Genomic DNA, 72089 nt, shown 5'->3' on the forward strand with positions numbered 1-72089 from the left:
CAAACGTATCCTCTATGATGATGATGATGATTGGGGTTTAATTCCGCAAGGCCGCCAAAGGCAAAGAGTGAGATGTCAATGGTGAATTAGACGAGAATGATTTTTAATAAAGGCACTAGCTTAAAAAACTTTACTAAATGGGTTTGTGTATAGGGCCATAATTACAAGATAGTGTTCTAAACGAAATTTTGTGTAGGGTCATATTAAAGCATAGTGAGTGCAGGCACCTAGGGGGTAAAGCCTCGGGTTCTGCCACGGTTTTAAAACACATAATGAACACAGGTGAGGTGATGGGCTATATGATATTTATTTTAAAAATCCTACATCAGATAGGTAACTAAAAGCCTTTTTCTAAGAGAACATGGGATGGTCTGAAAAAAATATAGAATGGTGCAAGGGGATGTTACATGTGTAAACTTGAATAATATGAAGTATCCTTTCAATGTTGCACAAATCACATTTAATAACCACATGAAGAACAGACAGCTTCCATTAACATCGAGGGCACTGTGGCTTGTTTGTGTCAGTTAACAAGTATGAATGCCTGGTGTGTCTTTGGCCAATTATAAGCCTGCGTAAGGCTACCTCTATGGATCTGGCATGTTTCTCGGCAGGAGGCGTTTCTCTTTTAGGTTTGATAACGTGTTTTTATTACGTTTTTCTTTATACCACTATTGTTTACAGTGGTATGTAAGATTCCTCCTCACAAAAGGTTTCAGTTCTTGATATGAAAGAAAGTGGATGTCTAGGGTGTCACCAAGGGCAGCTTCGGCAGAACTTTGGACAGCGGCTTCATTTCCCGGAACACCACAGTGGCCCGGACCTCAGCACACTGTGACAGCAAGCATGGGAGTATAAGCCGAGTACAGAGCTTTTAAAACAGCTTTAAAAGTTGCGTTTTTACTAACCTTCAGAGATGACAGCTTTGAAACAACACTCAGAGAATCTGTATTGTTGACTCAGCTATTAATTTTATTTTGGAGAATGTGGTTCAAACTAACAGGATACCGTATGCTTCTGCAGTAAATATACTAGAGTTCCTGTTTATTGTTATGGACGAAGTGAATAGGGGGCCATTCGCAGCACAAGAGACGGCTGCAAAAGCCTTTGAGGCAGCCGTGTAGAATTCAGCTGCCTTGTATTTGTCCTTGAATGACACAAAGTGCTGAGAAATAACAAAGTTTTGTAAATTTTTATTTTCTATTTTTCTGAAGGACATGTCACACTGAATTGGGCAAATATCCCGCGGAGCAAACAACTAATGAATAGAGATACAGTCGTTCTTAAAAAAGTTGAATAATAGTGTAATTCTTCATAATGGTGTTAAAATGGTGATCGTTTAGAGAAGTGATCGTTGCAGCATGCAGCGGAGCTGTGTATGTGCGCTTGTACTCTAAGAACCACTGATTGGATTCAACATGAAGGGATGGAATGGGGCTCGTTCGACATGCACCTGTGGCCAAACGAAGCAAAAGTGGTATATTGGGTCGAACATTTCCAGTGCTGTTTTCTTTGCTGACTGGTATACATACATCCATAGTCTATCCTTGACCTTACAATGCTATTTATAAGCGCGAGCAGACACTTCGTGTCCATTCCCTATGACTGATGGGATAGCAGGTTTAAAATACTCATTGTGTCCAGGCATTTTATTTTTAGCAAAAGTAATACGCGGAACGAAGGTGAGTTTCTGTTCCAGTAAAATACTCAGAAACTTGTGCTCATTTTTCACAGGTATGGGCTGAACTTCTAGCGTAATACAGTGAAGGGGTTGGACGTCGCGTTGCCTGTAGAATACCTTAACAGAGTTTTTATCAGCTTTAAATGTAAACCCGTTTTTCTGAGCCCATATACCCACAGATTTTTTGCAGTAACATTGCACACCTCCAGACGGCTGGATGTAGTTTTGTCTGTCCTTACGGAAGACGACGTACTGAGTTAAAAAGTTTATCTGTGGTTGCTGCAGGTGTGTTTCCTGAAGCCACAACATTTTTGGTTTGTGATTGGACAGTATGTGATAAATATAATCAAGATTACATAACCCCTGCATTCCACTTCATAACATTTTAGGCAGCCATGAGAATAAGCAAAAAACAAAAGGAATAATTTTTTTCGTTTGTTTTAGGTGCTATTCTTTTGGGGCCAATCTCCACAGGTTTGTTAGGTTGCATAGTCAGTTCCGGGTGCAATGACCTTACGCGCCTTTGGTTTGATAAGCTACTCACGACCAGTGGCACCGTAACGTTCTTGTGGTGCTTCAGGAGTAGATGTGATTGGCGAGACATCCATGGTCTCAACCGCAGTTTCCGAGCGTGAAACCGTGTCGTGGAGACCATATGTTGTGCTAGACGCCGTAGCTTTAGCACCGGACACAGCAGCAACAACAGTGCCTACAGGGACAGCATTCTGCTGTTGGACAGGAGATTGAGACTAAGCCAGGTCAATATTGCTTTCGGCTGTCGAGGGGGGGGGGGGGGGACGGGGGCTCCTACGGGACCAGGTTAGCCTCGCTGCACTGAATGCTCGTATCTATCCGACGACTCCCCACCCTCCGGCGAGCTCGTGTGCGTACTTTTTGCCCGATAGCAAGGCGTGCTTCAGTCGTGCTTGTCATAACGTTAGGTTCTCAGTGAATTTCAGTTGAATGATTCCTTTTTCTTCTTTGAATGATGGACATGCACGTGAGAAGACAGGGGTGGTGAAACGCAGTTCATGCATTTCATGCGTTGCTTGTTGCACTCGTCACTAGTGTGGTCAGCTTGCGCAGTGAGCACAGATGGGCCGGCCACGGCACGATAGAGCACCATATGGCCATACTTCTGGCACTTGAAGCACCTTCGCGGATTTGGTATGTATGGACGCACTGGAAAGGCAATAAATGCAGCATGGACAGATTTGGGAAGTGGTGGACGATTGAAAGTCAGAACAGTGTGCTTTGTTTGAATTTGCTCGCCTGCGCGACGCATGGTTATTCTCCTCACAGCTGGGACATCTTGATCCTGAAGCCCTTCGAGGAGATTATGTAGTAGCTCTCGTTGAGAGATGACGCCTGGGATTGTATTTAGGCTACGATGTGGTGTGACTGTCACTTTTCCTTGAGCCAGGGCGTCCTGTTTCAAGAGGTCTTCCCTTTGGTTTTTTCTTTGTACTTATAGCACGTCACCTGAGCCAAGTTTTTTTGCAAGGTAGTCTCTCCCGACAATGCTCTCAAAGCATTTTGCGATGAGGAACACGGACTGTTTGGCTGGGGGTGAACTTCCTTCTGTGTGTATGACTAGATATTTGCTGAAGGCTTCGGCTCCTAGAGCTGGTTTGAAGTTAAATACTCGGTTCGGCCTTTTTTTAAAGACCGATCGAGTTTTCTTGATGCGGTGAAAAAGCAAGCCATAAATTCATGGCTTACATTCAGTACCGAGCCCGGTAACCCACCATGGGGCCCAACACAGGAACGTGACTATGACGCCCACACTAACCGTACCTTGCTACTATAATACTATGCTTGGAATCGAGGGTGATGTCTTTGCACAAGAATCACTCACCTGGAAAAGCGTAGTAATACGGAAGAAAGGAGATGACAGGACAGAGTTAGGAAAGAGAATAGGAACCCTACTGAAAATATGGCAACAATATCCTTACGACATGCATGATATCATAAACATTTGAATGACATGTCCTCTAAATTATAAACATTTCAACAGTACGACGAAGGAGTTTTACGATTTGTCGTTGATATCATTATGACTTCAACGACACGTCGTTGTCCTCCAACATCGTTGCGGTCTGATATCGTAATGACTTCAACGACACGTCGTTGTCCTCAAACATCGTTACGGTACGATATCGTAATGACTTCAAAGACATGTCTTTGATATCGTCAAAACTTCTACGACCTATCGATATCCTCAAATATCGTAAAGGTCTGATATCGCAAAGAGTCGAACGACATGTCGAAAAATATCGATGACACGTTCTTGACAAAGATTTCAACCACCAGTCATAAAAGTTGTGCAATGTCTCTAAGGCACTTTTACGACGTGTGACGCATTGGACAAATCAGCCTGGTATGCCCTGCTGTTTGTAGAACATATCACAGACAATGGATGTTATAAAACTTCCTCCATATCACAAAACATCTACGACATGCCGTTGAAGTATGCATGCAAATTGAGTGCAGCATGCAACACATCATGCAATCGTGCAAAATATTGTACAAAAAAACAACATGGAGGAAGCATACAGCAGCCGTTTCGCACTTGGGGATGGCAGTACGATTGATTTAACCGTAGCTTAACATGTAAACCTGGAAAATTTTGCTTACAGCTATTGGGTAACTGCATGCACCATGTAATTGTTCGTAAATCAAAGACAAACTGACAGGCCAAAAAACACTTTATTATAGCAATCATCTAATCTTAATGGGCAACACCTCCAAAATATGTACAAGGCATAGTCAACAAGTCTAGCAATTTTTTTTCATTTACAATCAAAGCATTCAAAATAACAAGCAACCGCACTTGTTGCTTTTTACACCAGCCCACCCTAAGGACAGAGATATGTCAATGCACTGCAAGTACGTACTCGTCTTTTTTTGCTTCTGTACTAGAAAAGTGACTCACAACCATCTGAATGCTGTTGCTTTATCCCGTCAACACTTTTATTGTGGCTCATTCTAACTGACCCAACTCTTTGTTCAAAATAATAAGACACCAAGCTTCAGCCTCGTAAGTACTGGAGGCATGCACGCTTCCTTAAAGATAGATGGTTGATTTTGAAGATTTATCCCATACAAACTGAATCAAAGTCCGAAGTTGACAAAGTACAGACGCAAAATTGTGTTACATTTTTTTCATTACTATGGGTGCCTGTCAGCCCATTAATGATAGAATGAAGCATTAGACGGTCGATAAAAACGTAGGTAATTATTTACAGCCTTGTTTATTCATGTCAGTTTCAGTTTTGATAAAACAAATGCCGAGGTGGCTACCATATATGACAGGAGGGTGATCAGGACATTACTGTTCTCGTTGCAACACGGCTGGTCTTTACGCACACACTACAGCGAGTAATTCTGACAGGTTAGACAAGGCAGAGCTGCACGTGCCAACAGCAGCCAATGCTTTGGCTACGTCACGGGAGCCCTGACTTCAGCAGTTTGGGGCCTGGCACATGGCGAGGTACTCAACGCGTCGTGCTGGTGCCGATATGAAAAGGGCATCCACTCCGAGCTTTCTTGCGCATGCAAAAATTAAAATATAGGATCTCTGATACTGAACGGTTAGAATTTAAAATTTCTGGGAAATATCTTCATATACCGTATTTTCGCAATTCTATGCACCCCCCTATTTCTAAGCCGCCCTCCTACTTCCAAAGAAAAAAAGGAAAAGTTTGCATGCGAATTTAAGCACTCCCTTTTCTACGAGGAAGTGCGCCGTGCTCAGGCTATAGATTTATACAGCCGAGGCCTTCAACCGCGCTTTTTTGATGTTGTTAGCCTTTCACTGCACTTGAGTCAGTTAAAAGAAATGTTTGACTGAACAAAAGATTAACACGCTGTGCGATACTGAGAGCAGCGGCTCGAGCGGTGCTACTCACTCGAGTGGTATCTAAAGTGACTGTATATCAGTCGTAAACGTTAAGTCCACGGTCTGTGCCTACTTATTTTAATGTTTGCTAATTAAAGAATTATTCGTTGCGCCAGTCTCATTTAGCTACTGCCGCGAAAAGTGTGTTTTCGTTGTGGGGGGGGGGGGTTATTTTATGTTTTCCGAATATAAGCACTCCTTCCCTCCCCCCCTCCCCGACTTTTGGCATAGCGGTATCGGAAAAAAAGGGTGCTTAGAATCGAGTAAATACGGTACGAAGGAAGCTTTTTACATAGCTCAGCTTTGCAGTTTTGTGTCAGTACTCTTTGAAAGCACAAAAAATCTAATCCCCTTTCTTAAAGAAAGACGGCTAAACAAGTAGATTTTTTTTATGCGAACTCGAATTAAAGTCAAAACTCAAAGTTAACGAAGTAGTGACGACATTTTTGTGGTGCATTTTTGCCTTCCAGAACTCATTTAGTCCCGTTCTATTAAATTTGGCAACGTGGTCACATAACACTTGTGCTCAGACGACACGTTCATCAGCAGACAGGCAGTGGCTATTTTGCAGGGTGTGAGCACAACACAAGTGTCCCTGGGAGAAAAAGAGCACTTCTTGATGTGGGGAGGAAAATCCTCTTCTTCATCAGTGACTAGTTTGTGACACACAAGCAGCACCAGCGTCATCAGCATGCTTTCGAACATGAAGAATATGTTGGACGACAAAAAAAGCCACTCAAAGGTATTAATAGAAGAGCTGTCACTTTTTTTTGCTTTTTTGTACTGCCTGCTGTGGATAATTGTTCCTTGAAATGCAATTCTTAAGAATTCGTTCACAATTTTGCCCTCGTACGTTAAGAAATCTGCAATGGCATCTTTTTGCTGCGAATTTAGGCATGCATTCATTTGTTTTCCGAATAGGCGCCCAAGCAGCAGAAATTGCCAAGACCAAGCATGGCAATTCATCAGTGGCCAATGTGTCCGAGCTTGGCAATACCTCGGCCGCCATCATCGGCTGGTGCTTGGGAAAGGTGGCAAGACAACAATTGGTAAAGCTCTGGAAGGCCAATATTGGACAACGCGTGGCAAAGCATGTTGCCATGATAATGCCTATACCTGGACGCCATGCTATTTTCATGCACCTTTTTTGTGTTCTGGCCAATCATTGTGGCCAATGTGTAATTTATGACTTACCTTGAGGCCGTTTTTTTTTCGGTTTTAAGCATGCAACAATACAGGAAACAGTTTAATACATGCAGTATTGCACGCAATAAACTATTTCCCTAACCATGGCATCCATGAGAAGAGAAAATAAGGTCACAAGACAAAAATACTTCATGCAATAAACTGTTTTAAAGGGGTCCTGAAATACCTTCCGCCGATGCGTGGATGTACATGTAACCAAATAAAGCAATGTATTAACAATCTCCTCCCGCAAACATTTTGTTGAAGCGATGAGTATTAGTTGAGAAATCGTAAATCAAAAACCGCGTATTATCGTCGCGCCGCGTTTCCTCCTCCTTTGAACTTACTCTCCACTGTTGACGGCGAGCGAGCCTTCCCTCCCACGATGCTGCGCTCCTCGGCAGTGACGTACTTCCGCTATTGCGCTGCTCACACAGCCGTCTGCTACGGGCAAGCTTTGTTGACACCATGAATCCCGCTCTCCGCTCAAGGCTGGAAAAGCGAACGAAAAATCTGGCCGCATGTGTGCGGCGGCCTGGCCTTGCCCTTTCGCGGTGTACGTTGCTGCAGAACTTTGCTATCGGCGGCACGCGACTCTTTATCGGCGGCGAACTCGCAGCCGCACGGGGAGGATCCTGCTCTCGCTCCCTTGGATGCACAGCGCACTGTTTATCCAAAAAGCGCCGTATCAGATGTGGCCCCGCTGGTGCCGGTTCTTATTTTGTGGCGGTGGTAATTCCTGGCGGCGGCATGTGAAAAAGACATTTTAAACCGATACAGAACCCGTGCACAAGACGCCAGTTCAGCTTGGGGCGACGCATGGTGGAGAGCGGCAACGTTGGCAAAACATGCTCCTCCGCGGCTCTGAGCTTTCTAGCGCAGGAGCGAGCACCATTTCTTTGACAATATCAAACATCGGTTGCCCTAGAAACAAGGTACAAACCGCTCTAGAAGTCAGTTACGGTTGAGTGATCCCGGTTCAGCTTGGGGCCCCACCTCGCGGCATATGGGCACTGCAGGCATACTGCTCACTCCCATTTGGAAGTGCGAGATGCGTTTGGCATTACAGGAGGCGATGGTGTGTGTGTTGTGGACGCCTTTGTTTCGCGATGAAATGCGACGTTGCGCTTCTGCGGGTGGATAGTGCTTCCCATGGTCTGGATTATCTTTCTCAAGCGGCGTACGACTCAACCTCGCATGGCGTATGTGCAGTGTGCGTGGCTAAAAGCCATCTCGGCTTGTGCGCCAGAGTTAAGTGAGTTGCTGTTCGTCCCCGCAAACCGCGCGCGAGATGAGTGCCGAATTTACGAGGGACAGGATGAGGCAACCCATCGTCTGTCAAACGCGGTTCGGACTTGCAACGCATGTTGTGACGTTGTGTTCGTTCGAAACGCGTCTCTGGATTGTTTGGAAGTTGAATAAAATGTATGCGTCAAACCCGGGCATTCGGCTCAGGGCGTCCTCTGCGATTGCAAGAAGGAAGTGCCACGGGTCTTCAACGCTTTCTTTATGGAACGTACTCAAGTAAGAGAATATTCATGTCGTGTTATGGCCCTGTTGCATTCAATACAAACGGTTAAGCGTTTGTTTACACTTGTTTCGTTTGTCGTAAAATGTCCAATCACTCCGGCACTCCACTGGCAGATCAGCCGGCGAGCCGACGCTGAGCAGACGACTCATCTCTTTGCCGGAAGTGCGTGAAAAAGCCGCCGAATAGCAGGATGTTTAGCTCATGACGAACATCTGGGAATCGATGATGTAGACATGTGAAGATGGCGGCGTCCAAAAACACCAAGAAAAGGGTGAGAAAAAAGCGACAAACTTTGCAACAAAAGTCTGAGCTCTCCGCTACGCGTAAAAGAGTAATACTTGGCACAGATGATGTTGACGACCCAATCTAACGATTGCGCTAGTCAATTTAGTGTGCTCAAAACGCCTTTCAGGGCCCCTTTAAATAAATCTTTAACACTCAGAAAATTTTCGAGTTAGTTATTTTAGGCATACGCCTACATATTGCAGATTGAAAAATATCTGCACCACAGGTAATTAGGCAGAAACCCAAAGGGGCACTGACACAAAATTTTGAAGGCGAGATAACTTCGGGCACAGATTGGTGGGGACACATATACATCATCTGCAAAATATCAGCGGAGAATAGAGCCTAGAACATATTTAAAATCAATTTTAAAGTGTGCGAAATTGAACCGACCTGCCAGCAGAGGACCACGCGCAATCGACATCTCGAGGATATCGTGTAAATAAACAACATCCAAACACGTCACGAGTTTGTGTTTGCCGCTTCCGCACTGCCGGCGTTTTTGCCGGCTCGCCCGGCTCGCCGCTCCAATCGGAGGGCCGGAGGGCGGAGCTTCTGCTCTCGAGAACGAACGACCCCATCGTTGGCGGCGGAGGCGCCGTGATTTCGTCAGCTCATGGGGCAGCTGGCCGCGACCAACGTTCTGCGGCGATTCCAGGCACTCTGTTTCTATTACTATTTATTACCATTGGATGCGAAAACGCGCAGGAGGCACGAAAAGCCCACTGAGCTAGCCGCACGGTCGCTGTGCAGGCGGCGGCCACGACCGCGCAGTGGCCCAGGCCGGCGCAGGTAGCTCGAGTGATAGCTTGTTAGCGCTGCACGAAATTGCCCTCAAGTCCAGACCATGGTGGCTTACATGAGAAAGGAGTTAATGATGCGATGGCGGGTTGCATTAAAAATTGTCATCTGCACCGCTTACGAGAGCGGCACTCGAATGTCCGCCGCAGTGATAAGCCGAACACATCTGTAGGCAGACCTGTAGGCAGACCGGCCGGCTGCTCCCAGCGCGCGTCTCGCCACCCACCGTCTCGAGCGTCGCACGTCGTTCTGTAGCCGCGGTAGCATTTGCACTCGCAGCGCCTGCGTCACATCCACAGTCGCTTTTTAATTAAGCGCCTCACGAGATCAGTACGTGGGGGCATTCGCAGAAACTGCCGTCGATGCGGATTCGACAGTGCTACGGTGGCTCTGCACTGTGATATCCCTCCGACGGTCACGTGGTCAGCTTTGTGCACACAAAATCCACAAAATCCATCGTTTCGCGGCATTAGCTGAAACCGAAACTGCGACAGGCCGCTTTTAAAATGCCTCTAATTAAACAACCGTCGCACGCTGAAGCAAATGAGGTTTCTACAGGTTATAATTAGGTCACTAGCTACTTATCGCAACAAAAAAAAACAAGATGCAAAATTTTTGTGTCAGGGCCCATTTAACTATTTCCTTCGATATTAAATTGAAAATATCAACAAAAAATAATCTTACACCATTACAAATTAACATTAAGGGAAGCTTAAACTTCTTACAATTGTGAATAATTTTCTATTACACAGATAATAATCAATAAACTTTCTGTATAATGAATGTGTGCGTGCAAAGCCATTTTACAGCTGTATACAATTGGAAAATATTTAACGACAATTTTCCCAAAATATGAGTTATGCTGAAGATCAGCAACATTCACGTTTTATTATTCATCTAAAAACTTCCATTGCGAGAAACACTGGCGCAACAATGATGACTAGAAACAAACATGAAATGTATGCTAAAACCTGAATGGGTTCAGAAGTACGATGAGTGAGATCTTGCATTTTTTGGCCCGGTGTCTTGCTACTGTGATACAAGCAGATATTTCCCTCATACCTGCAAGGCAGCTGTGCCAGTTACTATTGCACATTCACAGAAGAAAAAGTACCAGCAACAATATCCTAGAAGAACGCGTACAAAAAGCATGAAGACATTGTTTCTCTAGCTCTACGAAAAATAACACAAACAATCTGTGGGGCACTATGCTGCTTGAAAAACCAAACTAACTTTCTTGTGACTTCTGGCAGCAAAAAAAGGTGTGATAAGATTCATAGGGGAACGAGACTTTGTACTATCAGGTGGAAAAGTTGAGCTGCAGAATTGCTCTAGCACAGACACTGCTAAACACAGCTGAGACACAGGCAGCAACAATCATGTTTGAAATGGTGAAAATACACAAATAAAAATTCAGAACTTCTATGTAATATAAAATACAATGTACTGCGCACATTTCAAAAAACAAAGCTAACTGAAAAATATACCACGATATTTGAATTACTAGAAATATTATGAAAAGAATTTAAAAAAAAGTAAGTAAAATGAAGTTTAAAATGGGAACTCACTAAAACGCCCATGGGCAAGATAGGTTTTATTACTAAAATTAAAGATGAACGGAGAATATTTCTCTGTACCACACACAGTTGAGCAGAATAAAAACAATGCCTAAAGAATACAGGGCAGCGCACAATCCCCACACACATTGTTATCTGAATAGAACACACAATGCCCAAAATAGTGTGGCACAAAAAAAAGGCTGAGAGCAACATTTAAAACATACAATGACTCTATTCACAAATAACAATCAATTTACTCATTGTGCAAATGACGCAATAATATTATCACAACCAGAAAGTGCATTAGTTTTGCTTAATCTTGCACGACTAGATGCATAGAAATGCACCACACACAACATACACTTAAAAAAGTTTCGAATAAGAGCACTGTAAATGTGCAGCACAGGGACATGCCAGATCAAGCACACTGTTGAGAGCTCTGCATGGCCTTTTCAAGAGCAGCATGGCGTCGTTCACTACGGCCCCCTTGTTGATCGCTGGCAAAAATTAGCCACCGCTTCGTCACATCTGCTACAAGTGCCTCAGTTGTCTCAAAAGTGCTGGAAGTTGCACCTGCAGTAAACAAAAAGAAAAATATAACAATTAAGTTGCAACCACTAAAGCATCAAGATGTGCCTAGACTCGGTATCCCGCATACTTGTTTTTTCCTGGTCACTGTAGCCCAGAAAAACAAATGCAGTTGTAGTTCCAGGTGACGTTTTGGTAGTTTCTCTTTGATTTACCCACTGCAAGTCGCAGCGGCGCGGGGCAAGCAAAACACTCCTCCTCCTCCTCTCACTGTTTTCCCCCTCTCTGCCTCTCTCCAGCGAGACTTCAGGTGCGCATGCGCAGCAACGGGATAATGGTCCCTGCAGCTGCCCAAGCACACGCGGTGCGCTAGAGAAAAAAAGCCCCAGGGCTGTCGCGCGCGACGTAACAATGTAACAATGTTTTGTCAGTGCTCTGAAGACCACAGATGAGGGGATGCCCCAACCACAGGGACGAATCACAGCAAGAACTGATTTTTCTTCATGTTAGTAGAAGGTGAGACACTCGTTCGTAAAGCGTGAAGTGAATCTAAACAACAACGCTGGTGTCGTGCAAAGAGCTGTACAACTACGTGTAGCGTCTTTCATATCAACTTTTTCTATGTGGTGTCTTATATCAGTCCTTATCGCCGCACGTCGCATTTGTGTTCGGTCGCATAATCGTAACATGAATAAAGTGTTGAAGGGCGATTTTGGCTGCCGTCTTAATGTTCGGGCAGCGTACGTCTGCATGGCTGCGCGCCGGTCTCGGTGAGGCGTAGCGGGCGGCCTGAAGGGCACCGGGCCAGCGGGCCAGCACCAGAGCGGCGGGGAGAAGCCAGGGGACAAGGGCACACCCCTCCTCAGTGCACCTCTTCGCTGTGTTGCCATGGCAATTATGACGCCTCCAAGCCCATGATGGCAGCGACGTTGCTATGGCAATTACAGCGCACTTTTGCCCGCCCAGACTCGCCAGGGGAGGATTTGGTGCTATTCGTACAATTAGCCGGGACGCTGGGTTGAAGGTGAAATGCCGCCGACTGGCAGCAGTTCTAATCCATTTGTGCAATGGTAACCGTCCACCAAATGAAATCCATCAGGATTAGTGAGTGAGCGAGTGAATAAAGTGTATTGCAACAAGCTTCAGGCGTTGGTGGTTGGGCAACCGCTTGGTGGAGGGCCTCCTCTAGTGCGGGCAGCCCTGGTCTGTGTCCTGGCCCTCTCGATCAGGCTATGCTGGAATGAGAGGCTGGTGCTGGCCAGCTAGCTCGCACGCAGCTTGTATGTTGGGTGGGGTTTGGGGCCAAGGGATGGGGTTTTCTGGTACTCCATCATGTAGTACAGAATGCCAGGTTGGGGAGATAAATTGCACGTAGGGGAGGGAAACCATACACGGTTTCTACAGAAGTCACATTTTAGTGTGGTTTCATGCCCCTTTAAGGGGCCTTGCTTCAGTACACAGGCTGACTGCAATGGAGGCTGTAAAACAGTTCTATATACTAAATGCATCAATGCATACCTGCCAGGTTTGCCGGGATGGCATTAGGGAGATCTCACCGGTGGAGGGGGGATAGGGGGGGTTGTAGCAACAACAGAATACGTAACTTTACACATTTTTTTATTTACTTGCACCTTAGCAGGGAATGGACTGTTTCTTCGCCCAAACTACCAACAAGCTACACCATCTAAATGTTGGACGTGGCTGACGTCACCCTTTTCAGAAAGTCCTGGAAATAGTACTGCCAAGCGCAATACAAAACAGCAGGAACTGAACTGTTTTGTTGCTTCGTCTAAGCGGCCATCCAGAACAGCCGTGCTCGTGCGTAAATGAAAGCGGCGGCGGCGCTGCTTTCATATAAACAGTAAACTAACAATAGGACGAACAGGTTCACCGTCTGCGCATAGCCGACTACGATTTTTAAGCACCCTACTTATAACGATGCCAATTGGTGTCGGGTTGGATTTTCAGGTATACCTCCGGAGCATTATGGGCAGACTGGGAAAAAGATTTGGCCAAAGACGGGTGCGTTTTCGGGAGATTTTTGTTTCGGTCGTACAATCGTACAAAACCATGCAAATTCGGGAATCTCCCAAAAAATTCGGGAAACCTGGCAGGTATGATTAATGCAATGTAAAGGCCAGTGTAACTGGAATGCAAACATTTATACCTCTGTTGAGTAAAGACTACTTGAAAGGTGGAAGTGCAATTTAAAACTGGAGATCGTTTTCTGGTGACATCAAAGCACCTGTGTTAAAACATACCTAGGAGAAGGCAAAGAACGTTCTTCAAGCTCTTGAAACTGTGTTTCCTCCCATTGGAGCCTGCCCAACTACACAGGAGGGCAGCAGGCTTGGCCAGAACCTCCCGCAAAATCCTCCGGACAGCATCCTTTGCATCTGCACCACCTTTTAAGGAGAAGTACGCAATCTGCAACAAGAAGAATTTGAAGGTTAAAACAAACCGCTACAATGGCAGGTGTAGGCCATCTTTTCTTTGCTAAAAAATTTCACCTTCCACAACGAGATCAGCTTTCAATCATTCCTATACAACCATAAGATTTAATCTGTGCCTAGTGCACAAAAATGATGGCAATGCTTCAATAGCACATAAACATAGCATCATCCACAGCCCATTCATGTCCACTGCCAGTTGACGGCCTCTTCCAATGATTTCCAGTCGCTCATATCGTGGGTTTTCCAAATCGCTCATATCGTGGGTTTTCCAAATCCATTGTATGCCTTCAAACTTCCACCTCTTGCCTTTCCAGCAGGTTTCCAGCCCTAGCCCAGTATGCCTGCTGCCTTACAGTATTGACCCAATAGGTGCATTAGTGCACACACAGAAGGCAACCAACATTTCAGATGTGACGAGCCATGATGCTAAATAAATTATTCAGGAATTCCACAAGAAATACCCAGCAAGTCCTAGGTTCTTATATGTGAGTGCTTGACTATTTCTAAGTAAAACAACTCACAGAGCAGTTAGAGGTTGCCCACATATAAGGAATCAGCATTTACAGGGGCCATGAAGAAAAATGCAAGTTTGTTTCACTACAACATCTGCATTGTCATAACAGTGCTACTAATTCTATCACAAATTTCGTAATAGAATATTGTTTGTGCGATTGATGGCTACCGACCTGAGCCACTGCCAAGAAACACGACTGGGCCATTGTAGCGGGGCCTATGGTTCTGTTTCATTGCATCACTTAAATGCCAATGTACGTTAACACACTTTAAAAACTCTTTTTAGTGCTCTATTGTGTCACTGGTGCTCATATTCTGTATGTTTTTTTTAAGTTAAAAAGCACCTTTTGTGGCCTGAATAGAGTTCAGTGTGGCTAGTTCAATCAAACTGAACCAAATTGTACTTTGTCTGCATGGCCCTTCTAAAAGCAAGCACCTGGAGGTTCGTTCTTGACTTGAACTCCACAATTGTTGTATGGATGCACAAGCAATTTTTGTCACAGAGAAAATGTACAGCTGACTGAAGGTCTTTTGATTTTACTTTGCTGAGGTTGATTTTACTTTGCAAACCAGTTGAAAGCAAATAAATGTCGATGCTGTATCACAGAAATATCCTGCTACTTTTCCTCCTTGTGGCACTTTCCCTCATCTTCTTCAGCTTAGTCATCCCCTGTGCATGCATTTTTTTGCTTTACACAACAAAGAAGCTGGCCAGAGCAGATACTGTTGATTTTACTTTGCAAACCAGTTGAAACCACATAAATGTGGATGCTGTATCACAGAAATATCCTGCTACTTTTCCTCCTTGTGGCACTTTCCCTCATCTTCTTCAGCTTAGTCATCGCCTGTGCATGCATTTTTTTCCTTTACGCAACAAAGAAGCTGGCCAGAGCAGATACTATCACGGCTGTCGTTTATTTTTTTCCCTCCCAAAAACATTGCTCGATCAATATCAGGCACGCAGTGACGTTCGCTCACTCATCCTACTCCAGTTGTTGGTAAGTGACACAGTAAGACCTACGCTTTGTGTGCTGCACTACTGGAAATAATGGTGAAATAATGCAACCCAGGCTGCATGCCTGGGCTGGTTTGCAGAGTACAAGGCGAAGTACTGTATCCATAGGTTTCTATTTGACACAAAAGACATAAAAGGATGATGAGCAAAGTGGGCACTTAGACATTAACATGGTTTACTTTTTGTGTCATGGCAGATGCATACTTAAAAATTTATTGTGATGTCAACCGTCACTTTTTTCAATGTGAGAATTCTTTGCTTCCGTAAAATCCCCCTTTCAAATTCAGAAATGTACTAACATACCACTGAGTCCATATTTTCGTCTCTCCCAAGAAAGTTGTCAAAAGCCATGAGCTCTACTGAGGTAACAGGAAGCGCCACGCAATCTTTTGGCAGCGTCAAGTTAGCGCGATGTGCTTTTTTGCTGTTGTCTTTACGTATCGCCTTGATGCCCACAATTACGTCTCCAAGCAATTTCACCACTTCTTTCTCAAAACCTGGAAGCAAACAGAGAAAAAAAAAGTACCACGAGCCATTCCATCCATTGAAGCTGGATGGTCAGCAAAGCTAATTGGTATTGAGGTAAACCGAATTCAGGTAACAGTACAATGGAATTTTACGTCGTTCCCAAAAAAGACGTGCACGTTCACCTATTTTCCGCAGAACATTCACGATAAAGTTCGCCTTGCCGCAAGACGTTTTTGCGCACACAGAACAAAAAAGCACGCAAATGTAGTCTAAGTTTGTCCTGCCCTCGTACTACTTCACCCTGTAAATTAAGTCGCATCAGTAAAAGAAATGCTTATTTGATGCTTCCCGGGTGTGTGATGCTGTGAAGCTTTTAGTCCCACCTCCTTTTTCGTGTGGAAAACGAACATCATGTGCCCCATGCTTATATTACAAAGAAGCCATCCCCTCTTACTAGCGGTGAAAACAAAAATTACAACACATTGGAAATAGGTTTACGTGCTCAATAGTTTGGACTTACTTGAGTTTTATCAAAAAAGCACTGCTTGACCAGAGCCTGGCTAATGTGACAATGTAATCTGACTATGAACAATAGCCACTGCATGCAGATTATGTGGGTCATCCGTGTATATGCCTTCTAGCTTTCTGCCTACTGCACTGCCAAAATTTCCTGCCAAGTTTTCAGACAAAGGATTCACTCGCACTGCAGCTATGCTGGCAAATTACGTGAGTGTAGAGTGTAGTATTGGACGAGTGGGTGTTTCATCTTAACAATACAGCGCAACAGAAACAAAGACTTAAGCTAAGGTACGCTGGACGATCGCCAACTTCCACCTGAACTTTTATTACAGAAACAAGCCATATTTTTAAACACGCATGCACACACCTACGATAAAACATTCGACCCGATAAGTAATCTATATCCACTGTGCCGAAAACATGAGATGCAAAACACCCCAAAGCGATTACCACCCCCCTCGCACTGAGTGAGTGTGTGTACATTGAGATGGCTAGCTATGTTGCCTCCTTTACATAATCAAGTTCCTTTGTGGACAGGGCTATGGAAGAAGCGGTGGCACAATGTTCGCCTAGCCTTGCAATTTCCGCAGACTCCACAATTTCTCTTCTCATCTGGTTACAATGATGCTGAATGACTTGGCATTCGTCAAATTTCGGAGTGCATTTTCCGGTGGTGCCTTTGCAGTATCAGCAGTGTATGCCTAAGTGCCCTCTCACACTTTTGTGGACGTTGTTAATGTACTCTCTGAATCTTGTGTTCAGACACCTGCCCATCTGGCCCACATGCATTTTGCCGCATGGCAACAGAATCTCATAGACTAACGACGCTTTGCATGCGACAAACTTTGCTTCGTGCTCGATGGAGCACTTGTGGGGTTCGTTTTTCGGGTGGTACGTCTTTGCAAAGGTCCGCCAGTTTGCAAGGGGCTGAAAAAACTACTTGCACATCAGCGGCATTCCCTATTTTATTTAGCCTATGGGCTACATTATGTATACGGGATCATCACTACCTTCCTCTTTGTTTTTTCTCGAATGGTCGTGGCCTCGCCATCGCTGCAGTGGCGGTTTTGTTTAAAACAAATTCGCTCCGCCAAATACAAATCACCAAGAACATGGGCTGTATGAGAACGTATACCCACACCGCTTGTTTGTACGTACGAATTCTCCTCCTACTACACGCAGATCATGCCCCCAAAGGATGCAAGATAGCATCCAGTTACAAGGACTGCGCCTGCACACCTCTGGCTATCCAGTTTACGTGGTGACATCTGTGGCGGGCAAATTTAAAGGGTGCTCAAACAAAACCGCCACCGCAGCGATGGCGAGGCCACGAGCATTCGAGAAAAAACAAAGAGGAAGGTAGCGATGATTCCCTATACATAATGTAGCCCATAGGTTAAAGAAAATAGGGAATGCCGCTGATTTGCAAGTAGTTTTTTCAGCCCTTTGCAAACTGGCGGACCTTTGCAAAGACGTACCTGTCGAAAAATGAACCCCACAAGTGCTCCATCGAGCACGAAACAAAGTTTGTCGCATGCACAGCGTCGGTAGTCTATGAGATTCCGTTGCCATGAGGCAAAATGCATGTGGGCCAGATTGGCAGCTGTCTGAACACAAGGTTCAGAGAGCACATAAACAACGTCCACAAAAGTGTGAGAGGGCACTTAGGCATATACTGCTGAGACTGCAAGGGCACCACCGGAAAATGCACTCCGAAATTTGACGAATGCCAAGTCATTCAGCATCATTGTGACCAGATGACAAGGGAAATTGTGGAGGCTGCGGAAATTCCAAGGCTAGGCGAACATTGTGCCACCGCTTCTTCCATAGCCCTGTCCACAAAGGAACTTCATTATGTAAACGAAGCAACATAACTAGCCGTCTCAATGTACACACACTCACTCAGTGCGAGGGGGGTGGTAGTCACTTTGGGGTGTTTTGCATCTCATGTTTTCGGCACAGTGGATATAGATTACTTATCGGGTCGAATGTTTTATCGTAGGTGTGTGCATGCGTGTTTATAAATATGGCTTTTTTCTGTAATAAAATTTCAGTTGGAAGTCGGCGCTCGTCCAGCGTACCTTAGCTTAAGTCTTTGTTTCTGTTGCGCTGTATTGTTTAGCTTAATGTGTCTGGGTAAACACAGAAATGGTTAGGAAAAATGCACTAAGGTATGGTTGTTTGGCAGGATTAAATGCATTAATTACACGCGATAAAAAAATAAAGGTTTACACGCACAATATATGGCTCCAAAGTTATGTTTCATACATATGTCTCCCCATTAGGTGCCTAACATTACTGAAAACATATGTATGCCTTTGTTTTATCACAACCATGAAAGCCTCGCTTATAATAAATCAATTATTGTGCACATAATAAAAAAAAGGCCATTCAATAAGTAATATTTTCAGTTGCAATGTTGGCCATAAGACATAAGTTACAAATATGAGCTAACTAGACAAGCGGACTGCTACTGCTAAACAAGCGCCATGACTCCGAACTAAACTATTTTAAAAGCAAAGCTATTCAGCAAACTGAAACTTTTTGTGCCCGCAATTAAACATACAAAGAAATTGCCGAGCACATTAACATCAGCGCAGGCCTCGCGGCGACCGCTCGAAGTTAACAAAACCAAGAAATATCCGAGCGCTCGTGTTTGTGCGTGCCTTGCAACGACCGCCCAGCATGCCCGGTGCACGTTTGTCAAGCCAAGCATACCCACCTCGGGAGATTGGCAAAGATTGGCCAAACAAATACTCCAGCGTTTGCCGTAATCATGGCAACCCTTGCTCGGAACGAGAAAGACACGTCACAGTGTACGCCCCTCCAAGGTGATGTCCAATGATTATCACTTCCAAAAAATGCAAGAAGCTCGCACTTAAAGGCCAACTGCCCTCAAATTTTTCTTTGTCCAAATTTGATCCAAATAAGCAGCCCAAGCTCTAAAATCACCACGGCAAAATCCTTAGCATCGTTAGCACACCGCACTCTAGGTGCCGTTGTTCAAAGTAACCACGTGCAGAGAATGTTTTCACGTGGCCGAGCCGCCAAAACAAGTTCCGAGCGGCCTGTGACAGAGGTTGGGGAAAATGCCCCGTGGAGCTCGCGCTTCTCTGCCGACTCGCGAGCGCAGGAACGCGTTCCCCGGGGGTTTCTCTCCTACACCACCACGCTGTACTACCGTCGCCATCACATTATTCGAACTAACCGCGTAGGTAGCAATATCCGCCATTTTCTTCAGTCCAGTAAAAGAGATTAGAAGCCTACAAAATATTCACACACTTTCGAATGTTCTGGAGCTAGCGAAACTCTTTCTACTAGAAAATAATATTTCTACTGAAAAAAAAAGCGCGACACGCACACTTGCCTTACATTTGCCATTCCTACTGCATCTATCACGAAAAAAAAGGATCCTTTATGAATTCACGACCACTTGCAATTCCGCATCCAATATTTGCAATATTTGGGCTGGGCCAACGCCAACTCCATCCCTTAGACCTGTTCAAAGTTTTGCGATTTAACTAGAGTTGTTGTACACGTGGGTATTACAATTTGCACAACTTTTGCCTCACTCACAAAGTGAACCAAAATCAGCCCTGCTCGTGGTAAAAAAATACATCCGCACAAATATCGGCCGTCATTTTCGCGAAGTGCGAAAGCTAACAAAACTGCTCCTTTCATAAACAATATTTTTTTTATTACCAAATGAAGTATTTACTTTTGTAGAGTGTTAGATTCAGTCTCCTGGAGAGCAAAATGTTTCGAACAGCACATGCCTGGTGAAAGTAGGAAACAGCGGCAGATAGGTCACCTTTTTCGTGTTTTAGTGCATCATTTAGCTGTGGAAGGTGGCTCATAGTTTTAGACACCTTCTATAATTTGATTCCTCATCTGCAGCAAGGCGAAAAATACTGGACTGTTATTCCCGAAGCAGTTTGTACGTGATGCATAGTAGTGATTGATCTCCGCCTGCATGCGGTTTATTCCCTTCGAAAGAGAGCGATGTGGCAGCCAAGGCGCCGGCTACCAAAGCTGCTTTTTGTCCGAGCAACTACCTTTGTAAACCAGGGCCCGCTTTTTTACTTGCAATTTCAAGGATTGGTACAACGGCCGTTATTCTAATGGAAAAATAACTATCGTACGGGCTAATTCATTACGATTGACAGCAACGCGATGTCGGAATTGCGCGTATCCTGGTTAAACGTTAGTGGGAGTTCTTCTGTGGAAATAATAGGTACAATACATTAAACGGTTACATTACATAACAGGTAGCTACATTAAACGTTGTTAGTGTACCTACACGAATAACTATAGAAAAAGAAAGTATTTTAGATTTGATGATCGTTGGATGTTTATAGTCGATGATAGGGTGAAACCTTAAACACTAAGTAAAATCAGCCAAAACAAAAGTAAAATCACAAAACGACAATGAGCATGGCTGGTGTATAGGGCCAGATTTTATGATGCGTGATAGGAAATGAGGTTTAAAAACTGGACGTCGGACAAATACTCAAACACACGTTTCACGGAAACAATGGCATCATCACCTAGGAAAAACGATGGATGTAGGGGAATATGTTGTCTGTAGAGTTCTCTGAAGTGTTCGTGTCGTGTTGTGTCAAGTGCCTTGCATTGTATAAGTATGTGGACTACGGATAGGGCCTCTCCGCACCTGCTGCACTGGGGTCTAGAAGATCCCGTCAGCAGATACGAGTGCGTCGCATGGGTGTGCCCCATCCGCAGTCTACCCAAGGCGACTTCCGTGTGTCTGTTGTGTGAGTCAGCTGTGTACAGTCCCAAGTGTGACTTTATTACGTGTAGTTTGTTGTCTGTCTGTTCGTCCCAGTGTGTTTGCCATGTTCTGCGCATGTGTTGTCTTATGTGAGGCTGGAGGTCTGTGTAGGGTAACGTTGTAATGTCTACAGTGTTCCTGAGTGCAGCTGCAGCGGCCCTCTCGTCTGCCAACTCATTCCCAGCGATCCCTGCGTGTCCTGGGACCCAGCAGAGGACCAGCTCGTGCTTTTGTGCTTGCACGGACATGATAGTGTTGAATACAAGATTAACTATGTGGTTTTTGGGGGCTTGTGCGATGACAGTGCGCGGACAACACTCAAAGAATCTGTATAGATGATGGAATTGGGAATTTGATTTTCAAGAATGTATCGTACAATCAGTAAAATTCCATACGCTTCTGCTGAAAAAATTGTTGTGTGCACGCTCATGGTTCCGGCTGCATTGAAGTTTGGACCATGAGCTGCACACGACACCATAGTGGAGGTTTTAGAAGCGTCACTATAAAATTCTGCACATGTGTATTTAAACTGCAAAGACAGAAAGTGCTGCAGTATTGCAGCTCGTGGTACACGATTTTTGTCAAGTCTCATAAAAGAAAGGTTGCACGACACAGGGCGAACTTGCCAAGGCGGTAAACTGTTAGAAAAGGATGACCTGTACACATCGAAAAATAAAGCACTGAGATCCGAGGCTCGCTCTCTCTAAGTGAAAAGGGCAGAGCAACGGATGGGCTATTTACAAAGAGCAAAGATGTTGATGTATCGTTAGAGAGAGGATAAAAAGGATGATTATTCAGCGAAAAAATTTTAAAAGCATAAAGCAAGTCCATGTACGTTCGTTGGTTCTCAAGGCTCCACTTATCACACTCGACATAAAGACTCTCGGCAGGGCTAGTGCGAAAAGCACCCGAAGCAAGACGAAGCCCCAAGTGTAGCACTGGGTCCAGAGTTCGCAAGGCTGTCTTAGTCGCCGCCCCATACACCACACTGCCATAGTCTAAACGAGACCCAACCAACGCAGTACACAAGCGAAGCAGGAGTTCTTTGTCAGAACCGTACGACTGTTGGAGGTAACCTTAAGTATATTCGTTGTTTTGAGACATTTATTTTTAAGTTCCTTGATATGGGGAATGAATGTGAGTTTGTGATCAAACACAACACCTAAGAACTTGTGCTCCTTGTTCACAGGAAGCGACACGCCCTTCAGAGTAATGTTTGGGTCCGGATGGACCCCGCGCTTCCTGGAGAGCACAATGCAGGAGCTTTTTACAGGATTCAATTTAAAACCATTCTTGTCTGCCCAGCCGGCAAGTTTCTTTACACGAAGCTGGACTTGAAGTTCGCAGATTGACATATTGCATGATTTATAGTATATCTGGACGTCATCTACGTAGATACATAGAATAAGAGATTGTAGGTGGCAGTGCCTTGCCAAGAGTTCATTTTTACTATGAAGAGACTTTACCTCAACACGCCACCTTGTGGCACGCCATTTTCTTGCACGTGAACCTTTGAGAGTGCACCACCGACTCTTACTCGGAACGTTCTGTCTGACAAGTAACTGACAAGAGCGTTCAACATGTTACCCGAAACACCGAATGACTTGAGGTCCCTAAGGATCCCATAACGCCAAGCTGTGTCGTATGCCTTCTCAAAGTCGAAAAACACAGTTAAACAATACTGCTTGTGCGCGAAGGCATCCTTGATGTACGAGTCAAGAGCTAACAGTTGATCGTTCGTCGATCGCCCCACCCTGAAGCCTGCCTGGCAGCTCTCGAGAAGACCGTTGTACTCAAGGAAGTACACGAGCCTGCGATTTATCATCTTCTCGAAGAGCTTGCACAGGCAGCTTGTCAAGGCAATAGGACGGTAACTTGAGGGGGATGACGGGTCCTTTCCCTCCTTCAGTAAAAATACAAATATAGCCTCCTTCCAAGAGTTTGGAATGTGCCCCGAGAGCCATATCTTGTTATACAGGTGTAAGAGTGTTAGAAGAGTGTCTGCGTGTTGGTGTTGTATCATTGTATATGTAATGTTGTCTGGGCCTGGAGCTGAGGGTTTACACATGCTCAGGGCAGCCCTCAGCTCATGTAGTGAAAACAGGGAGTTGTAAGAAGTCTGTGATTTGTTGTTGTCTTGTAGTGACTTCTTTTCACTAGAGTATTTATACCTCAGGAAAGTGTTCGTGTAGTGTGCTGAACTGGACACGTGTTGGAAGTGTTGTGCGAGTGTGTCAGCCTGGTCTTCGAGTGTGTCCCCTGTAGTGCTGACCAAAGGCAGGCTCTGAGTATGTTGTCCTTTAAGTTTGCGTATTCTCGTCCATACTTTCCGTGTGTCTGTGTAGGAGTTTATGGATGTTATGAAGGAACGCCAACTCTCTCGTTTTGACTCACGGCGCACACGTTTTCCTAACGCCTTGGCCCGTTTGAACAAAATGAGGTTACCCGACGTGGGGTACCGACGAAGGACACCCCACGCCTTGTTCGGGGCCTCTCGCGCCCGCCTACAGTCCTCATTCCACCACGGCCTCCGCTGGTTGCGCGGGGCACCAGAGGCGTGAGGAATGGACTTTTCGGCGGCGTCGAGGATGTGCGCCGTGAGCAGTTGGGTAGCTTCAACGTGTAGGTGTCCTATGGATGTGTGGTGTAGTCGGGATGTCTCTGTAAATGTATTCCAGGTAGCTCTTGCTTCATTAAACCTTTTATGGGAAGATGGACTGCTCGGGCCTGTACCTATGTACGTTAATGAAGTAGGGAAATGGTCACTACCATATGGGTCCGTGCCCACACCCCACTCAAGACATGGAAAGAGAATTGCAGAACCAATAGCCAAGTCAAGACATGAGTATGTGTTGTGTCCTATGTTATGATATGTAGGCTGTTTATTGTTGAAAAGGCATGCTCCAGAGGATGTAAGAAACCTCTCTATCAGGCGACCCCGGGCATCCGTACGAGACGAGCCCCAAAGAGCATTGTGAGCATTAAGGGCGCCTGTTAGAATGTACGGTTCGGGCAGCTGGTCAACCAGCGCCTTGAAGTCAGAGCTCAAAGGTGTAACATCAGGAGGAATGTATATGGAGCATACCGTTATCAACCTATTAAATATTAATAAGCGTATTGCTACAGCCTCAAGGACGGTATTCAAGGTGACAGGGTGGCATGCTAAGGATTTTCGGGCGATTATGGCCACACCGCCAGAAGAGTGTGTGCAGCCATCCCTGTCTTTCCTGTATACGAGGTAACTATTTTCAAGAAATTTGTGTGTTTAGAATTCAAATGTGTTTCCTGAACACACATTACACTTGGCTAATTGGTATGCAGAATCTCATACACGTCGTCAAGATTACTAAGAAGGCCTCTGCAGTTCCATTGAACAATATTTTCTCTTCCCATTATTTAGTGTGAGAGCTACTGGAGTGTATATGTTTATGTGTCGTCTTTCGGGGCTGTGACTCTTGAATTGGGCTTTCTAGGCCTTTCTGTAGGCTTGGACGTCGAAGGCCGATCCTTGCGCTGCGTTGCAGGCAAGAATGGCACGACGTCCATCTCGTCGTCTGATGTCCTGGGTGTGCCCGTCGAACCGGGCCCCCCGGACTTGGCCCCCTTCGAGGGCCCTTCGTTTGACCTGCCACCGCCGCAGGTATCGGAGGCACCAGAAGTGGCACGGGCGGTGCGGTGGCAGTGGGAGCCGGTGCGGGGCCCGAGGTGTCCATGGCACCCTCCAACGCACTGGACGATGGGGAGGCAGGGACGGGAGCGGCACTGGTCCCGACGGAAGAGGTTGCCACCACAACCGCTGCTGGCCCAGCGAGCGGTGCGGAGGTGGGTTGGGCTGCAAGAGGCAACCCAGGGGGGGGGGCGCGGGCGGGACCAAGTCCGACTCTCGGTACTGGGTCCCCGCCGAAACAAGACGCCGCTCCGCCCCCCGGCGAGCTGCGTCGGCGTACCTGCCCAGAGGGAAGGAGGCGAACCTCTTCCGCGCCTCTGGGAAGGTAATGTTTTCAGTGATTTTGAGGTTGATTATTTTCTTTTCCATCTGGAACCTTTCACACGTGCGGGAGTACGCAGCATGAGGTCCATGACAGTTGCTGCACATTAATTGTTGAGCCTGGCAGTTATCTGTATCATGATCTTGAGATGAACATTTTGCACACGTTGTTTTGCCACGACAGGAGGTGGTGCCATGCCCGAACCGTTGGCACTTGAAACAGGGCCGCGGGTTCGGGATGTAAGGCCGGACAGAACAATGAATGAAACCCGCTTTGATGGATTCGGGGAGTGTCGAACGATCAAATGTCAAGATTATATGCTTTGTCATGATTTGCTTATCGTCTCGCCGCATGGTGATGCGCCTCACTGCCGTCACGCCCTCGCCTTTCAGACGTTCGAGCAGATCGGCTTCCGTCTCATTTATCAGATCTGGCTCAGAAATCACACCCTGAGAGCTATTAAGGCTACGGTGGGGTGTGACTCTGATGTCCAGACCTGCCATGCGATTGTGGGTACGGAGGCTTGTGGCTTGCTGGTGAGAGTTCACTTCGACCAGAACTTCGCCGGTTCTCAGTTTCTTGGCTTGGAAAGACTTAACAAGGATGCCTTCAAGGAATTTGGTGATAAGGAACACTGACTGGGAGGAGATAGGATTTGACTTGTCAAGAGATTCAACAATCAAGAAGCGCGGATAGTTATCCGGCTTTTGGGATGCCATTGTTGGCAATGGTGGGAATGAAGCTTCGGTGCGGCCCCTTTTCGGGGGCCGATCACGTTTGGGGGGGGGGGTTTGGAAAATGCCATATGATACATTGGAAAGCAGGGAGACGGGGGTACTTTCTTCTTTGACCTTACCCTGGTAGTCAAAGAGGTCCCGGAGCTCCCTGCCTGGTAGACAGGCAAGGAGCCCATCGGCCGGAGCTTGACCAAGGCTCCGACGGCCACCGTTTACGGCTTCTACCCTTCACCTTTAAACACCTCGCCACAGTTGGACACGGCTTATGTTGGGAGCTCGGGGTCCGCGGTGTCGCTGCTCACTGTCACCATGAATACTCAAGGTGCCCCGTGCGGGGAGTATTTTAGATTTATGTTTCACAGATTTTGTTTCGACTGATATAGAGTGTGGCGTGTTGGAAAGTGACATCAGTGATCATCTGCCTTTTTTTGTTTTTCTCCCAAACCCTGAAAAGTTCAAAATCGCCAGAGTCTCAGTGGTACACAAAGGCGGTACCTATAGTGATTTTGGAAATTACCGCCCTATTTCTGTCCTCTCAGTATTCTCGAAAGTGGCTGAAAATGTGATTAATACACGTCTGATAATTTTTTTTAATAAAAAAGAAGTAATTGTGAAATAACAATACGGTTTCCAAAAGGGGAAGTCTACTGTAATGGCACTGCATGGTATAAAGGAAGAGATAATAAACAACATAGAAAATAAACTATTCACCATTGGTTTGTTTCTAGATTTAAGGAAGGCCTTCGATTCTGTTAAGCACGACATTTTGATTCGCAAGTTACCATTTTATGGGATAAGAGGTTTAGCACTTGATCTTGTTAGTAGGTACTTAGATACTAGGAAACAATGCCCCATTGTAAATGGTGTTGCATCCAGTTTCGGAACGATACGGAGTGGTGTTCCCCAAGGGTCTATCTTGGGTCCGCTTCTATTCTTGTATATTAATGATGTAGGTAATATACCCGGTACCCCACCAATAGTTGTTTATGCAGACGATACTAATGTTTTCTTTACAGGACCCAACCTCGAAATCATTACCAATAATGCAAACTTGTGGCTTCAGGAATTATCCAAATGGCTAATAGGAAACAAACTAGAACTAAATGTCAAAAAGACAAAATGCGTAATATTTAAAGCAAAAAATAAGCAGTTAGATTTTGCTCCAGCGCTTTTATTTCGGGAATCTATTCTTGAAGTGGTCCCCTCAATACGTTTCTTGGGTGTTATTTTTAATAATGCATTGTCATGGAATGATCATGTAAATCACGTATGTACGAAGTTATAGCGTTCTGTCGGCATTTTATGGAAACTTAAGTGTTTGTTACCCTGTTGGCTTAAAAAGCAGTTGTATTTTGCTCTTGTGCAGTTCCTCTTGCACTATTGTCTTTTGATTTGGGGCAATACTACAAATGTAAATTTGAATGCTTTACGTGTACTACAAAAAAAAAAGCTATCAGGGCTATTGCGAATTTATCCTATAGAGAAAGTACAGAACAGTGGAGATGCTTGGGCATTTTAAAAATCCACGATTTATTTAATTTAAGACGCGCCCAGGATATCCACCACATATTTTATGAACACCCGTACTTATTTCCGAATCAGGAATCTTCACCTCAGACAGCGTACCCCCTAAGAAAAAAACATTACAGAAAGCCGAGAATTGGAACGAATTATGGCATTCAGTTGAAGCAATATCAGGTCATAGACTTCTTAAATAATAAATAATAACGACGCGCTTGAAGTGCTTATTAAAGAGTTTAAATCCATAAAACTGTTTAAAAACATTTGCTTCAGGTATTGCTACAATGATATGCCCAGTTTTCAATGCGTTAGCAGACTATAATTTTCGCGGAAAGAGTGTTACGTTTGCGTTTCTTACTTTAATAGTGCTTGTTTTTTATGTTTAGGTTGAGTTACTTTCTGTGTTAAACTTGCCTTTCTTGTCGTGTTTTCACTTTTAATTGAGCTGTTAGGCTCTATTAGACGTGTGCATATCACACTTTTTTCAGTCTTTTCTACTGATTTGTAAATATTAGGGTAAAACTGGTAGTGGATGGTATGTGTTAGTGTATATTTTTTTTTCTCTCTTACGATGCCATTTCCTTTGTTTTTCGGGCTTCGAAAAGTGTGCTAGCTATGTTGTTCCTTTTCTGCATGATGTAAGAAAATATTGTATCTATTTTTTTTTCTTTTCATATGATGTTGTGATGTGTGCTGCTCCCGACTTCGGTGCAAGCTACTTTGGGAGGAAGGGCCTCGTCAGGCTGTAGCCTTTTGCACTCCACCTTATGTGTAAATGTACTTTCACCTCTTGAAATATTTCAAATAAAAAAAATAAAAAATAAAGAAACACGACACTACCACGCGCATTTGAAGGCGGCCGCTTCTGTTCCGTCACGTACGTCACGTCCAGCCACCAGTAATGGCCGCCTTTTTTATTGAGTTTCAGTTCCTAAAACGCCAATGTCATGAGCCGTTTGCATCGCTCGCGTTCATGTTTGAAACGCAGTATTTTGCATTTCGCACTCTTTATATGTGTACTATTAATTGACATTATTTTTAAGTTGTCAAAAATTTGAGTGCAGTTGGTCTTTAAGTAACAATGATGAAGTAAACGGCGTTGCGTACAGCTTCGCTACATTCAAGTCCTGCACGTTAGTGGGAGCTTCCTTCATTTTTGTTTCACGCCCATATCACACACTACTTCTTCATATTAGGTCACGATGACTGAAGTACCCGACAGATTTTGTATTAGTCATTCTTACCGAGCTGTCTTTGAAGCAGCTTCTGCACCATTCCCGGGACAGCCTGCAGTGCATTTAGTGTCCTCCCAGTTTCCTCTGAAAACAGCATTAACAAGAAGAAAGCTCAACATGCCTAAAAAACACTCATGCATCGTGTTGCAATCCTTCTCAAGCCAACATCTAGCATTGTAACAGAAAAACTAAAAATTCTAATGTGATTCGATTCAAAGAAGGGGTGGAGTATGAAGTTCTCTTAAATTTTCTGTAAAGACATGCAATACCCCCAATACTCTCTAAAGCGTGAAGTGGACATGAACCTAACACGTCACTCCTATTCTTTTTAACCCCAGAATGCAAAAATACTGCAATAATTTAATCCAACTAACTGTCCTGGACACCTGAAGGAATCTGCCAATCAACAAAACCTGTTAAATTTTCTGTTCATTCGTGAAGAGTAAATGTAAACCCAGCCACCCCCACAATCAAAACCATGGTAGATATCGGCAGAGAGCACTCTGCCTGAACCATGAGCAACTGCTTTGCCCGCCGGCCATTTTTCCAATCTTACTACACCGAGATGGCAGCGCCCATTGATGTCATTCCGGATGCTCCGAAAATTGCTTTTTTTCACAACTTGTATGTGTAGTTTGTCACCTCAGTACAAACAATTTTTTCAATTCTCAAGCTTTTGGCGCAGGAAAACAAAGTTGTATCAGAACTGCGCAATACGCGAAGCTGGCTCTACCCTGAAAGTTTCCTAGAAGCTCACACAACAATACCTGAATATCCTGCTGTGAAACGTGAGGGCTTCCCCTGGAAGACTTGAACCCCAGCAGCTGCTGCATTTAGAGACGGCGTAGCTGAGCTGTCACTTGAAGAGCGAGGAGTCGATGCACGGGAACACGGCTGAGAGTCTTCCATCCTGGTTTCTGTAAAGAAAGCATAACAGTCGAGTGCATTACACTCAGTCGTTTACTTTGAAGTGGCATCATCATCATCACCACAGCAGCATCCATCATCAAAATTGCGTCTGTCCTGTTCCAGTGCAGAACTTGTTTATGGTTCGACACTCCGGCTCCCTGATCATTTCTTTGACCCGCCAGCGCAGTCATTGCCTACCGGCGACTATGTGCAACTACTACGCATGCTCTTCCGGCAACTTCAACCTCAGCCTACACGACCTTCCCCACACAAAGACTTTTACATCATGTCGGACCTTCGCAATACCACCCACGTTTATGTACACAACGACGCTGTTCGCAGGCCACTCCAACCTCGCTACGCCTGCCCTTTCCTGGTACTACACAGCGGCACTCGTCAACGTACCTCATGGACATGAACGGCCACCCTGACACCATTGCCCTCGAGAGGCTCAAGCCCGCCTATATGGCTAACGCCGCTCTGGACCCTCCACAAGAGTCTCTACATACAGGTGCGCCTCAAGCGTCCCATGTGCACTCCGCAGCCCGCCACGTTCATTGGCGTGTACCGCCCGCCAAACACCACAGACAAATAATTGTGCAAGACATTCCCACGTACTCGACCTTCAGCCACTTTCCTCTGCTGCGTCCCAAACTCCTCTACCACGCTCCACGCTAGAGGGGGACCCCTGTAGCGGCATCATCGTCATCACCACAGCAGCACCCATCATCAACATCACCTATGCTTCATCATCATCATCTTCTACTGCGGGTGGTGGTGTGAGAAGTCCGAGCCACGTGCAGAGAATACAAAAAGCTTTTAACTGCTCTGACGATGCTTAGGATTTTCGAATCGCCCCTCAGCAGAGATCTGTCGCTGATGGTAAAAGCTTTTAACTGCTCTGACGATGCTTAGGATTTTCGAATCGCCCCTCCGCAGAGATCTGTCGCTGATGGTGGCTCGACCGGCTTTATTTTTTAACTCGTGGTGGCCCCACCAATACCGCCCTCAATGTGTGTATGCCCAGACTTTACTTTCACCTCTTAATATTAACATTCCGTCCGTTATGCAGATGTCCTGGGAAGCTCTCCCTGTTCCCCTAACCTTTAATAACATTTTTCCTAACAATGCGAAAAGGCTACCTACACGTCTACTAACCGGTTTGTTGAACGACTATCTGATTAACTTGGATACATACGTGGTTGTAGCGACTGATGCGTCTCAACTTGAGGAGAGAGCGGGTGTGGGGATTTTCAGTCCACAACTCAACTGGTCGTTTTCGATTCGCCTACCGGACTTCACCCCAATATTCTATGCAGAGTTTATGGCAATAGTCATAGCATTAAAAAAACTACCTCCCCAAATATTAAATGTCGTAATTGTGTCTGATTCATTAGCTGTTTGCTCCTCTTTGATATCCCCCAAAAATTCTGCTCTTCTTCGCACATTTGGTTATTTAGTTCCTTCCCACTTAAGAGAAATCCGCTTGATATGGGTGCCTGGGCATAAGGGTTTATATCTGAATGAAGAAGCAGACTCTTTAGCGAGGTCAGCACTAGACGGCCCTCCGTTCGACGTCTGTCCATTTCCCTCTATACTGGCCGGAGCACGGATCCGACGGCATCAACATCTGGCGAGGACGCAGGAGGATGCCATCACCTCCCTCGATGATTACGCCCATTTGGCATATGCGTGGGACTCCCGATGTTGCGAATCTCGCCAATACGAGGTTACTTTAACTAGCTTACGTTGTAGAGTTCCGCAGCTCAACTTCTACATGCACCGCGCTGGGCTCACCTCCTCTCGTCATTGTGCTCTTTGTGATAAACCCGAAACCCTAGAGCATTTTTTCTTACATTGCCGCGGCTTCTCTTCAATGAGAAGAAAATACCTGGTGGAGCCAATTCACCACCTTGGACTTACCCTTTCAATGCCGGTCTTACTGTCGTTCGGTGCCATTTCGCTTGGGTCTCCCCCCAGGAATTTGGTTACGGCCGTCCACACCTACGTCTCAGAGACTAGGCGCCTACCCTGTTAGCCGCTCTTCTTGTACTCAGACGAAATAAGAGCCTATTGCAAAATCCCTATTGCAAAATCCCGCATAGTCTTCTCTTGCAAATTCCTGCATTCTACAAATTCCTTTATTTGTTGTGCAATTATTCTGATCAACAATTTTTATTTATTTATTTATTTATTTTTTCTTGAAAATTTATTCTCCAAAATTGGGCACATTATCCCCAATATATCTCCCGATCCTGGCCAATCCCCCAAGTGGGTACGCGCCACAATCAGAAAGGAACAACAACAACAAAAACAAAAATCAGGTTCCGGTTGTGGCAAGATGTCTGGTGCCGTCTCCCTCGCCTGATCGCCGCTCTACAACTTCAAACAACATACGTTAAAAATAAACCCTTGATGAGGAGTAAATCAGAGATTTAGCTGCATGTGCTGAACTCATTCAATTAAAGATTTTTAAATTTTCACATAACAAAGATGGGGCAAGAGGCTCAATGAGACATTAGGAGGTTCCGGATGCTACATTAGGCTGGTTGGGACGCTCGAAATTTTTTCTAGAAGCTCACACAACAATACCTGAATATCCTGCTGTGAAACGTAAGCGCTGCCCCTGGAAGACTTGAACCCCAGCAGCTGCTGCATTTAGAGACGGCGTAGCTGAGCTGTCACTTGAAGAGCGAGGTGCCGATGCAGGGGAACACGGCTGAGAGTGTTCCACCCTGGTTTCTGTAAAGAAAGCATAACAATCGAGTGCATTACACTCAGTCATTTTTTTAAACAACATAGATGCAAAATAAACCCTTGATGACGATTAAATCAGAGATTTACCTTCATGTGCTGAACTCATGCAAATAAAGATTTCTAAATTTTCACATAACAAAGATGGGGCCGCCACCACTGATAGAACAAAAAAGGTTCAATGAGATACCTTAGGGTGTTTACGGAAGACTAGAACGGCAGCGCATGGCAGCACACCCATCTATACCACTGCACCTGTGGTTAGCCACCACATCAATCGCAAAATGCGATTGGACGTTTCTATATTTTTTAGCTTGCATATTTATCTAGGCATGCTATCAAGTGAAAACAAATATTTCATTTACCCCCCAAAAAGTCACTCCTACCAAGCACAATACCAGGGCTCCAGACACAAAATGAGCAACCCTAACCTTTCTGAACACCATGTATTTCCCGTCTTACCACCTATATCAGATGAACACAAGGAGTAGAACTCCGTCCGTGAACACAGCATGTTGCCAGCAGGCCTTGGAGGAGTAACAGCAGGCGGCTTCGGAAGTGGTGGAAGCTGTTTGGAAACTAAAGAATAACGTAGCACAAAATGAATTGAGAGCCCCACCCCACCTTTTTGAACATGTGACAATTTTTTTACTTAAGGAGCCAGACTATTATGATATTTGAATTTTACAGGCGCTTATCCCTAGGGTACTCTAGCCTGCTCTGCCATGAAATATAAGATCAGTGGTAGGATCCAGACTATTATGATATTTAAATTTTACAGGCGCATATCCCTAGGGTACTCTAGCCTGCTCTGCCATGAAATATAAAATCAGTGGTAATGATAAGAAAATATCAGGCAGGGAAATTCACTAAACCTTCAACCAGTTTGATTGTGGTGCTTTTTTTTGCTGGGCTGCGTAATAAAAAGGTTCTGACCTACTAGCTCTTTTCATTATTGTTTACAAGCATTGAAAAATCTGCAGTGCTATAAACGCTAATAAATACGTCTCAGTCATAAATTGAAATTGAAAACATCAAACTTTCAACCTTTAGGGTGATGTGACTGCTGAGAGAGTGGCACAGGTGTCGGCTGGTAATCATCCTCCCCCATGTCTGAACAATCGGAGACATACTGTCTCTTTCTCAGCTTTCGAGTCTTCCTTTTCTCTTCTGCATCAGATTCCATGTTGGACGTGTTTTCTGCGTCGGTCAGTTTGTCGAGTGCTTCCTTTAGTGTGTCTAAAATTGCACATACAAAAAAGTAACTCAACATGATGACAAGCAGTTCACAAAAAGAATAACTTACCTCTGCTTCCCAAGATTTTGATCTCCAATAGCACCCAGTTTTCCCCGACAGGCTTGTGGGAAGTCATTGTCTTAATGGCATCCAATTTGGTTTGGACCGGTGGTCAGAAGCTATAACAAGATTCACCATCTTGCAGGATCCATGAAGTCGGAATGACGTATGTGCTTTGGTCATTGAGAAATTCAACCATAAGATACCTAAAAAATGTTTGAATTATTTGCCGTGTTTGCCATACAAAATCTCAGAAACTATGCACCACCTACATCATAAATTTCAGAAAGCAAAAAGAGCCCCAATGATTTCAATTCAACCAAGGAACTCAAAGCATATGAAAAAGTGGAAAGAAAGCAAGCCTGTGTCCAAATTTGAAAACCATGCCCTTGCAAGCTATATCACTAGGGAGGAAAACACAGCACTGACATCGAAATACTCCAATACACCAGCTGAAAAAACTGAAAAGACTGACGAGTCACATGGGTGCACATACAGATCCTCAACTCTCTCAATTTCCTGGCCTATGACTTTTCTTTCAACATCCCCGGCACACTGAACGAAGTTGTTAATACAAACTACACGGCGGTCCTTTAGCAGTACAAACCTATCAGGACCCTGTCTGGTTAAATGGCAAAACTTGCTTTGCTGAAATGTGCTTGGTACAGCAAACCGCAAGTGGGGCCAGATGAATGCTTTGAAGAAACATCAACACGACACTCAGCACAGGTGACTGAGAGTGGAAGCTGTGTACTTGAGATTGCATGTGCTTCCTCCACACGCCTAGAGAGCTGTTCAAGGGGCTTGTTGCCTGTTCGTACAAACCGTTTCACCTTCTGCAGGTATTTTTCGAAAGGAAATGAACTAAAGGCATCCGGTGGGCCAAAACGTTGGCTGTCTTTAGCCAGGTGGATCAAGCTGTGGACATTGTGCACAGGAAATATCTTTTTGTACAGAATAATTCCACTCTCTACAAAGTAACGAAACAGCTGTTCAGCGTACCCAAGGTATTGTCGGTGAGAGGGACATACAAGGAGGACCACTGCTACATGCAAGACTAAAAAGGACTCATAAAGCTCCTTCTGCAAAATGTCACGAAGTACAACTGGACCTGCAAACAGAAGAAAAAAACGAAATTCAGTGGCCTTCCACCTTCTGACTTCGTTCACCCCCCGGCATTTCCTGCGAAAATCTTTCGGGGCATGCCCCCTCAATTCGTGGAGGTGACCAGACGATAGCGTAACTTTACTTGCATCCAGTCTGGTGAGCAGAGGGCCTTTGAGCCAGAATTTTATTAGCCTTTTCTTGACGCCCAGACATACTAAATGCATGTACTCCAGTGGGAAGGATGTCACCATGCCAATTCCAAGCGAGACTAGAGGTGACAGACCTTTGTGATACTCACAGTCTGTCTTTAGTGCGAAAGAGACGTCTGTGCGAGGACATGCATTGATATCAGGGAATGTCATGCATCCATAATGCTTACCCTCGGTTGTGCACTTTTCACACCCAAAGGTTGCAGCGTGTCCTTTCGCTACCTTTACGAACGCCCTTGCTAGGGCGTCACAAATAAACGCTCGCAGTGACACCCCGTAGCACTTTCCATCGTACATTAATCCAGAAGTCAAGACTTCACCAAGCTCATCAAGCATTGGCTTCATGAATTCATCTAGGTTTGGTTTCTCTGTTCCACAAAATGCACCTACTAAGTGGATACTCTCTTCCCTGCGATGCTGTGAGTGGCACAGCTCAACAAGAATGCACCCAAACTCTCTTCCACTGCTCTTGAAAAGAGGCAGCCCATCAATATTGAAACTACTTAGAAAAGCTTCAAACTCAAGTGGATCCATTCTTTTGAGCAAAGCACGAAGGCTCCTTTGTAGGCCAAAATAAAAGTACTTTCCATTGCTCAGCTCATGCAGTGTCACTGCTGAAGGAGTGTGCAGTAGAGAGCGTGCAGAGTTTGGCAATTCTGGCAATCTGTCTCTTAAAATTCGCAGTAAGCTGTCAAGGCTTGCATGGGTTAAGTTGTTTTCCATAGCCCAGATCCTGAGTGATGTCATCATGCCTGGGTCAGACGCATCTACCTGATCATCTGATGATGAAGAATAGGCCCAAAACTCGTCATCCGATGAAGAATTTAAAAAATAAGAATCACATTACCCAGCATGTAACTCTTCAACTACAGGAGCAAAGTCCACTCCGCAAAACTCATCATAAGCCATGGTAGAGGGTCCTGCATCTATTGCATCTACAAAAACGGCGTGAGTTTCAGACAGCTGGTCACATGCAGTTGAAGAGAGCCCTGCGACAGCACCTATACATCCATACTACTCTTCAAGTTTCCCAACTCCAGTTGCCAGAGTGTTGGTGAACTCATCAATGCGGGAGATTGCTGCTTGAACAACAGCACTAATTTCTTTCATCTCTCTCTTCCGCACTTTCTCAGCATCAGAGCATCTAATCATCTTGATAACCAAAAAAGAGCAGCCTGAATGAAATCTGACTAAGCAACCAAGGATTTGCAATTCACCTTTCTCTATCTGGGTCAGGACTTGGAATGTTCATCATTAACCTGAAAAGAAAACAAGTTGCATCAAGCACATTTTGCATAATGATTAAGCTACATTAGCAACATATGCTAATCATGCTGTGCATTATCAAAATACAAAGATATATATATATATATATATGCTCAACAGCACATCTTTAGTTAAAAACTAACCCTTAATTGATAACTCACCTAAATATATCCCAGCCCTGAAAGAATTTTTGAGCCAGAATTTCATTTGGAGAATTCAGACCCAACAACACCATTAATAAAACTACAGCACTGACTCCGTTAAGGTACAAAATCAAAATATCCAGTGTAATACGATAACTCATGGTAGCATTCAAACAGAACTTGAAACAAATAAATAGAATTAGGTGCATATTTATTGGTTATAGATATATATAATGGCACTAAAGTCCCCATGATTCAGGGGCAGCTGAGAGGAAGTGGCTGCTGAATTTCTCATTACGATTTGCATTGTCTGAATTTAACATTTAAATTTGTATAATTGTGATACTAACGTAGCAAATTTTTACATGAGCCAAGCATATTTTGTCTTCAAGGATGGCCTATTGAACAAAGAAGGTTGTGTATCCAAGTTTTCATTACTTAATTTTTTAAAGCATGGAAAAGTTATTGCATTTTTTTGCATAAAATTTTTGTTAAGCAAACACCGTAGCCAAACTTTGTAGCAGCCATTGTAACTAAATTTCAACAGGAACATACCGTTATAAATGCATGTTAATGAAAAAAAGCTACTTTGTTATATTCTAGTTAATTGCATTAGCTATTAGCTACCAAAGTGAAATCGCTAAACTTGCGGCGGTGCAGCGAGTGCCCCCACAAGAGCCGTACCGAACGAGACAAAAAATAAAAAAATAAAAAGCAGTGCAAGGCCGGTTTTGCACGGTAGCGGCATCTGTGTTGGACTGGTGCAACCTATAAAGGATTCTAGGCTGAGGAGAGCGGAAAATTTAAATGCCCTTCATAGTTATATTTTCTAATGCAGGATAGAGGATGTGAAAAATACACCATTGATTGCCAGATAAGAATTGCACCAGTTATCACAGGCTGTTTTTTTTTTCAAATATAATTTCTTCGTATTATAATATTTTGTAACGAGATATCAAAAGACGTACAGTTTTCGCATATGGTTGCAGTACCCATCGCATCGGCTTTTGTTGACAAAAACTCCAGTTGCTTACGCATGAAATGCCGGGCGCGAATCAAATAGTGTGAACGAAAAACATAACTGTCCATATTGTCCATACATTGCGTAAAAGCTCGTAATTTTGCCGACAGTTAACGGTCTTCACACATTTACGAAGTGTACATTACGCGCCCGCGCTCGACACTCCCACAAGGCTGTAACATGCCGTGCCCTTGTCTGCGCGTGCAAATATGCAAGTATACGCTTAACGGCGCCGAAAATGCGTACCATGTACGTACGTACATAACTCATTTCCCGCTTTGCAAGAGAAAGTAGGGTTCGCAAAGCAGACATAATTCAGAGATTTTACGAAGCATGCCACTGTGCGGAGATAGGGAAATGGCGGGAATTTATTTTTTCCGGGGCCGGAGGCCGGTATCACGTATACATAAGCTAGTAATACTACATATAACATTTTGACATAATACATGCAATCACGCAATTAATAAACCGCAAACAGGGACAGTGCGGAGCTGACGCGCGAGCGAGCTGTTGGTAAAATATATGCAGAGTGGTGAAATTTTGTACAATGTTCACGGGACGTCGCATAATTCAAATTGAACAACTTATATCTCAGGTGAAAAATATCCCTTCTGGTTTCACCTGGTTCCAGTTCAACTGGTTTATTGGACATTTCCCAGATGATACCAGTAGCCACTGGAACCACTACCAACTGGGACCTGTAGCAACTAGCCCCAGTTACATTCTACGAGGACCTTAACCAGTAGCAACTGGGACCAATAGCAACTGGTCAGTGAGGACCATAACCAGTTGCTACTGGTCCCAGTACAACTGGTTATGGTCCTCATTAAGCAGTTGCTAATAGTATATGAGATCTCTGCCCACGGATGCACCGCACGGGCTCGATCAGCATTTTAGAGAAGAGAAAAAGCAAAAATGAGTGGGCAACATTTATTTTGTCACGGCAGCGGTCTTCATCTTGCGGGTAGCTTTGACGACGTCTTGGATTTTCTCGCCTAAAATCTTTTGGATGTTTCGAATCGCCTGCTTCGTCGCAAGCTGCTTCTGCTGCTCTCTTTCATCCGGCCACTCCGAAGATCTTGCCCAGTACTCCAGAGTCGCTGTGAAGTGAAAGACAAAATTGTTTGAAGAAGACATAAGGCGAAATATGTGCGCTGCCGGCCAACGGTCTTGTTCCACAAGTAGTACAAGTTTTGGTAATTATAAAATACCTATGTGGCCTTCAAGACCTGTTCAGACAAAATGCACAACTCTCCCACTTTCCCATTTTCTCCCATTACCTTTGATAACGTCGACTTTTCCTGGGCTGAGGGCCTTCTTTGGTAGCACCCCGGAGTGTTTTTTTCGGGGGGTACAATGCCACTGACAGCCGCTTTGCAAGCTCTTCGGGACCCCATATCGCATGGGCGGTGTCTTTGCAAACAAGTGTCGGCTTTTTCTTTGCCAAAATCTTCTTGGCTTGCACAGCAGAGACGACAACACCTTTGGAAAGCTGGAACTAAACAAGAGATGTGCAGAAAACACATGCAGTCTTGGCACACACATAAGCAAAAAGATAGTGACATCGATAAGTTAGAATTAGTACACACATCTCACATGTGCACCCTCACACTAACTACCACCCTGATGATAGAGGTATGTTTTCATAACAGAAGTGCCCAATCAGGAGATATTTACTGACACTTGAACACTCAATCATGTTTTGAGTAATTTTAAGAAAACTGGGAAGGGCAGCATGTGCCAAAAAATATACTGGAGGATGCACACTAATAAATGAAATCACCCAGAGAACACACGACCAGTATTTAAACATTGCAAAATGGCGTCTGCTTAAGTTTTGAGGTACTGTTGTTAGAGTTGCCACTATTGTTAGAGTTAGAGCTCGGTTTTACGCACAAACTGACGGTAACTGGTTGAACACTGAAGCTAGGAGACATTTGCTGGTTTTTTAATCAGTGATAATGGCGGCAGCCCCAAACGTGGTCTAGTCGAAGCACCAACATTTCAAATCTGGTTCACTGCACTGAATTTCTTAACACTAACCGATATATACAGTCAGGCTACTAAACTGTTTATGTGATGTTACACACAAAAAGAAAAGGCGGCATAAATTATGGAGCAGCCACAATGAAATGTAGTCGCCACTTACCGAGCCATTGGCCAAATATGAGAAGTCTTGTGCTGCAACGAGAAAAAGTGTCACATAAAAAATTCCTCTTCGGTAAACCAACAAGACCTACATGAGCTCGAATTCCAGGACACATAATGCTATAACAAAATTGTGTCTGTCTTCACACTGCTAGTCCAAAGCATATTCAGAATTTTTCCTAATGGAACATGATGAATAAAACAATTCCAATGTGTTATTAGCTTTTGGTTCACTTACGCTTGCCTCGTGAACAAAAATTACAATAACTTTCTGGAACCCTCTTCAACCAGTAACTAACCAGGGCATGGCACCGCGGAATAGTGGGATGGAAGCTCTCCTTCCCTCCTTTGTAGCGTTGGTACGGCTGTAAAACAAACAATTACCACTCGTAAATTAGCTTAGAAATGAAAATCTAGTACGCATCTGAAGAACACAGGATATGCACTTACCCGCCCCTTCTTGTTCTGCTGGCCTTGGCACTTGTACATCTTGTGCCTCTGCAGTTCAAACACTGCACGCCCCCTCTTGTGTCTGCCTTGGCATGTACACATCTTGCCCCTCTGCAGGTGGAACATTGATACGCATTTAAAATGAGTGTGTTCAGGTATTCTACTGATTCATTTTAAAATTGTAAAAAATAAAACAAGAATGCTGCAGTGCTCATTCAAAGAGCACTGTCTAGTAAGTTTGCCGTTGCAGGAAAAAATATCAAGACAATACCAAACGCTCGTAAACACGTGCCTTGCGATGACTGCCAAGTCAGGTCCCCGGCTTACGCAGTGGCTTTAGAAATAAAGAAAAGCTGCAGCGTGGTCCTCAAGTGCTACGCATGTAAAAAAAACGTCCAGCGCTAGTGCTAAAGTTGGAAATGTGACCTGCTTGGGAGAGGTCACCGCGGCCACCACAATTTTTTAATGCTATTATGGATAATTGCAGAGATGACTATGAGTGTGCCACTACTTCCCAAGAAGACTTGCAGATTCCGGCCGCTACAGCTGCCTGGAGTCAATTACGAAGGGCTGGTGGAAGTCTACAATGCTGAGGATGACTGCATCTACCACTCGCCGTGCAGATGACAACGACCTCCTCAATGCATATGACGATTACTAGCACTGCAACTACAATGATACTGAAACTTAACCATGTGTCAGGCAATGCTCCCCTACAACAGCTTCGCCATTTAGGTCTTGCATGTGATTGCAAGCTACGGAATTTTTTTGTGCAAGAACATATGTATTGGTACTTCTAGTATGTGACCATCAGCTAAATGACACTTACGTTGAAAGGGGTCCTCCATTTCAATTGATGGTGAAGGGCTGAGGCACTGGAAGGCTGAAATAAAAAAACAAACCACACAGTTATAACAAACTTTGGTATTACATTCTGACAAAAAATATGAACATAAAAAAAATTTCTGGTAACTCATGCACGCAAAAGGTAAAAAAAAAGGTGCACAACTAGGTGGTCTTTCATACCGTCCTCGCGTATTGGTTCCCATGGTTGGCTTCTAGCAATTCTAGGCACACCTTTGCCAGCTTCCGCTTGCTTTTCGACTGCATGTTTGAGTAAAGTTGGAAACGACATACAAAATCAAAAACCCAAAAAAGGTAAAGAAAGTCTCACAAATTAGACAAAAATTTCATGCGCCTGAAAATCTCGCTCTTTAGGCATTCTTGCTTTGTCAAAGTTCAAAGTCAAAGTTCAGTTCAGTTTATTCCCAGAAGCATCTGGACGACTTCCTGGCTAAAAGCTGCTCGAGCAGCTTGACAAAGGCGCAGGAAGCCGTTACAAGGCATGGAGGACGGACCACGTAACACAGATGTAATCATAACTAACAGAAAAACAAAAAACAAAAATAAAGTAGTCACTTGTTTCCTCAGCGCAGCTTTCTCAGCTTCAAACTGGCGAGCCCTTTTTTTCCATTTCTCTTTGTCCTTAATGGCTTGCTCCAGTTCCCTCCTCGAGCACAGGGAGTCGCTCTCACTGCCGGAAGTTGAGCCCGAAGGTGTACGCCTTTTTTTAGACTAGAAAAATTCAAGTAGCAGGTTAACCCTAATTAGAGCATCCAATTTAACACACGCACTACGCCAATTACGATACTTACGGGTTGTTTCGGGGGTTGTGACTGGCACTGAGTGTTTTTGCGTGTTGCATTGGCCAGGTTTCTCTTCAGTATTTCTTGATACTGCAACTTTTTCGCTGCTTGCCTGTTTTCCTTTTGCACCTACATGCAGAAAACAGACATGATAGAAAAAATGTCATTAAAACTGTTACTCAAACAAAATAAAATGTGAACAGTTTGCAGAAAATAGGAGTGTATCAGTCAGAATGCCCCAAAAAGCACAAAGGCAGAGTTAAGTTGCGCATCTGAAACAGATTGCAAGCTGCGTGCCCTTGTGAGATACAAGCCGTGTACCCATAAGTGCACTTTGCACTTTACATGCACCTGATATAACAGCACTATGCATTCAACCAAACAAGATTACTTGCTAGGTCAGTATGCTGACCATGCGCTGTCTAGCACAACGAAAATTTTGCCACGTTGTTGCTAATAAGCTTCCGAAAACGACTGCAAGGGTAATTTTTTAGACCCAATCTACCAATAATTTCCTTCCCCACTCTTTTTTCTTTTTTTTTCTATTTCAGCAAGCCGAAATACCGCAACCTTACTCCGCATGCTCGGACACACAGTGCCATGCTTGGTGTCCCATTAATTGAAATTCGCCGCTTCAGAATGTGCACAAACCTTTCTTCCTTCCTTTTCTGTCACCACTTCATCTTCTGAGCAAGTAGCATCAGCATTATCATGAGTTCGGGGATTTTAGGAATCACAATCCTCTCCCCGCCTCCCGCTACCCGTCTCTCAGCTTCTTCTCTTCTTTCTGTTGAGAAAATATAGTTACAAGAAAATCGCTTGTAGTGGTGTACATAACTTCAGTGCAAACACAAATAATTTCTCGCCACATTGCGCTGAAACTCGTACACTTACTTGTCAGAAGCAGCACCTGGGCACTGTAGTTGCCTGTATCGAGGCCCGTCGGGGCGGTCCACTGCGCTGAATAAAGTACTTTTGTGCTGAAGTCCTTGAGGTGTGCGGGATCGAGGTTTTTCACATCACTGACAGGTAGGACGTGCAGGCGCAGCCTGCCGTGATCTTTCGTAAATCTCACAACAGCGAACATTGCGCTAGGCTGCAGTAGAGTGGGACGAAAACATTTGCTCACGTACTACCAACAAACAAAGCTACCGCACGCAACGCACGTGTGTTACACCAAGAACGTTGGCTTGACTTTTGGCTTGGCTTAGGTGAATAAGACACTCGTAACATCACCGGTGGGTGGGTGAGCTGAGGATTTGGAGTTTTTCGCTTACAATTGCGTTTACAAGTTTGACGTCGGAAAGTTATACCTACAATTACAGCTAATAAATGAAGCATAAAACTGTAAATTTTTTTACCTGAATGATGCTCTGCACAGCGAATAAGAACTGAGCACCCCCAATCTAATTCAATCCTCAAGCAGCCATCAGTAGCCGAACTACCCGGGCTTTGTCGCTTTGTCGCGTTGTTATTTTAACGCAGCGTGCGCGCGCAAGCTACATGCCAATATAAATCGTCCGAAGCGTTACCTGGATCCCGGTGGCGATAGCGCTGACATACAGAAATCGACGGAAAGCTATATAAAAAATGTTCAGTCACGCCTAACAGTGTCAACTATACGAGATGACAGTGAAGGCAGCCGCCCGGAGTTGGCCAGTGCTTTGGCGATTTCGGCAACGGAGGCGGGAAACTCCGCCGATGGAAATGGGAACCGCGAAACACCGGTGACTTCAGAAATTTTCGACGCCGACATAACGGACCCCGAAACAAGTGACGCAAGCACAAGTTCTGCATCGGACGATATTCGTACGCCGCAGGTGTCATGTGAAAATTGTGAGCCAACTCCGCAAGACCCCAGCATCGATTTGTCGGTAGAGGACATTTTCGCAGTGACAGTGAAGTTCGCCCTCGACTTTGGGCTGCCATGGAAAGGAATCGAAGCTCTACAAAAACTGATAGTGCGCATACTTGACAGACACGACATCCCGACTTCTAAGTACCTTTTTAAGAAGCACGTTGGAGTTGGAGTTTCGAATGCTCGCTTTCATTTCTACTGCGCTTCGTGCATGAATCTGGTAGCAGAAACGTCCGGCAACCTCATGAAAAGAAATCGTGTGAAAGCGAGTTGTTCAGTGTGCACGAAGAGCCTAACTGGCCGACAAATGGTGGCAGATGGAAACTTCTTCATTACGCTGCCAGTACAACAACAACTTACCGCTTTGCTCGCAGATGAATCCGTCGCCAACGCCCTGCATGACGGACTCAGTTCTATCGCCGGGAGAGTCAGTGCCGCTGCCGAGCATGTGTCTGACATAACCGACGGGGCACTTTACAAAGAATTTAGAAGCAAGCTGAACTCAAGACATGCCATAACATTGACCTTAAGTTCTGATGGAAGTCCGATGTTTAAGTCTTCTAAGTATTCGATTTGCCCGTGCAACTGAGATCTAAATCAGTTGCCTGTTCACATGAGGAACAAGAACATACTGATCTCAGCACTGTGGTATGGACAAGACCACCCAAATATGACACTCTTGCTCAGTCCAATTGTGCGCGAGATGGAGAAGTTGGCAGACAACAGTGTTGAGTGGATGTCTCGTGGCAAAACGCTGCATTCAAAGGCAAATATACCACATTTTGTATTAACTCACATGGTTTCTTGTGCATGGAAGCTGCCCACACCATGTTTTTTTTTGTTCATTGTTCAGTGCTATGCGCTAGTGCCTAAATTGTTGCTATGTTCATGTGTTACAGGCTAACTGCTTCAGACTCTGTGCAGAGTCACCAGCCCGTGCGGATATGCAGAACATGATGCGATACAATGGTTTTTACGGCTGTGGATGGTGTTTGCATCCCGGGCAGTCCGACGAAAGTAAGTGTACATAAGCTAAACCAAATCTTATTCATGTAATAACCTGTTCACTGCTAACTAGCCACAGTTTTTTTAATGCTAGTGACATGACCCTATGCTTTTCTTTTGGTGCAAAAAACAGAAGTTGTGAAGTATACTCCCAAAATTGTTGCTGACGACAGAGACCCCGAGGAGACGAATCAGGTAATGGCCATTGCAGCCGCCACCGAGGAGACTATACAAGGTGTCAAGGGACCGACACCGTTGATGAACCTTCCTTTCTTTAATGTAGTCTGGGGGCTCACCCCTGATTACATGCATTGTGTGTTGTTGGGTGTGTCGCAACAGCTCACTGACCTATGGATCGGGAGTGCTGACAGATTATATTACATTGGGTCACAAGACCAGACTGCAGAAATTAACAAACGATTGTGTGGCATCAAACCACACCTTATTCTGTCATATTTGCCTCGGTCCATTCTCCTCAGGCGGTTCTGGAAGGCTGCGGAATGGCAGCAGTGGCTGCTATATTTCTCGTTACCTTGCCTCAAAGGGATCCTGCCCAGCGTGTATTTTAAGCATTGGGCCCTACTTGTCGAAGGTATAGCACTGCTCTTGCAAAGCTCTGTGAGCAGCAGTGATGTTGAAAAAAGCACAACTTGCTTGGTAAAGTTTGTAGTCGGCATGGAGGAGCTGTACGACGAAAAGTAAATAATTTTTAATGTCCATCAATTGCTGCACATTCCAAAAAGCGTCCTCCTTCAGGGACCACTCTGGGCACACTCGTGCTACAGCTTTGAGAGTAGCATGGGTAATTTAAAGCGCCTCGTAACTTCTGCTAAACGAGTTCCTTTACAAATTGTGGAGCGCCTAATGATGGCAAGGAACTATCACAGTCTTCGGGCGCAAGCGAACCCCCCGACTCAAGAGTTCTTGTCAAAAACAAGCAACAAAGTAATCTTCTTCTCAAGAAGCCACGCGCTCTGTCTGGGCAATTACTTGCCTTTGTTGAGAGCCAGCTTGGTGACACAGTCTGTAGCCCTGTCAAGGAGCATGACCGAGTTACAATGTCTCGGCATGTGTTTCATAGTGAGCAGTACTCGCGGCCTTATAAGACAGATAGCACAGCTGTGCTCACAGGCCATGGAGAGTATTTGAAAAATATAAAAACCAAACAAATAAATATGCATACATCAGCAAAAAAAAAAACACGCACATGCATACACATACACACACAAAAAGGCAAGACACTATAACTTACGGAATGTGATATTCTAGTAATTACGTATCACAGTACCTTCCTTTTCAAGTAGCTATCCTAATGGAACTCTTTCAAATGAAGTTCTTTTTTTGGTAATTGGTAATGCATGACTTTTGCAAGCAGATTGTTCACGGTATCACTAAATATTTTCACCACTTCAGGCCGAGCAGAACACCCCCATGTCATGCAATGAATGGCCAGATTGGTTCATTTTCCAGTTTCATTCATCCTTAGTTTTTACCCGCCACGGTGGCTCAGTTGCTAAGGCAATGCGCTGCTGAGCACAAGGACGCGGGTTCGATTCTCGGCCGCGGCGGCCACTTTTTTGGTGGAGGCAAAAAGCAAAAACGCCCATGAGTACGAGATTTCGGCACACGTTATAAATCCCCAGGCGGACAAAATTAATCCGGAGACCTCCACTACGGTGCGCCTCATCACCTGAGTTGCGTTGGCGCGTTAAACCTCACAATCAATCAATCAATCAATCTGTTCCTTAGTTTACTTGGAACCATATGACTTCACAACACTGATTTTGCTACATACTTATTTTACAAAGCTGTGAACAAAATCTCAAGAGCTAGCTTTATTGGCAGTAATATAAAGACTCACCAATGTAAAACAGGTTCTTAGAGGCTGATGAGTCCTTTTTCTTCGAGGTCGACGAGTCCTTTTTCTTCAAGGTTGATGAGTTCTTTTTCTTTGATGCGGATGAGCTCTTCTTCGAGGCTTCCTTAGTTGTTGGACTTGTTGGAGAGTCCAACCAAAACCCCACCAGCTGTCGGGTGACACCCAAGAGGACGCAGTGCATGTAGTCGACAGCTTGGCCTCGGACGATGTCGAAGTTCTTGAGGTTGATTAGGGGTGAAAGTCCATTCATACCGTCCACTGCAACACCCAGCTCTGCAGCAAGTTTCATGTCCCGAAACACACCAGCTGGTGTTCTTTCAACTTCTATATCCGTCCGCCGATAACGCAAGGCACCTGCAATGATTGGTCTGGGATGAGCTCATAAATCTCTCTTGTAGTTCCCAATATTACGCTTAGCAACAAGACTCGTTTCTAGCCAACACATGTGCATAACGTCAGCAACTGGCTGTGTTGTCCTTGGTTGCACAAGCCCTAGCATATATTGCCCATATATAAGCATGCCTTATACCTGAGCTGTTCAGGCCATCCACACAATTTGTGATGCTAAATGCCACATAAACCTATACCCCTTAGTCATGATAGTCAGCATGTGGCACAAATTTTGCATGTTTTAAGTTCAAAAGTACAGTGTACGTTCACTCCAATCAGCTTCAGTTATTAATAACTTACATTTTCTGAAGCTGAACTAAGTACAGCAAAAGCTCGTTAATTCGAACTTCAATAACTTGAATTTATTGATAATGCGAACTGTATGGTTTGGTGCGGCCAAGCTCACATAGAAGCCTATGTATAAAAAAGCCAGTTAATTCGAACGCAAGTATTCAAACTGTGAGGCCCAGACCCGGCAGCTTGGTGTGGGTACGGCCACACAAATGCACATCCTGTCTACACACAATGCTGGGTCACCTCCAGTATGTGAAAAATATCAAAAAACCTCCAGTAGTGAAAAACAGACAGAAAAAGTAAAATTCGGTAAAACAGATTAAAATCCCCATGGCGGATGTTTTCGAGGATGTAATGTTTGCGGACTACATTGGTGTGAACGCAGGTGCAATGCTGTGTGGGGCGGTGACAGATGAGATCATTTATGTGTAACATGCAAAACTTGTCTGCAAAGAGACGGCAGGCACAACTATAGTTTTGAAGTAGGTGTAGAGGTGGCCTTCCACCATTTTTGCTTGATAAAGCAAAAGGAGCTGGCTGTCGCCTAAATCAGATGCTTTTTTAAAACATTGAATTCTTGGAATGCCCTACGGCTTCACATTCACTGTGTACTGTTAACTTTAGTTCGAACTTTCATTAATTCCAAATGACACAGCATCCCCTAGCAGTTTGAATTAACGAGCGTTTACTGTACTTGAAAAGGGTTCTACAACTTTTAGGGGCGAAGCTCCTTAAGGCGTGGGTCTGTCCATCCTCGACGTATGTATGTAGCCACCTCTAGTTTAGTTCTTGGATTGTTTACTAGATGGCGGTACTTGTATATGATGAAAAGATGCGCTTGGATTGTTTACTAGATGGCGTGGCTACCTCTAGTTTAGTTCTTGGATTGTTTACTAGATGGCGGGGAGCGTTGTAATAAAATCCGTTCGCTGTTGGCGCGCGCTCGGAGTCGCCCGATGGATAAGGCTGCAGATGTGCGAGCCCGCGAGGCAGAAGCGCTCCGTGAAGCTGCGCGACGCCGCCGCCAAGATCCTGCCGTACGAGAGCGGGAGGCCGAAGCGTGTCGCCTGGCTGTGCGACGACGCCGCCAAGATCCCAGCGTTCGAGAACGAGAGGCCCAAGCGTCACGGCAACGGCGCGAGGACCTTGCCGTACGCGAAGCGGCACGGCTGCGGCGCGAAGAGGATCTCCAAAACGTCAGAGAACGGGAAGCGGCGAGAAAGCGCGCGTATCGGCAGGCAGACCCCGATGCAGTGAGAGCTCGTGAGGCGTCTGCAAAACACATCAGGCGAGCTCAGCCCCAAGGTGCCGACGCGCGGTTTAAGCGAGACTTTCTAGACGTTACGTTCGGACACAGATGTAGTGGGCGAACTCTCACTGAAGAGTCACGGTTTTGATTGATTGTAGGGTTTTAACGCGCCGACGCAACGCAGGCGATGAGGCGCGCCGTAGTGGAGGGCTCCGGATTAATTTTGACCACCTGGGGATCTTTAACGTGCGCTGAAATGTCGTGCACACGGCTGTTTTTGCTTTTCGCCTCCATCAGAAAAGCGGCCGCCGCGGCCGGGAATCGAACCCGCGACCTCGTGCTCACCAGCGCAACGCCTTAGCCACTGAGCCACCGCGGCGGGTAGAGTCACGGTTTTACCGATGATTTCCCCTCAGGAGCTTCGCCCACTCATCATTCACCCCGTGGATATGCTGTGAATTTTTTGTCCACGCTCTCTTCATTAAAGGTACAGGTGCCGTGAGAAGTAATTGGAGCACGGGAGCTGTGGCCGAACCGCATAGGAGCGCCGTGTAGCTGCACCGGCGGTAAACTATACGAGCAAAACACGCATGCGTGCCTGCCGACGCAGATAGCCGCTCTATGAATCTCAACCCACTTCTTTTAACGCGGCTTCGATCGATGTTCGTGGCATACTGGCCTCATCGTTGGCGCTGATAGCAAACCCACCTAAAAATATTAGAAAAGAAAAATTTTCACAGTAGTTCTCTGCGATTGCAACGCTTCTTTAGCAGCTCGCGTGCGCTGAAAGTGTGTGAGCGACGCTGCCAGATACCGCCTCCGCTATTAGCGCCATCGCCGACACCAGTATGCTGCGAATAATACTAGAAGCCACGTTAAAATAAGTGGGTTGAAAAGTACAGATGGGCTATCAGCGTCGGATGGCGCGCATGCGCGTTGTGCTCCTCCCGTTTACCAGCAACATGCAAGGCACCAGGGGCAGCCAAAGTGTCCGTTGTACCGTGTTTGATTGCCCACTTCAGGACGTTACGGGGCATCCACCGAGCAGCATAGGGCATGGATGCTCGACGTCACAGTCTGCGTTCCCAGCGTCCACACGATCTGCCCAATTCCCTGAACCGCACTGACAAACTTTTCCAGGAAGACACATGTCAGGGTGCGTGGGCCGAAACCATAGTCCAGCTAGGACAGTGTTTTGTTGGCGTAGTCTTGGTGGCAGTTTGTTGATGACAATTTGAATTGGCCATACAGATGTTTTCCAAGATTTGTACACAGGGCTGCCGTCTGTGTTGAAGATTAGAGTAAGGTCTCCCACGGCATTTATTAGAACTGCTTCTGAGGCTGTTTTAAACGGCAGCAGATGTAATGTCACTGATTGCGGGCTCATTCAGTGTGGAAATCATCAAAGCCATCTTATTAAAGAGCTCCTCCTTGCACCTGTTGATGGCTTGACGTATTTGCCGCTTTAAATTCATGATGCTAAAGAAGCAGCCCATTGCCTTTAGCCCAGACAGTTGGAAATTTTTCTCGCAACTTTCGCATCGCGCGCTACCAGGTCCGCACTCCTGAACGAACTGCCACAAACGTTGCAATAGTAGTGGTGCTTTACATAACGGCCAATCTGGGAGCACCACATCTTCCTCACCAAGTACTTGCTCCGGGGCAAGACGTTGCCTCTTAACCAGAACAGCGCGTTAATCAGACGCAGTACGCCGTCGACAGTGTCCCACGGCAGCCCATGGGCAACAACAAACGCTAATATCATGATGATCGCTGCTGCCTTCGTTGTAGTGGAGCCGGGCAGGGTTTCATCACCGTACTCGTCCAGGGCTGCTTTGAGGGCTTCGTGCGTGTCTTCCCACGGCACGGGCGCAGAGTTTTCTTCGCTTCCCTCTATGCCTTCGGAACAGTCAAAGAAGTTCTCTTCCATGTTTACATCCTCCTCGGAACTCGTTCCGCACGACCAGGCGTCGGCTGCCATGCTTGATGTACCAGGAGTGGCGTATGCATCGCTGGTTCCAGATGTTTCGGCTTCACTTTGATTTCTTTCTTCCCGTCGATGCCACCGTGTCGACGAAGGTACGCGAAATTCGCTTGATTCGTAAAGGTGACATTTGCGCGTTTTAGTTTGCTGCTCCATAGCCCCCCACCGATTCAGACAGCGCAGGCCGATTGAGCAAACAAACAAACAAAGAAGCAACAAAGCCGCGCAGCGCCTGCACAGCGCAACCCAGCAGTACGGCGCGGATGGTGGCTACAAGGAGGATCCAAAGGAATTCGGCGTGAACATAGAAAGAAAGCAGAAACAGCCGAAAGGGCGACGCATCGGCTCCGCCCCCTCAAGCGCGAGCAGTTTCGCTTTTGCTTGCCAGAACTGCTCCGAACTGCTCTGAGCAGATGGCTACACTAGTGCAATTGATGTACAATTAGTGCATTTGCAAAACGTGTCCAGTGTACCAGGTGTGAATAAAAAAAGCAAATAATATAGTAATTTGCACTAGTACAATAAGTGTAGTAATATTTTTATAAATTTATAAATAAAAATATCATATTAATAACCTTTGTTTTTAAATAAAGGTTGTACACTCGGTGTACCCTGTGCAGGTTCAGAAATATCCATGATTACAACAGCGCAAGGGGCAGGACGAGAAAGGCTGGCAAAGACGGGACTCGCCCAGCTTTGCACTCAGGCTCGCGACGTTGCCCTTTGTGTTGCTCCCCAACATTCCTCTTGATCAGGGTTTGCTCAGGCAGGGACAGGACAAGTCTGCGCCTGCCTTGTCTCCGTGACCATTCCATCGGCCATTCCACCGTGTGCGTATTCCATCGAAGGCTGTTAAGTTGTGTAGTCGGCTGATTTTTAACATTGTTGTGTAATTTCCTCCACGCAAGTATGCCACCTACTTACGCGTACGTGCAGTACAAAGACGGTGGTAGGGCGATCGTCGCCGTCTCATTGATTAAGGATTTTGAGCCGGCGACTTTGGAGGATACCGCCCAAAACAAGAGGGTGTACTGGCGCTCGGACGTGCGTCAAGAGGAGGGCTTCTACCCTAGCCATATTGTTTTACTTGGCCGTAAGTACATATTGCATGAATTTGTACTTGAAAGTGTCTAGAGAAAATGGTATAGCTGGTGCCAGCTGGCTTTTGGTTATAAATTCCCAAATAGGCACAGTTGGTCCCATCTGGAACCTGCTACCTTTTTTACTAGGATGGGGTTGCAGTACTTAATTCTACAGTTGCAGGTGTGCGCCGTTTACAAATGTTGCTGGGTTTGCACTTAGTGGAGCTCTTCTATTACAAGTCCCGGCCTGGCCGCCGACTTCGCTCTACGCACCGAGCATCGGCAAGTTGTAACGGAGAGCATAGTGTTCGAAAAGGCGTTACGCATGAGGACGCTGAGCAAGAATGGTAGGATGGAAGAGAGAAAAAAGTAAACGGAGACCAGGCTGGGTGAGAAACCGCCACAGCCACTGAGGGTTCGTTTTTTCACATTCGGCATATTCGTTGACAGTTTGCGTCAAAAGTTGCTATCATTTCTGGCGCAAAAAAACTGTCTTCAATGAACGACCGGGTATTTTGTCTTCATGGACCCATGAGTGCGAAATTGATGCAGGAAACATCATAGAAGCACTGTGAAATAGTGTGAAATTTTTTGACTGGCCAAATTCGCAGTTCGTAAATTTCTATAAAAATTAGCCTTTTTTTCCCTTTTCTCTATATAGTCAACAAAGCTGACCTCATTACAAGAATGAGAAAGGGGCACAAGCCTGTCCCGGATGCAATTTTTGACGCGGGCCCTTCTTTCAGCGGTTCGAGCCACACCAAGACATCTGCCGAGGTGAATACAGTGGGGCTTGCATAACATTGAAATCATTTATAACTAATACATGGGGTCTGTTCAATTCACCTGCACCACGTGAACCAGTTGAAGTGGTGCAGCACTCTGCCATTCCTTTGAGTGGTCCAGCTCGCAGCACCTGAGCTGTGTTGTTCGATACACTGGTGGTGCTGACGGGTGCAGGACAAATTCATGGCTTTGCCTGCACTCCCTGTTGAGGTGCACAAACAGATGAAAGAACTGCAAATCTGGTTCTGTCAACTGGCTTTGCACCTCTCTAAAAACGGGTCCAGGAGGTGCAGGGTGAAGCGAGCGGACCCATGGTTCGCCTTGTGTGACCTCGGTTTCTTTTTTCTGCCTACCAGGGTGCCCCAACACTAAAAGAGAAAAAAAAAACAAAAAGGCATCCGCAAAAAAACACATGACCATGCGGATCTTGTCGCAAAAGCGCAAGGCCACCCTGCCTGAGTCGGAGGACGAAAGGAACTCTGACGATGATGACGAGTTGGTGCCAAAAAAACTTTTGCGGTTGGCCAAGAACCGTGTAAGTGAGCTGGAGGTGAAGCTGCAGCTTTCTGAGAGGAGGCGGCTGGAGGAACTTTGGCGGAGCAGAAGGCTGGAAGAATTCCTTGAGGAAAGGACGTCCTTATGCACCCAACTGAGTTCTATTCTTTTCTTGACCTTTTATCAGTAAGCACTTACATGTGTTGCAGATGGCAGTACCGCTGCGCATGGCATTGTAAGCCTGTAGAATCCATTTGACAACACAAGGTCCTTGTGCATTGCGCATGCTTAAAGAAGTACTGACAGAAAATGTTTGTGTTTCGTTTTTTTCGCGGCTATAGGTGGCTACGAGCCCACTAATCGCAGAATGGTACATTACCGTAAAATAGCGATCAAGCGTCCCCCCCATGCAAGCGCACCCCTTTCATTATTAGAGTATTTTGAGTTTTCACACATTATTAAAAAAGTGCCCCCCTTCTCCCCCCTCCCCCAACCACCGTTGATGGCCCAAACCAATGAAAGTGAAACTGCCCAGGGACACTTCTGACTATAACATGGCTAAATCAGATTTTAATTCGAGAACATAGGGTAGCCGTTAATATTGTACACGCTTACCATTTTGTTGTCATGTGACATAGCCGAATGTAGTTGTGACTGTGACAACGGTGGTTCGTGACAAGGATTCGCAACGAAAGCTGGAGGACACTTGAAGATTTCTGAGAGGCACCTAGGCCCTTTAGCTCCATCGTGAACGCCCTCCAAACACATCACGAGTACACCTTGTTCAACATCTCAGAAATTGACAGATGATGGCAAGAGGGAAGAATGGATTCTCCGGCTAAAAGGACAAACAACGCGATTGGCAGGAACACCGTATAAATTGCTAACACTGGTTGTGCCAAGAGGGGCTTCATACACTGCTTCTTTACTAGAAATATTTCTCCCTAATAAACTACATTATTTTTTTTCTTTTTCAGGGGGGAGGACGGAGGTAAGGTTGGTCAAAATTTACACATTGCCATTTTGAATTGTGGGGAAGTTTATAACAAGGGCCCCTCCCCAAAATTCCGTGAACTATCTGCACTTTCAGGGGGGCGTTTGCTCAGTATTTTACGGTAGATTATCGAACGCAGTAGAAATAATTACTTGCAGCTCCGTTCATCCTTGTCAGTTTCGGTTTCAGTGAAGCGAACACCAAAGCAGCCCCCAAGACAGGAAGGCACATTTCACGTCACTGTTCTCGTTGCAGCACAGCCGATGCCGGTCTGGGCGCACACTCACGCGCCAGACTGCCTCGACCGGCCGTAGTCATAGGCGACGTCAGTCCCAAAAACTGTGGTGTGATGAACAAGGCGGAAAAGCACGCTGCAACAGCACCGCGGCCGCCGCTATACGTCACGGGAGCTCTGACGTCGGCCGCTTGTGTCGAAGTGCAGATGATCTCAGTTGCGCGGAAAAGCTTTCTCGTGCACGCAAGGAATAAAATTCATTTAAGATGTGTTCCACTGAATGGTTACAGTTTACAACTTCCAAGGGGGTGTCTCCATACACAAAGGAAGCGTTCTGCACAGTGATCTGAGCTTTGAAATTTCGTGTCAGTACTCCTTTAAGGCATATTGCATAGCTTTTGTCAACATAAACATGACTTTTCGAGAGGCTGAGGCAGATAGCAAACCTCCAGTGGGGCACCTTATTTGCATTTCTCAAAATAAACATTTTTATCCCAAAACATAGAAGAGGGTGATGGTTTTAAACTGCTTATGTTTTGAGCTAATGTCGTGTGTTGGTCAGTAAGAACTTGTTTAAACCGTTTTCATTTATGACATTCCATTGTTGCTATGGAATTACCCGTAATGTTGGTTTAGGCGGCTACTTTTCAATTCTTTTTGTCGGTGCATCCACATTGCTAAGCGTGGAATAAATGGCACGGCCATATAAACAGCCCGTAGTAGTTTGAATTATGACGTTTCACACACCTGTGGCCCAAATTTTTATAGATTGGAAGTTGGCAGCGATATATTACCTGATCTTTGGGGCACCAAAAGCCCATGTACAAAAGCCCATGTACAAGCATGGCAAGCATGGCAGCTGAACTCATTTTACAAGTGAAAGTGATGTGCTTCTTGCCCAATAATGTGACGTGTTGGAGTGATATGCAGGCACCTTGGCGGCCAGTGTGAACCAGGCACTGCTGGCATTGAAGGGAGCAGCAACGCCAGCTTTGCATTTTGAGGTGTGTAAATTTAAAAATGCTTTGTTTTACTTTTTGCATGTTTTTAGGATGGCACGGTCGCTTTCATTTCTTCTAAGTTAAAGGTCCTCACAACTGTTTTGCATGAAAAAAAAGTATGTTGTACCGTAAGATTTCGAACTGCCCCAACCTTTGTAAGGCCCCCTTTACTCTAAGCCTCAAGATTCATCGCACCTGAACCGGCCTGCGACGGCTGGCTGGTTTATTATCTCGCCCAGTCCAGTTCAATCATAGCAGCCCAATAGCCGAATCTTAAGGTGCCATTTCTCATTTTTTTTTGGTGGACTCGGTTACTTTTGGCGACAACATGTGTTCGATATTTTTGCTAAGCTGTGGGCCTCTACCCGAGGATACTGTGGCATGGTCCTTCAGGGGCTCTGGTATAAGCAACGCACTGGTTGGCTCGGAGGAAGGCGACCGGCGTGGTGAACTAGCAGAGCTGGGGTGCGAGGAGACTGGGCCAGACTTTAGGCGGACTTCTCGGAACTTTTTTTTTGGTGGTTTTGCAAGCGATGACTAACATTCTTTGGCAAAATTTTAGGTGCATGTGCATTCTGTTTATTCTTCCCGGCAGGGGATCTACGTCACCGCCATCTTGAATTTTGTTGTCATTTTTGGATAGTGCCCCCTCCACACATTGCTCTTTGCCAGTTATCTCCACTTGCCTACGCGGAGGCACTTGCTCAAAATTTTCACGTAATAAAAATGTGTAATTGCTTGATTACAGTACAATATGCACACGGCAGGAGCACCTAAGCACCTAAGCAGTTCTTTTGGGCTGTGGATATGAAGGCATAAATGGTGAGTTCAATACCTGAGACACTTTGCTTCCATCTCATTGCCAAACGGCTTTCTAAACTTTCCACTTCAGAAGCTTTGCTTTGCAACATGCTTTATGCTTTAAAATGTGTTTGGTAGGTCTCCTACGTGTTGTGCCACTGCTAGTTTATGCCACCCTGCAATGGGAGAGTCTGTGAAATTGGTGAATTTCTCTACCTGCTTTTTTTTTAATTCTATTAATCTGTAGTGAACTGGAAGGGACAAGCTCCCCCTCTCTGGTGCTAAGTTTTTTGCATTGTGGAATACCTTATACATGCTATGGAGTACAGTGAAGCGCCCGTATAACGAAGCGTCTGGGACCGAGATAATAGTTCGTTGAGTGCCTCATTTCGTTATATGCGTCGCCAACTTCACTGACTCCTTATAAAGCAGATAAGCATACTGAGAGAAGCCACAATAACATTTATACTGCAGTCGGTGAAAAAAAAACGTCAACAGTTTGCTTTTGTGCAGTAGTATGACGTACTAAATGCACAACACCACCGACCTGACTCAGGTCTCGTCACTCCATGACCCCGCGCTGCGGCGCAAATCAGGGAGTGACGGGATATATATCTGCAGCGCGTCATCACGGGTACACTCATTACGCTTGGCTCCTCATCAAGCTCTTCATCACTGACCATTTGTAGCAAATGCTCGCCTGACCATTTGTAGCCCCCGTTTTCTCCATGACAGCCTCTACGATGTCGTCAGTTCTCTGGTCAGAGTAAACCAGGACCTGGTCGTTAACCGAGGCGTAATCGTCGGCCGTCACAAACTACGTTGCGCTGCAACACGCACTGTACGTGTTTATCGATTTCTGCAGCTCCGTGGCAGAACTGGATGACTCACGGTCGTCAACAAATCTGTCAGCTGCGCGTTAGCACGTGTGCAGCTAGACGTATTCGTTATCAAACAACACTTCAGCGATTGCGAACGCATAAGTTTTTTTCGTTAAACAGGCAAATTCGCCGTAGTGGTCTTCGCTGTTGTGGTGTTCACAATACATAGGAAACATATTATTCTGGCCATGCCATATGGTCTGCTTCGTTGTACAGGTTATTTCGTAGTAGAAGCGTTCGTTGTAGAGGCGTTCGAGTGTACTTCTGAAGAAGGGATTTTTCTGCTATGGGCACTGACGTTGGACACCAGCTTTTTAGCAAATGATGTGTTTAAAGCTTTCACCTGAAAAAATCTATCACACTGCAAAAAAAAAAAACACTTGGAATAGTAGAAACTGCTTTTTCCGGCAGATAAATGTTATACATGCTGAAAGCCGCAATGATGGCAGGATGTAGCCACTCAAGTTAAAACATCAAACTTTGATATCCAAACAAATAGCTTATGCCACTCCTCCTGTTTTTGTTCCTGGTGTTTTTGTTTGGCTACGCACGACGTAGGAGCAGCTGCCCTTGCTCTGTACTTGCTCCATGTTTCAAGCGTATTTGAAGGACAGAATTTTCAAAATGGTGTTACTTGCATACAATCTGCTTAAATGATTAAGAGCTTTTTAAGAGTCATGCCTAGGATATTTTGAATGTGCAAGCGAGAATTCTTTCTTATTTCTTTTTGGTGGAATGGGATACTGGTGAATTGCATTTTATCATTAAAGTGCGTGAACTGACTCTTCATTTTGTGTTCACATCATCAATCATCTTCCAGCCCTTGCCAGAAGAAGCCCCTCCAAAGCCGGAAACCAGTCACATCTCGTGCAGCCCGGTGCAGCCAGGACCAGGTTGCGCTACCTCTTCTGAACAGAATCAGCAGCCAAATACGATGTTTATAGCTGCCCAAGTGGAGCTGTCCATGCAAGTAAGGAATGTCTTATTCACATTTTAAAAGTTTGTGAAATGGTGTACTCCTGTACTCCTATCCGCCTCGAGCGCGGCTTGTAGGGGCGCCACTGAAATCTTCCTAGCGGCCCGTTTCGAAAGCAGGCGCGGGAGGCTCCGTCCCACTCCCCGCTGTCGCCGCTGCTTTTGGGGCATGTTCAAGACTGAGATTTAGCGTTTGCGGGCGTTGGAAATCCATGTTTATGTGGAGCAGTCATTCTGTTCGCAAATGGGGTATGTTTACAAGACTGTAAATGTCTCTGACGCGATCTTAGTGTGGAGAATTCGGCCTGTGTTAGCGCCAGCTGTGTCACAGGCCAGTGTCGCGGAACCGGCGTATGCATGGAGCTGATTGTAATTAGACTGCCCTGAATTTACCAGCAGTGTCTCCGTAACCACCGCTTCCTCAGATGTTCATGCTACGGGTATACACTACGATGTAAATCAGTTTTGTGTGCGCACATATTCAGAGGAACACTCATACCTAACCGCACGCCAGTTACTTTTGCCAATAATAAACACCAGATATTGACCACCACCATTTACAAGCCAGTGTGTGTTAATTTCGGAAATATTCAACGTAAGTACGACGGTAATGCAGAATTATACTCGGTGATCATCACACGACAAAGAGTCGTCTTGTCGTGAGGTGAGCGCCCGCAAACATTCATCTGCTACATATATCCTCTGCGAGCAGCGCGCTGACGGGCTTAGAATATAATGGGCGTCCGCGACTAAACGTTTCTTCGAAATATCGTCACATGGCTCAGGGAGCCTGCAGAATAAAGGAGAAACTGAAATCAGTGGGCCTTATCACATACCTCACTCTTCCAAGGACACCTTTCATCGCTTGTGAACTGCCTACCCTGCATACTTCCAGAAATGCGTTCGCCGAACGATCAGCTGTTCGTTGAAGTCGAAAAACAAAACGACAGTGGACGAGAGATTTGTGTGTGTGATTACTAAAACGTTCATTTCTAGATTCCTCTCCGCATTTGTACACAGCGTCCTCCTCGCCTACCCACACCTATGTCTCGCGAAATGGCAGTGAATTTCGCGTATACTAGTTGGTCTGGTGAGCCCTACCTGGCTTAAGTTTCGACGAGCGTCTTTATCATGTCAGAAGCTGCACTGTTTTTTTTTCTTCATTTCCGTTAGAGCAATTATGTTTCTTCCGCATTGCACAGCATGTATTTTTCAATGGTTTTATATTAGATTGCCTTGGTTCTTGCTATAAGGCGTATGTGGGCACATATTTAACGACGTACAGGCTTGAAATATACTTAACATTTTCGCATGGTTCATATTCTTATGAAAGGCATAAGTTATTGTCCGGGATTGGCTAATCACATCCCCGAAACATATTTTTCTGCGACGTATATATTCTAAACGAAGCCGCAGTCGTTGTCCACGTTGCAAAATGAAGCCAACCTCTCACTCTGCAAGTATCAGGTCTAAACGAGGCGACACTAGAATTCACTTGTGCGTGACGTACTTGAAGGTGAGAGGGGTGATATGCTGCTAACGTCGCCGACGCTCGGAAAAGCGGCGACGATGCGCGCAGAACCGCGTACCCGGGTAGCTCTTGCAGGCGATCGCGTGCTCTACGAAGACGCAGTTGCTTTTAAGTGACCTAAACGTACTCTTTGCTTATAGTCGTCACCATAAGATTTTTTTTCGGGCGCGGAAAGGCGAAAAGAAGCGATACAGCACCAGAACACATCACGAACCCGTATCAGCCACGCAGCGCACATCCCGTCAACGCCGCGGAGAAGCGGCGGCAGGCGGCGCAGCGATCGCGAAGCTCGAGGCGTATATAAAACATACCGTGGCACACAGTATACAGAAGATTATTAATAGCCTTGTGTCATTTTTAGAGGCTAATAACATGAATTAACAATGAGCTTGTCAGAATAACAGACCTCGGGGATACTAACAACCGTTGTGATAAAATGGGCAGTATTGTGCGGAAGGAACATCATAAGCCACCCTTCGGCTTCTTAACAACTAGCGCATTAAATTCAAGAGAGAATCCAAACGGTCAAAATGGGAAGAGGGAGTAGACAATTGGCTCAAGAGATTGGGTACCACTCTGCACCAGTCCTTCACTACAATAAGAGATTGCCTTGGTATCTGTGCAGTGGCAAAATTTAGCAGTTTAAGTTGCATTTTCAGAAACTGGGGCACAGTTGGAAAGCCCCTATTCTTGGCAGGTGGTGTATAAATGTGGCTTGGTTTATCGTTAAACACTGTCAATGGACACAGTAGGAGCAAAAAAACAAAAAAAAATTGAAGTTTGAGTACTTTCAAAGTTCTTCCTTGGATTTGAATATGGGGGATGGTAGTCTGTACAAAATATTTTTAACCCTTTCTCTGTCGGGTGTTTCTGGCCATGACGCACCACCAGTGTCGGCTTGGTTTCTGGAATATCGGGGCAGCAGCATAGTGATTTATTTGACTATGATAGTGTCTCGAACGTAACGTGTCGAAAGGAGAGTGTGTGGGTGAGAAATCGCCTGTCTTTCAGATATTTTGAGTTTGCCGTGCAGGAGAACGATCGCTCTTGTTTGCAGTCGCACTCATGGAGGGAGCACTTTCAGCAGCCCACACAATGTGCAGAACTGACGCGTTGAGAAATTATGATGGAAGATAGAGATAAAAGGAGGATACAGCATTGATACAACCACCTCACGCAATTGAGTCATGTTTCGCTCTATTCGAGAGGATAATGTGCGCGGGGAAAACCTGGCGCAACGTAGCAGATGCGGGAACAGAGTAATAATAAAAAAAACATAGGAACCCATTACGGATGGCACAACAGCCCTCGCAGGTGTGCCGCTTGGTCACTCATCCAGACAGTACAGCGCACGGAGCGACCAAGCCCCCCCCCCCCCCCCCCCCCCTGCAACGGAGGGTGGATGCGGTCGCTCCATGCTCTTCAATATACAGTGAGAGAATTAGCGACAGAAAATACGAGCTACTAGAAAGATTCGACAGATGGCGCGAACAATCCAGGCGCATCAGCTGCACGTTATGGCGCGAATTCTTGAACACAAAATAGAGAACGTACTGGTACGTCAGTGACACTGCAGAGGGGAAATGTGAAAACCTACCGGTGCGTCAGTGACAGTGAAAGGGTTAATTGTAAATTAAAATTAAAATTTAAACAGAGACCAAAATGATTTGGGACCTTTGCAGTTATTTAGCAAGAGGTGTCTTGCTTACAAAGGACATTCAGTATTGAACAAATTAAGATTCGTGTTACTGCATTTCAGCCAGAGGAGGTGCCACCAGCCACTGCAACATCTCATCTTGAGGCTACACCAGCCACTGAGCCACTCCATCCGGACAACACTGAGGAACTTTTTGTAGTCAGCAATGGAAAGGCAGCTGTTTGGCCCCAAATATGATTTATTCTGCATATTTCGTACTCTAATTTTGCGTGGACAGCATTTCTTAAACGGGTGCTCTTACAAATACTCCTGGATGTTTTGTATTCTTGCAAAGTTCAGTTGTGTGGCAAACTAATTTTTCTAAAAGATTTTGTTTAACATCAATAAAGTGTAAATATATTTATAAAAAATTGTAGGATATAAAATCTTTTTAAACGGTGCACGGCTACAGTCATGTAGGTTAGCTAGCACATTAAAGTGTTACAGGCGCGGCTAAAGTTCTCATTGTTTAATTATAAATCAACCGGCACAATGCACCAGTACAGGTCTGTGTTAACTGTTGAAGTGACGGGAAACTTATTTTTGGTGCTTTACTTGTTCTAATAATCGCGTCATTGTTAATTAGCTAACTGTAGTGTCTTAAACTAGACCTATTGCATAATCATTAGTAAACGTTCATCTAGGTTACCTTTGAGACATGCTTAAATGAAGTAAGTTGTACCAGAGTCCTTGAATGCTTCTCTGGTCATAAAACTCCCGGCCAAGTTTCGTACGCGGGCAAAGGCTACCGCGAGGGGCGCCACCGCACATCGGAGGGCATCGGGCGGCCGCCGCTGCTCTGCAGCCAGACCGGCCGGCAGGAGCGCAGTAGCAGCATGCCCGTTCGCACCGACTTTTTTCGCCACTCACAAAATGACAAGTCCATTTGAGCGGCCCACGACACGTAAACCGAAAGCGCACAGCTGATATGGCGGCGAGCGTCTGCTTTATCTTACTCCGTGGTCTGGACCCTGCCAAACGGGCTCTGACCACGCCCCCGGCTGCCCTGCCATCAACACCAGCGCGCGGCGCGGCAGCGTACGAAGCTCTCCCATAGCGTGATGGCGCAGTTTCATGACCAGAAAGGAATTGAAGGACTTTGGTTGTACCAATGCATATGAAGCACATAATCATAGTATTGTCCAGTAAATTCGTTTCAGTGATAAAGCGCACTGCTCAGATAATTAAGTGGTTTTGTGCGTTGTGTGGCAAGCTAGTCAACATTGCCATGTCCTTTCTTGAAAGGCAGATTTCTTAAATTCATGCTATATACAGTTAAACTTCGATGTAAAGAACTTCGATGAAACAATACCCTGGAAGTATCGAACCACACAATTTTTTGTAACTTCAAGTATATGCACACCATGTATTTTCACCCCCTGTTTAACGAAGTCCCGTTTGCCGAAATTTTAATGTAACGAAGTTTTATCTTGAACTAGGCACAGAATTTTAGTTCTAGAAGAGGATTTCGGGAGACGCAAGTGCCGAAACGGGGTCTCAATAAAATGCGAGCGGCAACACTGGCCGCCCAATGCCGCGGATGCAGCGAGCCACGGAGTCTGTGAGCACGCTCCTCACATGCAAGCTGCGTGGCGTGCATACACGGCTGGTGCACTGTTTCTGTTTTTGTCGAAGATTAATAGCCTACGCAGGCATCATCATGAACCACATGGGGCGTTTCCTGCACGGACACCACTCGCGTGATGCGGTCAGCTGCAGCGACCGCTTCTAACCTCTCGCTGAAACGCAACTCGAGGGGCAAATGAGAGGGGCATGTGAGAAAAAAAGCAAATAACGGGGACGACATTTTCACTGTAAAACTTCATAAGCGCCGCTTACGAAAGCACCCATCAAATATCTTCTGCGGTAATAGGCCTAATAGTCTCAAGCGGGGCCGCCGGCACCACATTCCGCTGCTTTGCCCTTCGTTTGAGTTCGCTCATGCTTGTTGGGTTCCATCGTTCTAGCAAGCATTTGTGAATTTTTAAGAGCCTTGCGCGCTCGTTTTTTTGCGCTCTGCCTCGGCCAGAAAGCGACTCGAATTGTGCAGATTTTTTGGGGGTGACGGCTGCGCGCGGCAGTGGGAAGAACCTGACCAGTTTCACAAATGGGAAGGCGTGCACCCTATGGTGGTAACGTCGAGGCGCTCGGGGATGCCAGCTGGCCTCGCCAGAGACAATTTGGCTTACCACTGCGGAGGATATTTGATGGCTGCTTTCCTAACGGGCGAGGAGAAGTATTGGAGTGAAAATTTCGCCCATGTTATCCGCTTTTGTTCTCGCATGCTTTTGCTTTTGCATTTGCTTCTGGAGTGGCGTTTCAGCGAGCGGTTAGAAGCATCGCATGGGTGGTCTCCGCGGCTGCGTCAGCTCGTGTGTGGCTTGCAGGGTGCGTTTTTGCGTGCAGAAAACGCCCCATGCGGTTCACGCTGATGCCCGCGTAAGCGATTAATCTCCAACAGAAACAGTGTGCCAGCCATGTATGCGCACCACGTTTTCGTTTGCAGGAAATGCCTCATGCGATGGCCACTTCATTATAACCACGAATTCAATGTAGTAAAATTTCGATGTAACGAAGTAAATTGCCAATGGTACCGAATTCGTTACATCGAGGTTTGAATGTAGTTCAGGTCACTGATAGCCCCGCACGGGGCACCTTGAGTAATCTTGGTGACGGTACTGGCGATACCGCGGACCCCGAGCCCCCCAACATAAGCTGTGACCTACCGTGGTGATGTGTTTTTAAGGTGAAGGGTAGAAACCTCTAACGGTGGCCGTCGGAGCCTTGGTCAACCTCCAGCCGATGGGCTCCCTGCTCTGGTCTCCCTGCCTGTCTACCAGGCAGGGAGCTCCGGGACCTCTTTGACTACCAGGGTAAGGTTAAAGGAGAAAGTACCCCCGTCTCCCTGCTTTCCAATGTATCATATGGCTTTTTCCAAACCCCCCCCCCCAAACGTGATCGGCCCCCGTAAAGGGGCCGCATCGATGTTTCGTTTCTTCCTTTGCAATCGATCTCTCTCCCAAAGCCTGATAATTTCTCGCGGTTTTTGATCATGGAATCTGTTGACAAGACAAAGCCCATCACTTCCCAGTCTGTGTTTCTAATCTCCAAGTTTCATGAAAGCCTTACCAGAAAGTCGTACAAGGCTAAGAAACTCACAACGGGAGAAGTTTTGATAGAAGTAGAAAACAAACAACAATCTTCTAACCTCCTCAAGCAAACGCGCTTGATCTTAATGTTGACATCAAGATCACGCCCCATCGCAGCCTCAATAGCTGCCAGGGCGTGATCTATGATCGGGATCTAATGAATGAGACTGAAGCAGATCTGCTCGAGGGCCTCCGAGATGAGGGCGTGACCGCACTGAGGCGAATCACCATACGTCGAAATGATGAAATAATTTCAACCAAGCATATAATCTTGACACTTGACCGCTGTAATCTTCCTGAGTCGGTCAAGGAAGGTTTCTTGAGACGTTCAATCCGACCCTACGTGCCGAACCCACGCCGCTGTTTCAAGTGTCAGCGGTTTGGGCACGGCACAACCTCTTGTCGTGGTAAATTGACGTGCGCAAAATGTGCAGCACATGATCATCTAACAGACATTTGTAAATCCGAGAACTTCACCTGTGCGAGCTGTCAGGGACCACACGCTGCCTATTCTAGGAGCTGTGAAAAGTTCAAACAGGAAAAACAGATAATTGCCTTGAAAGACAACGAAAACATCACCTTCCCAGAGGCGCGGAAGAGGTTCGCCTCTTTCCCTCTGGGGAGGTACGCCGACGCAGCTCGCCGGGGGGCGGAGCCGCGTCTTGTTTCGGTGGGGACCCAGTACCGCGAGTCGGACTTGGTCCCGCCCACGCCGGCGCCCCCCCCCCCCCCCCCCTGCGTTGCCCCGGGCAGCCCAACCAGCCTCTACACCGCTCGCTCATCCAGCAGCGGTTGTGGTGGCAACAACGTCTGTTGGGGATGCCGCTGCATCCACTGCTTCCTCTCCACCGGCCCAAAGCACACGCAAGGGCACGCAGGAGATGGAGGCAGTCGCAGCGACCCCCTGCGCCGCCTCAGTGCCTGTGCTCCCCACGCCTTCGGCACTGGAAGCGCAGGCAAAGAACACCCGAAAGGGTACCACGTCAAGGGGGCTCAGTCCGCTGGGCACCCCCTTGCCTTCAGATGACGACATGGACGTCGAGCCCTTCCAGCTTTCATCTCAACGAAAGGAACGAGCTGCGACGTCCAGGTCAGTAGAGAAGGCAGAAAAGCCCCTCCCAATAGTACAAACCCCGAAAGACCCTACATAAACAGTCACACTCTAGTAGCTCTGAACACATAATAACGGGAAGAGAAAACATTGTTCAGTGGAATTGCAGAGGCCTTCTGAATAATCTTGACGACGTGCATGAGATTCTGCATGCCAACCAGCCAAGTTTAATGTGTGTCCAGGAAACACATCTGAATTCCAAACACACAAATTTCTTGAATAGTTACCTGGTATACAGGAAAGACAGGGATGGTTGCACACACTCTTCTGGCGGTGTGGCCATTATTGCCCGCAAATCCTTAGCATGCCACCCTGTCACCTTGAACACCGTCCTTGAGGCTGTAGCCGTCCACACAATATTATATAATAGGTTGATAGCGGTATGCTCCATCTACATCTCTCCTGATCTTGCACTTCTGAGCTCTGACTTTGGGCGCTGGTCGACCAGCTTCCTGAACCATACATCCTAACAGGCGACTTCAATGCACACAATTTTTTGGGGGGCTCTTCTCGCACGGATGCCCGAGGTCGCCTGATGGAGAAGTTTTTAACATCCTCTGGAGCATGCCTTTTAAACAAGAAACAGTCTACATACCATAACATAGGACACAATACATACTCAAATCTTGACTTGGCTATTGGTTCAGCAATTCTCTTTCCATGTCTTGAGTGGGGTGTGGGCACTGACCCATATGGCAGTGACCACTTCCCCACCTCACTAACATATACAGGTAAAGGCCCATGCAGTCCATCTTCCCACAACAGGTTCAACGAAGCAAGAGCTAACTGGAATACATTTACAGAGACATCCAAACTACACCACACATCCATAGGACACCTACACATTGAAGAAGCTACCCAAATGCTCACGGCGCACATCCTCGACGCCGCCGAAAAGTCCATTCCCCACGCCTCTGGTACCCCACGCAACCAGAGGAGGCCGTAGTGGAATGAGGACTGTAGGCGGGCGGCGCGAGAGGCCCAGAACAAGGCGTGGGGTATCCTCCGTCGGTACCCCACGTCAGGTAACCTTATTTTGTTCAAACGGGCCAAGGCGTTAGGAAAACGTGTGCGCCGTGAGGCAAAACGAGAGTTGGCACACCTTCTTAACAACCATAAACTCTTACACAGACACACACAAAGTCTGGACACGAATACGAAAACTAAAAGGACAACAGACACACAGCCTGCCCCTGGTTAGTACAACAGGGGACACACTGGAAGACCAGGAACAGGGGACACACTGGAAGACAACACTTCGAAAACGAGTCCAATTCAGCACACTACACAAACACTTTCATGAAACCGAAAACGTCAGTAGAAAAGAATTCCCTGCGTGATAACAACAAGTCGCACACTTCTTACAATTCTCCTTTTTCAATTCATGAGCTGAAGGTTGGTCTGAGCACAAGTAAGCCTTCAGCTCCAGGTGCAGACAAAATCACATACCCAATTGTGGTGGCTTTCCTGTAGGAAGGAAAGGACCCTTCCCGTCCCGCTAGCTATCGGCCCATCGCCCTCACAAGCTGCCTGTGCAAGCTCCTCGAGAAGATGATAACCAGGAGACCCGTGTACTTTTTTGACTACAATGGCCTTCTCGAGAGCTGCCAGGCAGGCTTCAGGGCGGGGCCCCGGTCCACCAACGACCAACCCGCCGCGCTCGAGTTTTATATAAAGGATGCTTTCCTCCACAAACATTATTGTATGACGGTATTCTTTGATCTGGAAAAAGCATACGATACCGCGTGGCGGTATGGCATCCTAAGCGACCTCAAGTCCTTTGGCATAACAGGTAACATGATGAACACGCTTGCCAGCTACTTGTCTCAGAACCTTTCGTGTGCGAGTTGGAATTGCACTCTCTAGGGTTCATGTGCAAAAAAACGGCGTGCCGCAAGTTGGACTTTTAAGTTGCACCCTTTTTACTGTGAAAATGAATTCTCTTCGGAAGGCGCTACCACCATCAATTTCATGTTCAATTTATGTAGACGACGTTCAACTCTCTTTCAAATCGTGTAACTTGTCTATCTGCGAGCGGCATGTCCAGCTTGGTGTGAACAAGCTTGCCGGCTGCGCAGATAGCAACGGTTTTAAATTTAATCCAGGAAAGTGCACTTGTGTTTTGTTTTCCAAGAGGCGTGGCGTTCGGCCGGATCCAGACATTCAACTCCACGGTGTCTCTATTCCTGTAAAAAGGAACACAAGTTCTTAGGTATTATCTTTGACGAAAAGCTCACATTCATCCCACACATAAAACAACTAAAACATAAATGCTTAAAAACACTGACTATCCAGAAGGCTCTCTTGCCCATTTCTTTTGGTGCTGACAAACAACTTCTTTTACGTGTGTTTACCAGCCTAATAGGTTCACGATTGGGCTATGGTCAGCCACTAAAACATCCCTCAGAATGCTTGACCCTGTCCTTCATCTAGGGCTCCGCTTGGCGTGTAGCGCCTTCCGAACTAGTCCGGTCGAAACCCTGTATGTAGAGTGCAATAAATGGAACCTACAACGTCAGCGAGCATACACAGACCTCCTTTATGCCTTTAAAATTTCATTCATGCCACATCATCCTTTTAAATAAGTTTTTCATGAGTAATCTATGACTGAACTCCCTTTAAATCGACCATCGTTATCTGCGCCCTTCTCTTACAGAGTTAGAGAGGAAGCGTCAGAGCTTGCTGTCTCCTTTTTAGATACCATCCAAAGTTATGTAACAGATTTCATAGCACCATGGCATCTCCGCCCTCTGTCATGCGACCCATCATTCACAAATGTAGATAAAAACCGAGCTCCCACATGTGCAATTCTGCAGAACTCCTTGTATTTGCAGCAGAAGTACCAATGTTCTGAATTTTATACGGACGCCTCTAAAACTTCTACCTCGGTGTCCTGCACGGCGCATGGGCCCGGCCCTAGTGTCACTAGAACTCTTAACAGTAATACAAGTACCTTTACGGCAGAGGCTTATGGTGTACTTCTGGTTGTTAATCATATCCTTCAAAGCCACATCCCACAATTCGTTATATATACGGATTCTCTCAGTGTTGTGCGGGCGTTGTCGTCAACAAAGTCTTCAAAAAATCACGTTATCAATTTAATAGTCAAGGGTATTATGTCTGTGTATGTCCACAAATTTGAACTAGTCCTTTGCTGGGTCCCTGGCCACTGTGGTATAACCGGGAACGAAGCAGCGGACCGAATGGCTGCTGCTGCTACATTCTCGAATACAGTAGACATAACATCATTACCCTACCCTGACGTTAAACCACACATCAGACAACAACTTCGAAAAACATTGCAAATACACTGGAGTGAACAAACAGACAACAAGTTACACGTAAAAAAACCACACTTGGGACCATACACCACCGACACACGCAATAGATACTCTGAAGTCGCCTTGGCCAGATTACGGATAAGGCACAGTCATGCAACGCACTCGCACCTTCTCACTGGATCTCCAAGACCTCTGTGCAGCTGGTGCGGAGAGGGCCTATCTGTAGTGCACATACTAATCACATGCAAGGCGCTTCACACAACACGACACAAACACTTGAGAGAACTCTACGGACAACATATCCCACTACATCCATCGCTGTTTCTAGGTGACGAAGCCATTGTTTCTGTGAAACATGTGTTTGAGTATTTGTGAGACATGAAGTTTTGAAACCTCATTTCCTATCACGCATAATCAAATCTGGCCCTATACACCAGCCATCACCATTATCTTTAACTGATTTTACTATGTTCCGTTGACACGTTTACCTACCTTTTTGTGGTAACCACTTCACTTCATTAAATAAACTTTATTCTGGCGCTCTTTGCCCTTAGTCGGCCTTGCGCTATAAAAACCCAACCATCATCATCATCAGGTCACTGATAGGCCATCGTTCCTTTGAAATTTCTTGAAACGTTTGTTGTAGGAAACGGAAGCTAGTTAGGTTATGATGCATTTTGGCATTAATTTATCACCCGTTGACAGAAATTGCAGAATTCATTTAACCCTGCATGAGGACTGAACTTCTTGATTGTGGAATTTAGCCAACCGTTAATTAAAATTTTCCTAACCACTTCCCAAGCATTCAGGCCTCTATAATAATTGCTCAAGGGACCCTGCAGCACTCACCATCGACTACTCGGCATCTATTTTGGGGTAAGCTGGAGTCTCAGCAATCTCCTCCCGCAAGAATTATGAAAATTGTTTACTATCACCAAACCTACATGCAATGAGAAATCGCGCATAATCGTTACCTCTCAACTCACCCGTGGACAGACAACACGACGAAAGCTGCGCGCTCTCTCCCGGAGAGGGGGCCAGCTTGCGGCGTTCTCTTCGGTAGCCTTCGATAGATTACAGGCTGAGGAGTTTTCGTTTTTTCTCTGCAACGTGAAGGGTCTATTTCTAGCTTGGTGCAACAAAAAAGCAGGCATTGCTGCCTGCTCGCAAGCGCGTTCATGCTGGTAGGGCGTTCCTGAAGCAATAAATAACTGTTTTGGAGTGGTCTGGTTGATAGAGAAGTATTGATTCAAATTCTGCGCGCACTCAAAAGACAAAAGAAACGTCAAAACCGTTCATACAGGTTCCAGCATAAAAGAGGTTGCTGCACAGCTCTGACAACAGTGGATCGTCACGTGAAATGCTAGAAATAAGCCACGAAGTTGAGCAGCAAAAACCAATAGGACAGCCACCGCACAAATGACGTCACATCGGCTGTGCCAGTGGTGCATAATGAGGGAAATTAAAAACAGCGCGTTTGGTTTTTTCGCGCCTTTTACAGCGATTTGCGTGCTCACCGCTTCACGTGCACGTGTATTATTTGGCTCAGGCATTCCTGGCAATGCAATCTAAACATTGCGGAGGTTTATTGCACTGCTCAAAGAACATTGCAGGGTCCCTTGTTAATGTTAATTGTAATTGCTCATGCAAAACATTGTTTTTTTTCTCTCTTTTATTTCCCCCACTCAGGTTCCAGTTGCCCCTGGTTTGTTCATCAGTTCTGACCGGTGGGAGTGGCTCAACATATCCAAAACTGACAGCCTGTTTGTGCGGGACACCGTTCGGACGCTCTGGAAACCAGAGGCACTAAAAGACAGGAGTGTGACCGGAAAGCCCTGCATGGCCAAACTGAAGGCAGGTGCCTAGGGGAAGAAAGAGCTGACGCCTGAAAAACGTGGTGCCTCTGAAGTGAGTCTGTTGGCTTAAATTACAAGCACGCATCCATACAAGCTGCAAGTGAATTCTCATAGGTTGTGCATGTATTTTTGTCTGCTGTAACATGTTCACCGAGTACATCATCTAGCGTGATTGGTTTAGGAGCGGAGTTCTGTAGGCCGGCCCACTTAAAATATTACAGTGAATCACAGAAGGCTTTGCTAAAAACTTTAGTAAATCCAGAAGCCACTACTACTTAGTTCCTAAAAAGCTTTTATAAACAGCACAAACAGTGGGGGATGTTCACGTGCACCCTCTAAATACACGTTCTCTGCTCCCTTCGTTTTTCCATTTTGTGCAGGTGCCTAGGGTTACTTCATCAAACACCACCAAAGTGAAGCTCCCACAGAGAAGCGCCTTAAGGCATTCAATGAATATGTTGCAAACCTGCTGCGGGACCTGAAATAAAAGGGAAAAAGCAGCAGCTTCCAAGTACTCTTTTGCGTATACAACTGGGCAAAGTGTACAACTGGGTATACAACTGGGCACAACAGTGCACATGCACAGCACAATATCAACACCTGCACATTTAACGCTTGTATGACACGCACACATCGAATACATATTGTCGCTCACCCCAGGGAAATATGTACGATAAACTTAAACGACACGGCTTGCAACGATCAGACTTGTACGCTGAGCTACTACGATGATCTCCTATGATGTCTCAATGATATCGTAAACGCCTATGATATCATTCACCTTACGATCTGTCTCAATGATATCGTAGAAGCCTATATTATCATTCACCTTACGATCCTATAACCTCGTATACAAGTTATCGTTTATTTGTCGTTTGATTTTTTTCAGTAGGGAAAGGAAAAGAATGGAGAAGAGGGCAGGAAAGGGCGACAGCCTGATTCTCCCCAGGACGGCTCAGACCGGGGGCACCGTCTGCGAGAAGTGGGGGCCAAAGTGACGTGTTTCTGCTGGCAGGAGGGCTTTAACGTCCAAAACCCTGGCTTTTGCTCATTCAACAGCATACCCTTTTCCTTAGACACGGGTAAGGCACGCACAGCAGGGCCGTGGTTGGGTTCATCCCACATGTGCTCGGGTCCGTGATATTGCAAATACCAAATGGCTACAGCTGTAGGCCCACCTGCGGAGCTCGGGGCCGGGGTGGCGCTACTCACAATACACCTTGATTAGCCTAGGTCCTTCCTTGAGTGTTGTACACCAATCATTAACGTATCAATGCCGTACGCTCACTTAATTCTATCGGGTCTGGGTCCCCCCCCCCCAGGTGCTGTAGTAAAAGTTAATCAAGCCGTGCAAAGAAAGCGCGCAACGGACGCGAAGCAGCGCCACCCCAGGCCCAAAACAACTGTCGCTAAAGCAGACAATAAAGCCGTCCCGCCGACCCACCCGTCGGTGCGAGCAGTCAGCTGCGTGAGGGGAACGCTTCTTAATACAGCCCAATCGCCGCGCTAGCTACACTGTGCTCCGTGAGTGGAAAGCGCCCTCTCCATCCCCAGCCGTACTGGAAGTTTCTTGTCCCGCACGCCATGAAAGAACCGTTGGCAGATGGAGGTAGAAGGCTTTGCTTGAAAATGACAGAAGCTTACACGAACACGTAAGACTTGAACATAGCGAAGCTGTGCGCAACTCTGATAACCATCAAGAAGGTTCAAGTCGACAATTGCAGCCTATATCGTTCTTCGCTGCCGCAACGACGATCACTCCAAAATTGTAGGTATAAGTTTGAGCTTCTTTCTTCTTTTTGTTTGGAAAGGATAATAAATGGACATCACTTTGGAGGGGTATACATTATGAGGCATTTTGCTCGTTCCGAGCGAGTGTTGTCAGAATTACGG

General features: G+C 45.8%; 1 protein-coding gene and 1 long non-coding RNA gene across 2 annotated transcripts; both read right to left on the bottom strand.

Annotated features, from left to right (window-relative positions):
- Positions 1-10978: 10978 nt before the first annotated feature.
- LOC144163998 (uncharacterized) lies at positions 10979-32401 on the bottom strand. The gene is made up of 6 exons (XM_077694624.1): positions 32215-32401; positions 29481-29630; positions 28723-28797; positions 15756-15949; positions 13733-13898; positions 10979-11516 (listed from the first exon to the last, which is right to left on the bottom strand). The coding sequence occupies exons 2-6, from the start codon at positions 29620-29622 to the stop codon at positions 11362-11364; spliced, it is 732 nt and encodes a 243-aa protein (XP_077550750.1). The 5' UTR covers positions 29623-29630; positions 32215-32401; the 3' UTR covers positions 10979-11361.
- Positions 32402-32841: 440 nt separating this feature from the next.
- On the bottom strand, positions 32842-37075 carry LOC144163999 (uncharacterized). Its single transcript, XR_013320987.1, has 5 exons — positions 36954-37075; positions 36207-36248; positions 33683-33879; positions 33424-33615; positions 32842-32955 (listed from the first exon to the last, which is right to left on the bottom strand). It is a non-coding gene; the product is annotated as an uncharacterized LOC144163999 (long non-coding RNA).
- Positions 37076-72089: the final 35014 nt, after the last annotated feature.

Source organism: Haemaphysalis longicornis, unplaced genomic scaffold, assembly GCF_048455015.1.
Source record: "Haemaphysalis longicornis isolate Haplotype H1 unplaced genomic scaffold, Haemaphysalis longicornis Haplotype H1 scaffold_13, whole genome shotgun sequence".
NCBI classification, from domain to species: domain Eukaryota; kingdom Metazoa; phylum Arthropoda; class Arachnida; order Ixodida; family Ixodidae; genus Haemaphysalis; species Haemaphysalis longicornis.

Excerpts from the sequence above, each read along its gene's own strand:
- LOC144163998 (XM_077694624.1), bottom strand. The coding sequence starts at position 29,622 with ATGGAAGACTCTCAGCCGTGTTCCCGTGCATCGACTCCTCGCTCTTCA. Across the intron at positions 28,798-29,480 it reads TTTCACAGCAGGATATTCAG|AGGAAACTGGGAGGACACTA; the intron begins GTATTGTTGTGT and ends TGCTGTTTTCAG. Across the intron at positions 13,899-15,755 it reads ACGAAAATATGGACTCAGTG|ATTGCGTACTTCTCCTTAAA; the intron begins GTATGTTAGTAC and ends TTCTTGTTGCAG.